This window comes from Myotis daubentonii, chromosome 11 (assembly GCF_963259705.1).
Source record: "Myotis daubentonii chromosome 11, mMyoDau2.1, whole genome shotgun sequence".
NCBI lineage: Eukaryota > Metazoa > Chordata > Mammalia > Chiroptera > Vespertilionidae > Myotis > Myotis daubentonii.
Genome location: NC_081850.1, coordinates 40,886,014 through 40,958,102, shown reverse-complemented (window position 1 = coordinate 40,958,102; position 72,089 = coordinate 40,886,014). Strand labels below are relative to the sequence as shown.

The following is a 72,089-nucleotide window of genomic DNA, read 5'->3' as shown; positions in this document are numbered from 1 at the left end:
TCATTGATGTTTCTCTCTCTCTCCCTCTCTCTTCTTCTCTGAAATCAATTAAAAATATATATATATTTTAAAAAATAATGTATAGCAGCATACACATACTTACCCCCCAAAAAGTACTGAATGTGATTATCATTATTATGTAGAAAAAAAGAGTTTAATATAAAAGGGTCAAGAAGGCTGTTAGAATACAGTACGAGCTCAATCAGTTGAATTTCAAAGTGCAAAAGGAGTGAAGTGCATCCAAGTTGTGGTAAAAGTAAGTATAGGTGGGAATGATCACACTCTTTTAGAGGGATTTTGGCTAAAAAGATTGGACTACGGCATTGGGTTTTCAATTGTGGCAATCTCAGTTGCCACCCAGAAATTGACGTTACATTCTAGACCAGTGCTGCCAAGAGAACTTCCTGTGATGAGGGCAGTGCTTTATCTGTGCTGTCCCGTATTGTTGGCACGTTAGGCTACAGAGCACTTGAAATATGGCTCGTGCAACTTAGAAACTCAATTTTAATTTTATTTTATTCTAATTAATTAAAATTTAAGTGGCACACGAGGCTAGTGATGTCAGTGTTGAACAGCACAGCTCTGAAGAGTAGGTAAATTGCTGTCGGTTTTCGATAGGGAATGACATGATAAAAACTGTGTATTTCAGTATGTTTTTTCTTTTCTGTGAAAATACTGGGACTCAGAGTCTCTGCTCAGTTATACCAAGGTTACCTGTTTTGGTATGTGGGAATGGCTAAATATCCTGCTCCTTCCATAACTAGCTTTTGCTGAAAACAAGCCCCACCAAAACTATATTTGCTGGTTAGGCATTCCCTGATTCTTTTAAGTGCTTATCAGTGAAAGAATGAGAAGACAAGAGGATTGCCTGGATGAGGGTCAGGGAGATGCAGCATGGTGGAGAGAGGAGAGGCTCCTGAGGAAATGGGAAGGGGGATTACCACCAATTACAGTGCCAAAGAAGATGAAAACTTCCTGTGTCTCAGAGGTCAGAGCAAAGAAACCCTGGGAGAGCTTTTCTGGACCTGAAAAGGGACTGCGGGGCTGACAAGCCAAAAGGCCTAGATGCGATTTCCTAACATGTGGGAAAATCTGCACTGAGTGCTCACAAAGTAATTAATCCTCAATGCTGCAAATAGGTGTGCCAGGAGGACTTGTCTTTGTTTTATTCTAGATTCTGAATCTGAGTTCCTGGCCCACAAAAGTACCTCTCTCATCCATCAGTCACAGAGAGCACACATCTAAAACATTTCACTCCTTTCTGTCTAGATAGCTGTGACTGTTACACACATCTTTGTGTCTTTAAAAGAACACCAACAATCCACCTTACCTTTATTTCAAATGATGTTTTCATGACAATCCACATGGTCTCTTAACTTCTCTACCACCATTAAGAAAAGAAAGTTGTACCTATAAGGACTTTGCCGTGTAAAATGTAGACACCTGAGAATGGGGTAGACAGGCCCTTGTTGAGAGCTGCTCCTTTTCGTTGCCTCCGAGAATGGATTTAACATCATTAAATCGCAAAAGGCAGGGCAGAAAGGTGATATTTTGACAAAATGAGCGTGGTTGTTTGGAAGCCAGCCCCTGAAGCAGTAGCTCCAAATTGGGGCCTTGTGGATTTCTCCATAATGAGATAAAAACTTCATGATGCATTTAAATCCCTTTCCTCAAACATTTCTCTGATTTGTTGCCGAGACATCACTGAATTTAGTAATCCAGACAGATTACCACGGGGGTTCTATTTTAGGGTCCTTCTGTTACTGTGACCACTGCAGCGGATGGGGTTACAGCTAGTATATCCTACCCATGTCAAATGCATTGATTCTTCAGGAGAAACCTGCGCTCCACTCCCATCATGACAATGTCAGACTCATCACTGGGCATTTCTCTCTGAATTTGTTTTGTCGCTCCATGGTGGCCAATCTATTATTAACTCATGCGATGGTGTGTTGTCCTTTAGTTTTGTTCTGTGCCTTTCAGCACGAGCTCACTGTCGTGTGTATGTGTGTGTGTTGGGGGAAGGGTGGGTGATGGAAAATGCATGCTGAGGGTCACAGGGGACATACATAATTTCTCTGATTCTGAGGGCAGAAAAACATGTAACCAGACAGTACTCTCTCCTACAAATGACAATATCTCCATCTATTGGTGAAAATGGGCTCAGTCGTCACATTCTCTTCTAATTCCTTGGCATTTACAAATTTATGTTAGAATGTAATTTGTATTTTACCTTTAGAAATTAAGATTTTTTTCCCCCCAAGAATAATAAATGTTTACCAAGCCAAGTTGGAGCCCTCTCTTCAGTCTTTGCATTAAAAAAAAAAAATAACTCCATTTACCTCAGAGACAGTTTGGCCTCCAGAAATGACTGTTTCTCAGTATCCAGGTCCAGAGTTTGTCAATAATCTCTTTAATGATTTTTGTAAGACATTGGAAGGGAGACCATTATAAAGTGTAATAAAATAACAAGTTGAATTAATTTCATATGGATTCTTGTATTTGGTCTGCAGAGCAAATTGCCCAAGAAATTTCTCATCTCCCATAAACAATGTTTTATCAATGTCATGGCAATTACTCCCCGGTAAACGAGTATATATTATCCACATATAAGCAAGTAAATTACATTTTTCACTTGAAGGAATATAGGCCAAAGAAAAATGTTAAAATTTTCTGCTTTCACTTAAGTTACTGCAACTTCAATCAAATAGTTCTTGGAATATAAAGCCAATAAATTCAGGCTGTCATTTACAAATGTACTTAATTATGTTATTGTTATTTGTTAATGGAAACTTAGGACTGTTTGTAACTAATCTTCCAATTCATATCAAATTATATCAAATTATATCAAATTATACAGACTGTAGTAAAAAAAAATTATTTACTTAAGTATAAACACAGAGTTACCAGAGTCTAGATGGCCCAGGCAAAGACAGCCACTGAGCTTGCAGCAGACTCCCACCAGGTGGCAGCACTCACGTGAGCCTTGTACCTGAAGTACCCAAACCTCCACTTTGTTGGTGTGCCACAGGAACTTGGTCTTTCCAGGATGGAGTCCGGTAACCCAATGCCAAAGAGTAAGATCTTTCAAGTCAGAATGCAAATAGATTCATGCAAAACTATGGATATTTCTTTCCTGGGGCTGTAATATCAGAATTCACAGAGAGAGACGGGGATGGAAGTAAATACAGATATGTGGGCATACACACGCATTTGTTTCCTAGCTCTGTGTGCTGAACAATCTTAAAAGAAATCACACTTCAGCATATACGACTAGATCTTGGTTCCTAAAATTCAGTCTCCCATAAAAGGAACCAGGTCTCTTTGGAGAAATGAGTGATTCCAAATAATGACACAAAAGAGGAAAGTAATCTTGCGGACACACCCTCTCCAGCTCATTAGGGCGCAGATGAGTGAGGAGTCAGCCACAGAGGAGATGGCCAAGAGATTGCAGAGCTGCTGCCCATTGGACCCTGGGCCAGGCCGAGAGCCATTCGCCTCTAGACTTGTTATGAGCAGGAAATAAATGCTTGCTTGTTTAAGCCAGAATTCACCAGGTTTTCTTTTATCTGGAGCCAGAAAACTAACATTTAAATGATCTAACATTTAAGTGCACAAATGCAGTTACTAGAAAAACTCAAAATGATATAATTAACACACATTGTGGGATTATGTGGGGCTGTGGAGATTGATTAAAAGGTTATCTTTATCTTCTGAGAAGAGATATTAATAGATATTTTTAAGGTTAGTAAATTAAGAAACAAGTATATAGGTTTGTAATAAGAATTATCGAGGTAAGCCGTCACAAGAAGTAAAAATATAAGATTTCAAATGGTTTATCCATAGAGAGTAGCGCTTTCTTAGACAATACAAGAATTAGGGAAAATTGCGCCATTTGAAATAAAAATAAGGCAAAGATATATGTTGAGAATATGAGATGGAAGAAGATATATAAGGTTATATATATCATTTTCTTACTTTAATAACATGTTAATACTTATTGGTACAAATACAAAAACACAAAAAGAAGTATTTACCATGATATGAGGTATTTTCTAAGTCTATTTTGGGGATTTTTTTTCTCAGGAATTGACCAAAAAATCCAAATATTTTTCTTCTTTTTCCTCTGCACAGCTGGAGAAGAATAAAATGTTTCTAGGGTAAGGAAAATAATTTACTTAACCTTTGGGAATAGATTTTAAAGAGCCCTTGAAAGCAGTAGTTCATAATATCTGATTTCATAAGCTGTTAGTGGGTGTTTTTTTCCCTCCCTTACATTTCTATTGTCAATATTCTCTTTTCATATCTTCTCATTTTGTGTCAGGTATAGACTCTCGGTCAGATATGGATGGTCTCAAACATTTAAAAATCTCCCTCTGCATTGTGACAGGGCTTTGGGCACTCTGCAGAAAATTCAAGGGTCCCCTGGCACAGCACCAAGCACAGGAAGCAGAGTATTTAAAAGCTACCATTTCTCCAAGGACAGGATGCTTTTCTGCCAGACTTCTGTTTCCCAGTTACTGAGTTCTAAAAGGATTATTCATGCTCAGTGATAGTTGATAATGGTCATCGCCAGCAGAGTGTTTCTGTTAGGTAACATTCCTGTTTGCTTCCCACCCCAGTGATTTCCCTGGAAGCAGTCAGTGCCCTCACTATGTTACTATTTGTTGCCAGTGCAACCTCTGGTAAGAGGAGGCCACCCCTTAGGCCATCTCTCACTGACCCACTCATTTATTCGACAGGACAAATCTTCACTTTCAGATGGCAAGTGCAGACGTGGTGAGCTTCAGTTTCCCGGGGGACATCCGAGTGGTCAACAGGTCACTAGATGCCAGGCTAGGGCTCTGGGAAATCGACACGTACAAGTTAGATTTGAAGGTCACCAGAATATGGACGGAAGTTAAACACATACATGTGAATCATCTTGACATGTGACCATTCGTGAGCCAAGGATGGCATATGCCACCTTGGATGATACCAATGCTATAGACTGAGAGCTTGTGTTCTCCCACAATTCCCATGTGGAAACCTAAACCCAAAGTGATGTTATTAGGAGGCGGGGCCTCATGAGTGGGACTTAGTGATCTTATAAAAGAGGCCCCACAGAGACCTCTTTCCCCTTCTGCATGTGAGGTTACAGTGAAAAGTCAGCTGTCTGCCAACTAGGAAGAGCGCTCTAGACACACCACTCCAGACTTTCCAGCCTCCAGAACCGTGAGAAATAAGTTTCCATTGTGTATAAGCCTCCTGGTCTATGGTGTTTTGTTATAGTAGCCCAAATGGACTATGACAGCCAATAGCACTTAAAGAGGAAGCAAAGGAAGAGAAAGCTGTGGGAAAGGAGAAATGGAGAGAGAACCAGGAGAACCAGAGGACTGTAGTCACGGTCGGAGGGAAAACATAAAAGAATATGTCAACCGGGGCCTGTGTTGCTCAGTGGTTAGAACGACAGGGGTTCGATTCCCAATTGAACATACCTGGGTTGCAGGTTCAATCTCTGGCCCCAATCAGGGGGCATGTGTGGTAGGCAACCAATCAATGTGTCTCTCTCACATCGATGTTTTTCTCTTTCTTTCTTTTTTCCTCCTCTTTGCCACCTTTCCACTCTCTATAAATCAATGGGTAAAATATCCTCAAGTGAGGATTAACTAAAAAAAAAAAAAAAAAAAAAAAAAAAAGAATCATGATGTAAATGATCCCAGGAAAAGAATGACTAAAAATGGTTATTATATGTATTGAGAAGTCACTGCTAATTGGCAGGGTTATTTCAGCAGAGTAGTGAGGAATAAATAAGACTGAAGAAACAGACCCAATAACTGAGGTGAGCTCTTTCAGGGAACTAAAAATGTAAAAATTAGGGAAAATGTAAAAATTAGCTTTCTAAAGCCTGACTTCAAATTAAAATAATAAACATAAAATTACATATGAAAGCATTACTGTTACACAAATAGTGTAGACATATAGCTTTCCCCATTGTTGATAGTTTTTCTTTTATATTCTTTTAAAAATGTTTTCTCATACTTTTCCTATATAGGCTATGTCTTCTGGGCTACACTATAAACCCTAAGAAGAAATACAACATTTTTCTAGTTCTTGATATTTTTTTACACACTTCTTTGTACATAGTTAGGAGGAAAATTTTAAAGTTCATCACTAGATGGCAGTAAAGATAAAAAATTGAATGAGGCCAAGGTAGAAAACTTCCACTATTAATAATTTTGAACTAAATTATGAATTTGCACATTTGGGAACAATGTAAAAGTTATACTGCAAAATACTATGGCTAATACATATTTGAAAAAAGATGCTGACATACTGTACTTAAAAAGCAGATTCTCTTGGAGGAAAACAATGGAAATATTGAAGGAAGGTGGTAAAAAGCACAAATGAGTAATGACAACTATGTATGTCACTTGTATGACAACTCTGACCTCCACAACTCCCTAGAGAGAAACCTACAAGCTTTTATACAATATGACTATCATGCCTAAAACATAAAGTTCAGTTCTGTGCCTTCTGTCAAAGAAAATATATATATACTTCCTCAGCAAGTTGAGAAATTCTTTACATGTAATATTTCAGCATTTTTCATTCTAGCATTTTCTTCACATCTCTGGAAATACAAAATATGTAGCAACTAGAGGCCCAGTTCACAAAATTCGTGCTTGGGTAGGGTCCCTAGGCCTGGCTGGTGATGAGGGCCAATCTGTGGGGTGACCGGCAGAGTGATCAGGGGGCCCACTGGCACCTGCCTTGGCTGGCTTGAGGCCTGCAGGCTGGGGGCAGTTCCTGCATTGAGCATCTGCACCCCTGGTGGTGAGTGCGTGCCATAGCAACCAGTCGTTCTGCTGTTTGGTCAATTTGCATATTAGTCTTTTATTATATAGGATGTTAGAATGTTGAATAATAATTTTCACTATATTTATGCATTTTAAAAATATTTAAATAAGTTCACAGTTTCTTTTATTTGTGATCATTTTCTTTTATGAAAGTTATAATATTCTTTGCTGTCCTTAAATTATGCATGTTTATCATTTTATTCTTTGCACAATGTAAATACTTATGATAAAACATTTTTGTTATGAAACCTTTGCACTCTAAGCAGCATTATTGGTGCCCTATGAACAAAGGATCAAGGAGGCCTGTAACCCCTATGTGGATATATTCACCGCCAAGAAAGTATTCCAAAAGTAGTGAATAGCCCAGTGGTTCAGAGTTCCTCCTCTCAGCTCTGTATTAATGCCATTTTTCTCTGAACAGCCCCTATGATGCTTCACCCATTACTTAATTGAAATTGGTAGTTTATGCGGGTGATGGTACCCGATGCCAGGGGTATATAATGAACCGGTTTTTGGTTTGGTTTTTATTTTACTCTGTTTGTTCTCTTTTGATTTTGTTTTATCCTTTAAGATGGAAAATTCTTGAGTCTTCAAAATAAAGATAGGAAAGAACTAGAAAAGGAAAATATTTAAAATAGAAATGAGCAATAATGAGTCCCATGAGGTACAAATGCCTCACAGTTGGATGCATTTATATATCTTCTCATGGAATCCATCTTAACTCTGAGAAATGAGGAGAAATAAAGAACTGCATCCACTTTTTAAAATATACATTATTTAATAAATGATTTTTCTGCACTGTTCCTTTAAATACATCAAATTTGTCTTTTTATAAATAGGTTTTTTGTTAGATTATCTTTGTTTTAGAAAAATACATAAAATTTACCCAAAACATAAATCAATATTTACTAATTTAAAGTAATTTAAAGGAACGACCTTTGAAAAATTATCATACATGACTAGATCATAAATTTCACATGAGTCTTAGCTTAAATCTAGAGCAAATTTAAACCGCCCCATTTTGCCTTTGGTTAATAGAGTCGTTCTTCCAAGTTCCCAAGCACTGGCAGAAAAATTAACTCTGAATGCTGTCTCATTTAAAATCTAATAATGACAGTTCCTCTGTAGACTAAATAGCCAGACTCTCACACCCCACATTAACCTCCAGTGTCAGGTTCCCCCAGGTAGAAGAGAGACGTTAACCAGCAACCAACAGGGCCAGGGGATACTGAGCCGGAAAACCACACATATTGTTATAAAAATATTTTCATTGATTTTAGAGAGGAAGGGAGCGGGGAGAGAAAGAGAGAGAAACATCAGTGATGAGAGAGAGAATCATTGATTGGCTGCCTCCTGCACACCCCCTACTGGGGATTGAGCCCGCAACCCAGGCACCTGCCCTTGACCGGAATCAAACCCAGGACCCTTCAGTCCGCAGGCCAACGCTCTATCCACTGAGTGAAACCAGCTAAGGTGACACTCCAAAAATTTTTAGACTGTGGCCAGAAAAGGAAGTAGAAGAGAAACTGATAAAACTAAGCTTTTTGTTCCTAGACATATGGTATAGAGGAGTATCTAAAAGTAGATTTTTAAATCAGACTAAAATTCACACCAGATGGCACTAGAAGTTTATTTTTCCTCTCCTTAAACTGAATATGAGGGCTTATGAAGAAGAATGGATTATTTTTAGACCACCTAAAGGAGTTACATTCAGGGTCCCCTTCATGGTATGCAACCTGTGTAGTATTGCCCCTCGTTCAGAAAAGCCTCATGTTCGGTTAGAATTCAGTGGTTCTCAACCTTCTGGCCCTTTAAATACAGTTCTTCATGTTGTGACCCAACCATAAAATTATTTTTGTTGCTACTTCATAACTGTAATGTTGCTACTGTTATGAATCGTAATATAAATATCTGATATGCAGGATGGTCTTAGGCGACCCCTGTGAAAGGGTCGTTCGACCGCCAAAGGGGTCGCGACCCACAGGTTGAGAACCACTGGGTTAGATGGTCTGCTCTCACTGTCTTGAAATTCTCAACAGCTTTCATTCAAGGAGCCCACATTTTGGTTTTGCCATGCAGCCAGGCTTGGCTATAGGTTCTCTGCATCTTCAAGTTGTCACGTGGCTTTATTTTCTTAATCCCACTAGAGACAAACAAATACGTTTTTTTGCTTTTTTGCTTTCTTCTCCATTTGAAAATTAACATAGAAGTTGTTTTTTGCGCCCTAACCAGTTTGGCTCAGTGGATAGAGCGTCGGCCTGCGGACTGAAGGGTCCCAGGTTCAATTCCAGTCAAGGGCATGTACCTTGGTTGCGGGCACATCCCCAGTAGTAGGTGTGCAGGAGGCAGCTGATAGATGTTTCTAACTCTCTATTCCTCTCCCTTCCTCTCTGTAAAAAATCAATAAGATATTTTTTTCAGAAAAAGTTGTTTTTTGCTATATGATTATGTAGAGAAGTTCTGCGTGATTTTTCTGACCCCCCCCCCATGGTAATAGATTTAGTAAGACTAAACTAGAAATATGAACATAGAAAATTTAAAAATAAAATACACAGACACTAGATCAATCAGGATAAAATATTTAAAGTATAAAAGACGAGGCATTTGAAATCAATTGTTGGCTTGCATTCTGACAACACAAACATTCCAGCGGCCACAATCTTCATGGAAACAGAATGACAATAATTGTTTCCAGTTAGAAGCAAGAAACTAGACATTTATTTCCATTAGACTGGCCAAGACAAAGCAGTGTTCTTTCCGCATGGGTTGTTGGTAGATGACTCAGCTTGGGACTACGCCTGAATTTCTATGCACTCCTGTGGTAGGGCCTGACAAGAGAAAAATTCTGAGCTGTCTGTCCTAAGTTAACTTACAGTGGGCAGGAGAGTGAGAGGAAGAGACTAGAGTCTTTAACCAATTAAGAGCTGTGAGGCAACGAAGGGTAAACTGCTCCTATTCCTGAATGTATATGAGAGCTTTCCATCGCCTTCTGGGGTGACTACCCGACACCACGGCATCCCTCCCGTGATGAACTGTCAGTATTGTTGCCTGTAACCACTCACAAGTAGTAAATATTTCTCACTGACAGACTGTGCACCTATCATAGAACTACCCCAGATGCACTTTCCCTGCCCCCACTTATCTGTAGCTCATGTAAATTCTTTCAGAACAACTCACATCTTTCTTCCCCAAAACATAATGTGTAAAAGCGCCATCAATGCCAGGACAGTGGGCGTGTTTGTCTTTTCCTCCTGGCCCGGTTGCTGTGGTTTAGATTTCATCCAGGTCTCAACAAACCCTTTGTTATAGAAAAGCTTGCCATGAAAGTTTCTTTTGTTTACATGCCTAAAATAAACACACACAGTCCTAACCGGTTTGGCTCAGTGGATATAGTGTTGGCCCTTGGACTGTAGGGTCCCAGGTTTGATTCCAGTCAAGGGCAGGTGCCTAGGTTGCAGGCTTGGTCCCACCCCCTTCCCACCCTGGTCCAGCCCATGCGAGTGCAACCAATGGATGTGTCTCTCACATGGATGTTTCTCGCTCTCCCTCTCTCCCACTCTCTCTGAAAATCAGTGGGAAAATATCCTTGAGTGAGGATTAACCAACATACAATAAACACACACATAGACACACAGAGTGAAATCCTTAATGAACAGTTATATTCAAGTCATTTTCCTTTCTTTTATCTCATATCTAATTTTTTGCTCCTTTTCACAGGTGCTTTCCCTACCTTTACATTGGATGCCTTTGTAGTTTCCTATCCCTTTGTAGGAAAAAATAGTCAATATATAAGCTCTCATAAGGCTGACACTATTGAATTTAATAATCTGCAGGGAGACAAGAATCTAAAGAACATAACCTATAACCATTTATGACATGCAAGATATCTCATTCCATTTACCTTTGCCATAGCTGGAAGTGATCTGATATTTCTGATATAATGGGACATTTCATAATGCATTATCATATCAAAGGAAGGTTTCTTTGGTAGAAAGGCATTGCAAGCTCCTCAGAGTAGCAACAGCTACTATTAATTAATATTTATTGAGGGTTGTTTTTTTTAGATGTGCTAGATCAGTGGTTCTCAACCTTCCTACTGCCGCGACACTTTAATACAGTTCCTCACGTTGTGGTGACCCCCAATTTCATTGTTACAAATTGAACATAAGTAAAGCATAGTGATTAATCACAAAAACAATATGTAATTATATATGTGCTTTCCGATGGTCTTAGGTAACCCCTGTGAAAGGGTCGTTCGACCCCCAAAGGGGTCGCGACACACAGTTTGAGAACCGCTGTGCTAGATGCTTAGTACTCATTTCGTTTTCATCACAACTGTGAGGGAGAGGAAAACGTCCCCCTTTTCCTTTTAGTTCTTCTGGCTGATCTGATAATCACATTGACATGAGACAGATTAGCGGGACAAAATAACCGAATTTAATGAGGGTTCTGTGAGAATAGGGGGCCCCAGGACAAATCCGGTACCTGCGGCTTCTGTGCCATGTTCAGCTAAGGAGAGAGGGGAGAGTGGTGGTCTAGACGACAAGGCGAAGGTCAGCTTCACAGGTGGGTGGGAAGGAGCACACATTTGGTAAGTACATTCTTGCCGGGCCACCCAGAAACAACGGTCACAGCGCGGAGGTGGGAGTCGCTAGGTTCTGCCTCTGCCAGCTCACAGTAAACCACAGTTCCCTGTGATGGCATTTCCCTTCCTGGAGCGGGCCCTCTAGCTCAATTCTTGTAGGCAGGCTGAGGGGAGGTCACAGGTTCTTCCTGGCTCTTTTATTTTATTTTCTGAAAAACAACCAGCTTGAACATAATATTCCCCAAAGACATGTTTTGCGATGGCAAACTCTCCTTTCCCTCGCAGCCATCACTATCTTCATTTTGCACTGAGCAGAGTGAGGAGGCAAGAGAAGGTGAGCCGGCCGCGCCCGTGGTCAGAGCGGCGGGGCTGGGATTTGAGGCAGGCAGCCTGACTCACTCTGAATGAGGGGAAGAAGGTGCTCACCTTTTCTGAGTCATTCTTCCAAGCCATGGAGTCAACAGCGGTTAAGAGCGGCACGGAGGTGCACTGGGTTCGCATGACTTCACATCACAGCCACAGGGAGGATTTGGAAGGTGGGTCGCCTTGGCTTCTGAGTCAACATCCCAAGGAAAAGACCGTTTCCACGTGGCTGCGTTTTGAGTTTCAGGACAGCGAGAGCCCTTTCTCTTCCTGCATTTCTGGCTCGGCTGAAGTAGTGGCACAAACCCCAGTGCAAGAAAAATAATTTTTTTCATATCATTCCCTTTTTCAAAGTCATTTCAGTTTGGAGCTAAGAATTAGCTTAATCTAAGCTTTATCATCACCAGGTCTGTGTCATCCATAGCAAAAGAGATGGATAAAAAGTAAAAATTCATTCAATTATATTGCTGATTGGCATATCATTACCAAATATCTTAGTATTTGGAAGCAATGATTTTTTTTTTCATTTTCTTTTAGGTGATTTCATGTTTAGCTTCCCCTTTAATTTCTTATGTACCTAGTAAGTGTCAGTTACTTTACCTCCATTATTTCTAGTATTATAGTAACTCTGTGAGGAAGGTGGTGGTGATAGTAGTAGTAGTAGTAACAGTAGTAACAGTAGTAACAGTAGTAGTATTACACTGATTAAAAACTATAGCTTAGAAAAGGTAATTATTATGGTCAGGGTCACTTAGTAAGCGGTGGAGGCTTGATTAAAACTTGGATCTCTCGGGCTCTAAGTCACAACCCTCCGTACCTCTCTGCTCCCATATTATAATGAACCTCTAGCAATTATTCACAAATGTCTTTTCTTCTTTCTCTTCTTTGCTAGCAATATTCCACGACTTCCACAAAGAAAAAAAAACACGTCTCAACCCTCACTTACTGAGTGTGATCTATTGAGCTATGATGTGGGTATGCCAATAAATTGGACATGTCTTTTCGGCACCCCACAAAAACACGTTCCAAGGTAGTTATCTATTTCTTGCATTAAAATAATTAGGAGAACCATGACTTTCTGTTTTAAAGGCAATGGCAATGTGTGAACTTGCATAGACAGTTCATGTAAGATATCGCAAATGATGTCACATGGCATGTAAAGGCCTGCTATCGTCCTACATATGGCATATTAGCTATTACAAAAGTGGTGGTCACAATATCTCCATTCTTCCCGAAATCATCTAAGACCATGCCACTTTCCTGTAAGAGGTGAAATGTAATTACCCTCCTCTGAAACCTGAGCAGTCTTGTGCCCTGCTTATTACCAAAATAATGTAGCAGAAGTAATGATGAACCAATATTGATACATTATTATTAACTAAAATTTATAATTTATATAAGGGGCCACTCTTTGTAGAGTTCTGTAGGTTTGACCGATGCATAATGCCTGTATCCACCACCACAATATTTACAAAATTATGTAACCACCCTAAACATGTCCAGTGCTTCACTTACTCATCCCTTCCACCTTCCCTCAAGCCCTGGTAACTGATCATCTTTTTTGCTGTCTCCAGAGTTTTGCCTATTTCAGAATGTCATATAGTTGGAATCATACAGTATGTAGCCTTTTCGGATCAGCTCCTTTAGTTCAGCAATATGCACTTAAGGTTCCTCCATGTCTTGATACATCATTTCTTTTTATCACTGAATAATACATATTCCATTGTGTGTCTGTACCACAGTTTGTTTATCTATTCACCTACTGAAGGGCATCCTGGTTGCTTCCAAAGTTTGGATATGAATGAAGTGGTATAATCATTTGTGTGCAAGGTTTTGTGTGGCTATAACTTTTCAGCTCGTTTGGGTAACTACCTAGTAGTGTGATTACTGAATTGTACAATGACACTTCAACTTTGTAAGGAGATGCCTGTCTTTCCAAATGGCTGTAACATTTTACATTCCTATGCGTGATAATTGCGAGTTCCTGTTGCTCCTACATGAGATGAATTTTAGCCATCCTAACAGGTGGGTAGCAGTATCTCGTTTTAATTTACAATTCCTTAATGACATATGATGTTGAGTATCCTGTCACATGCTTACTTACCACCTTAATATCTCTGGTGAGGTGCCTGTTCAGATGTTTTGCTCTTTTTTATTTGTTTGTTTGTTAATCCTCATTGGAGGATATATTTTTCCATTGATTTTTAGAGGGAGTAGAAGGGAGAGAGGAAATAGTTCAAAATGGATTACAAACAACTGTAAAATGGAACTATAACATTTTTAGGGGGGAAAAACAGAAGAAAATTTTCAGGACTTAAGGTTAGGTAAAGTGTCTGTAGATGTGACACCCAAAACACAATCAATGAAATAAAAAAATTGAAAAACTGGACCTCATTAAAATTTAATATACTGGCTCTGAGGAAGACTCTATTAAGAAGATAAAAAGACAAGCTGTATACTGAAAGAAAAGTTTTGAAAACCACATATTTGACAAAGCACTGGTATCTAGACTACATAAAGAATTCTCAAAACTCAACAATAAAAAGACAACAATGCCAAAATACAAAACAGCAACAATGCCAAATGCTGGTGAAGCTGTGGAGAAACTAGATCGCCTGTATGCTTATTGTGAAAAGGTAAAAGGATTCAGCTACTCTGGAAAACAGTTTGACATTGTCTTAGAAAACTAAACATGCAACTATCTTATTTTTTTAACTGAGAAATTTTTATTGCTGTTGCCATTTTTTCTTTACACTGATTCACAAAATATAGCAGAATGTCCAATTATTAAAATCACTGATGCAATAAATCCATTATTAGAAAGACACACTCGCAATAATCTGTACCAAGATGATAAAATGTAAGGAGTCTATTTTCTAACTCTGTATTTTCTTTAATTGAATATGTAATATCTATGTCATTAAATGATTATAATTTAGTATGCAGGCTCCATATCCCCTGATATTAAATTAAACCACTACATTACACACAGAAGAAAATCGGAACAGAAGAACCAGTAACACACTAATTGTCCTGTAAAATCATTTTATTTTCTGTTACATAAACATCTTTCTCAGGTAATGTTAACAGACCAACCTGTTATGGGGTTTTACAGTTTGGGACAAATATATTTTTTAAAAACTTATCTCTATTATACAGAGTTGTGATATAAAAATGATTTATAGGCTACAGTTTTCAGAAAGCAGTTAGCTAGACTAATCCTGCTGAAGAAACTTTCCTATTTAAATCTTATAACATGGCATAAAAAGATATTATTTAAAAATCTTCTGATCAAAAAGCTTGAAATCATCAAAGGAATGTTTATTGTCCTCCACAGAGAGCCACCAGGATTTTTTCATAGTCTCCTTTGGTTTCATCCTGTTGATTAAAAATAGAGTATTACTTAATGCTACCTGAAACCATAATCAATATAAAGTATTTTTAAATAACAGAGTAATTATAATCTTAGTAGACTGAATAGTAGTAGAACGTACATCACAGTACATCAATTATCTGGGATCTTCAATAAGAATATTATTTATTTAATTAAATAACTTAATTCATATAGTAGATAACTGATATTTGCTAGTGGGTTATTATGTAAAAGCAATACCTGTCAAGATTCAGATTGTGAACTTCTCTGAAGTGATTATGTGATTATGTTGTGTATTAGAGCTATTATTTTCCAAGAATAAGATGTCATGCAGAATTGAGTAAATATAACACAACAATCATTTCAGACCGTCTTAAGGAATATTTGACTCATTCACCAGAGAAAGTTATAAGCTTGTGATTTTCTCAGTAGATTACAGTTATTCATTATATATAACAAATTAAATTTAAATAGTCACCCATCTTTCAATAACTTCAAAACCCTGGACTTGCCTTTATTTTATAGCATTATATTTTATTTCTTAGCATTATAATGAGATCACATGAACATGTATTTTATACATATTACATATGACAAAAATTAAAAAAAAAACTTAGAATAATAAGTCTCTAACCCTCTGATCAATATTCATTGCAAAACAAATCATTATATCTCCCTGCTAAAAATATTTTGGTTGCTAAATTTATGTATGAGAAACTAAATTTTCTATAAATGCTGAAAATTTTGAGTATTTTTTCAGTATAGAACTTACTAGTATATTTTACCAGTGAATGTTAAATTTACTTATAAATTATGTATCCTAATATAATGAGTTAAGCTTACATATAAAATTTATAGATACAATAAGTCAGCCTTTCTCTTTCAAAAAGAATATTATTTGTGGGAGTAGCATTATGAAAATCACAACATACCAGGATGGCTTGGCAGAGAGAGATACCATACAACTTCTGATAGCATGCTTTGATGTCATTCATGTCGATTTCAGAACGGGAAACCATAATCCTGGTCAATATCTTATGACGTGTTCCAGCACCCTGTCCAAAACAAGTGAGGGTTAAGGGTCTCATATTCAGAGCATACTCATAATAAAGCAGGATATGGGTTTGAATGTAAAGCTCTTTTGTTAACTCATATAGTTCTATAGAGAAACTATCTCTACATTAAAGTACACACACACACACACACTTTACACAAGTGGTAATAAAATGACGAACCCAACTGTTGCATCAGCAGTATGTTAAGAGCTTTTACAACCTCCTAACTGGCCTTCCACCATCCAGTCTTTCCTTTCTCTAAACTATTCAATAATCACAAATACAATGAACTATCTAAATTGCAAATCTGATCATCTAATTCACCTACTTGAAATCCTTCAATGGTCTTTTTCTCATAGGATAAAAACCAAGCATTTTATCTGGGCTTGCAATGCCCTGCCAAATTCTACAATCTTTTCTACCATGCAGCATCACTCTAACTGTACTTACTATCTTGAAAGGGTAATACTGCCTCCTCCTCTTGGGCCAACCTTACTGTATCTCTCCTTCTCTTCCAACCCTGTTTACATCTGGCTAATTCCTCTTCACTGTCAGGTCTTAGTTTAGCTGAGAACAAGGCTACAATTGACATCCAAAGTCTAGGGGTAGAGGACACTCTTCTCTTCTTCTACAATACTAGGTGCTCATCATTACCCATCGGATTAGCACACTAAATAGAGTGGACGTGTGCTCAGGGACTGTACTGCCCAGTACATAATGGCACAATGCCTATCATTTCATAAGGACTCTTTCCTATTAATTGAATGGTTAGATCTTTCTCTATCTCAAGACTTCCTTCTTTTGGAGTTGCTAAAGGGAAAAAAAGACAACTTTATAACTTTTCACAGTACAAGTACACAGATGGCATCCTATATAATATGATGCAAGCAGGAGAATAGAGTTAAAGTGGTTGAAGTGTATCTCAATACATCTTAATAACACCTTCTACTTCAGTAATCTTAGCACAACATTTTAAAAGCTTAGAATGACATATTAACCGATGGCATGGAAGACAGACTAATAAAAAACAAATTAAACTTAGAAAAGAAGAGATTATAAAACTCACAACCTTAGCAGACGTAAGTTACTAAAATCACACATTAAAAGTGAAATTATATCACCCTTCCTATGCTGACTCTGCTTTTATGCAAAGCATGAGTAACTCACAAATTACCTACAAGCTTGCCTTACCATCTTACCTATAAAAAATACAACAAATCTAACCATTTTATTCTAATAAGGAAGTGTTTTACCTCTTGCATTGGATGGAACCATGATTCTTTTTAATGGGAAAATATTAAAATATGTGTGGTTTTCATGCCCTAGTGTACCGGCCTGCAGAACGAAGGTTCTGGGTTTGACTCCAGTCAAGGGCATATGCCCAGGTTTCAGGTTCAATCCCCAGTGGGGAGGGGGGCATGCAGGAGGCAGCCAATCAATGATTCTCTTTCATCATTGATGTTTTTATCTCTCTCTCCCCTCTCCCTTCCTCTCTGAAACCAATGAAAATATATTTATAAAAATGTGTAGTTTTCAAACAATCTGGGGTGTTGTATTCTCTCCACTAACAATAATTTTCACCCTAAGCAAATCATATAAGTAGAATCTTACCTTCATGGCCTGATGAAGCTTCTCAGCAAAGAACATTGGTTTGTTTGTGGCACACTTCACTGCAAGAGAGGCACATTTTAGTTGACATATTGATATGGCCCAAAAGTAGAAAGATGCATATGAAAGAAATAGTAGATACAGGCTTTTGCAACAAGCAAGATTCTATTCACCCCTGTTTCCCACCTCCCTTCTCAATATGGATACTTGGTTTATGAGAAGCTATTCTCTAGATGTTGGTTTTTAATATTCTTTCCTCATAACACCATCACCTCTCTCCTATTATCTTAAAGACAAACAATAGCAGCTTCATGCTATTCTGAGCATACTCTTCTTAGAAATGTGGAAACCAGTTGGTGTCAGAAGCCATATTGGCATATAATACATACTTTTTTCATGTCATAACAAGAAAAAAGTGGGAAAGGACAGGCTGTAAGAGGCAGCTGCCAAATAAAACGCTAACAGATGTGTCAATTAGTAAGATGATCTAGTTTGCTACTCAAAATGTTATCCTTGGACCAAAAGAATTGGTATCACCTGGGAGTTTGTTAGAAATGCAGAATCCCAGGCCCCACGCCAGACCTAGTAAGATGGGAATCTGTGTTTTGACAAAATCTCCAGGGGATTCCTGTGCACATTAATGCTTAAGAAGCTGCTTTAGAACACAGGTTCTCAGTCCTACCTGGTCAGCTGAATAACATGAGAGAACTTTAATGTCTTTTTCTTTTAAAGACCTTGTCAGAAGCTACCAGAGAACTACTGAATCAAAACCTCTGGGCTTGCCTAGGATTATTCAATTGGCAAGTGACAGATGAGGATTTGAATCTGTTATCTAATTCCAAATTCCATCTTAATGACCATTCTGACTTTCCTCTGTGCTATGTCCAGCCTGGTGCATCTTGTGGCATAAGTGGGGTCTCAGTACATATTTTCCACCTGCATATCTATTTTTCTAAAGGGAATGATATCTGTTATTATTAAGAAGGCCATTGTATACATTTAACTAACTATGCATTGCCATTATCTCACATGTTGCCTCTCTCTGAAGTTTAGATGAACTATATCTGAGTTATTTTGCTTTTGCTCTATTTTGTTTTATTAATTATGGGACAGCAATGATGATGCAATTTTCACTTAGAAAATTCTTCTCCTTCCAGGACTACGTACCGATAGTTGTGAAGCATTTCTCGATGTCACCTTTCATCTCCAGGTCCAGCACTTTGGCCATGTCATGCTGACTGTACTTGGCGTACTTCTGAAACACTGAATGTGACATTTAAACATTTAAACACTGAATGTAGAAAGCATCCCATTCTTCAGCAAACTTTAGCAAAATCAGGGCAACTGACTCAAAGCACTACTTGGGATGACTGCCCCTCACAACATATTTTAAAGCTAATTACTGAACTGAGTATAGTTTGGATACTTCATCTTTCCCTAGGAATGTAAGTCACATGGCTATTTTGGTGTTCTTGCATATTTGGGGGAAAATTTTGCAAGTGTTGACATTTATTTGAAATGGCATGTGATTGACAATCATAACACTTGCTACATCAAAGCTAAGTGCCATAGCAAATGGATCTTCGCTTATATAAAAATCTGTTTAGTAAGTTTCACTTAATTTTGGCATTAGAAATCAGTGTGCTATTATTAGAATTTTGGGTAATTATTATGACTTTCTATTTGCCGTGGCTTCCAGTAGGCTCAGCAACATCTGTGCTCAAAGGGAAAAACTCCTTTTGGTTTTTGTTCTGGAGCATCTATATACACTTATTTTTTACTTAGTCCTGAGATTTTTGTTTTTCTTTATTGTCATTTCATGTGTTCTGTTGTATGTATATACTTTGTCACATCTGCTCCAAATATTTTGGGGGAATAGAAATAGTGAAAATAAAGAAATAATGCTCTGCCGAAACCGGTTTGGCTCAGTGGATGGAGCGTCAGCCTGCGGACTGAAAGGTCCCAGGTTCGATTCCGGTCAAGGGCATGTACCTAGGTTGCGGGCACATCCCCAGTAGGAGATGTGCAGGAGGCAGCTGGTCGATGTTTCTCTCTCATCGATGTTTCTAACTCTCTATCTCTCTCCCTTCCTCTCTGTAAAAAATCAATAAAATATATTTAAAAAAAAAAAAAAGAAATAATGCTCTAATGCCAAAGTCACAAAAGGTGCTTCAAATACTATAAAAGGATTCCTACAAGACGTTGAATGTACAAAGATCAATAAGGGGTCAGAAGCTCTATACAATATTCATTGGGTGTATGAGTGATGCTGCTGATTAAGACTTTTTGCTTTCCGTTCTCATATTTGCCCTCAAAAAAACTGCATCTTCTATAAATAGGTTTTGGGAACCCTTTTTTTCCTTCTTACCTCTGCGAAGGTGGGAATAGCTTCTGCTGGTAAGAATGGTAGTGAACACTTTCACATCTGTCCCTTTTCTCTTTTCTCCTGCTTCATATAATGCCTGTCAAGAAACACAAAAATAGACGCTTGACCACCTGCTGACTTAATATCTGCACAAGAATGTTAAGATTTTCTAGGCATCTGCCTTGTATCCAAAGGATCAGAAAACGATGCTAAGATTGAGAGTATCTTCCACATTATCTCTCAAGGTGCCTTGCAAACATTAAAGACTGAATATATGTTTGAAGAAGAAACGTTTGATAAATTGCTTTAAGATTACATTCTATATTAAGACAACTCCAAAGACCTCTCTAATTTTTATTTACTTTTAATTGTTCAAAGTAATTATCAGCAAATGGTACTAATAAATCAACAATTCAACCATAAATAGCCTCGGTCTTGAATTTTGACGTTAGAATTTCTAGATTCAAATTTTGACTCTGCAACTTAATAACTCTGTATTCTTAGGTAAATAATTTAGCCTTATTAAAGTATAGATTTTCCTCTTTTATAAATGAAAAAGATAATCCCCCTTATTATCACATATTGTTCTGTTAACTTTAAAATCTTAATTGCCATCATTCTCTTGGAACACACTAATCCAAGTAGCTGCCATAAATATACATCTTAGAGCTCTGATAGTCTTAAAATGGAAAGTAAATTTAAAAATGTCACAAGCAAATAAGAATTCTTTTTAGTATGGATAATTATTCAAGTACTAACTTCAGTTCTTTGGTTTGCTTACTCAATTTCTATTAAAATGGTCAAACTTCCAATGGACATAAGAAGTTATTTTGGACTTTTCAGGCAAACTGATCTGATAAGTATGCACTTATTCTGCAAAAAGTTACTGAATGCCTATTATGTGCAAGATAATGTACTGTTACTGTGAAGGGAGTGGGAGTAGAGAAATATCCTTCTATTCTTACTGTCTCACTGTGATGAATTTATAGAGACAATGCTATCCCAAGAGGAAGGCATATGCAAATAATAGTTTTTATTTTTTTTAACAGAAATTCCAGGCCCTAAAATGGTACCATTTTCTAATGCTGCCAATGGACTGGCATATTAATAACCAGCAATCTCACTGAAATGATATATAACAATATACTTGAAAGTATATAAATATGTTATTGTAATTGTTTTATAATTATAATATCATTACTATAACATTTTTACAATATAAGCTTATATCTACAAGCCATTCCAAGTTCATTGTTAAAAGAATGTTAGATGTGCTTACTCTTTCCACTTCACTTAATAAAAAATTATGCCTGATAAAATAAAAATCAGAGTTTTCTTAATATAACAATTCTTTGGGACAACCAATCCAATTCTCATTGTTCCCTTTCAACCCTTTCCGACTTTCTAAATAATGAGATCTATTGAAAACATTAAGACTGCATTTCTTTTTCTTGGATGCTCAAGGACAGAACAGTGACCATCATTCAGGGAATGAACATTAGATGCCTGTGGCCTCTTGAAGTATCTGAGGCTTGCTTCCATGTGGAGGTCATCCGGTGTAACCTCACTTGAGGCAGGAACCATTTGAGGTAGGAAGAATTGCTTACCCTGGCATCCGAATCAGCCATGTCCTCATTTGAGGAAAAGTCCTCAGCTCGGTCACCCTGAAAAAAAAAAATCCCATTCTCTTGGTAAGTTGTTTACTAGCATGGAATCACATGATTCATTTAATTCCCTTAAAAATCAGATAAATAATGTTATTTGAGAAAAGACAGAGTCAATTGCTCATTTCTAGAGTGAGATGAAATCTAAAATTTTACTCTTCATTAAAGAAGAGGCCTTTCCTGAACCACTTGAAGTATACCTTAGCCAGAGAGAGCAAAGCCGTCCGATAATCTCCAGAGGTGTCTGTAGTGATGTCTTTAGCCAGGTCTCTCTTCAGTTCTGAAAAATAAGAGAAGTATGTTTTGCAGTAAATTAATGATAAATAATGGCAATGTTTATAATACAAGACATCTTTATATTAGCTTAAAAATTTCAATTCCTAGTGTTTAATGGCTTATGGAATGCATTCAAAATATAATTTTTAAAAATAAAAATAGAGATATTAGGTCAAGTAAAACTTTGGATCATCAAATTTATATCCCCTAAGGCAATGAAAGCAATTTAGATAATACTGTGAATGAAAACCTACAGTCACAGAGCTTTTGCTAATATGAATTGCATGGGTATTAAATAATTATTTCTGAAATAAACATTCCAGAATTCAAGCAATGTGAATAGAACAGTTATTTAAAAGAATAAACCAGAGGTACTTGCTTGAACATAGATTATTCATTTATTTTAATTATAAGTATATATAATAGTTTAGTTATGTATGTATATAGATAGACTTAAAATTTTTATTTGTGTAAACACCCTTGCTTAACTATGCAAAATAATGCTGTATTAGGAGAAAATTAACTGAGTTTATAATTAACCAGAAGATGGGGCAATTTAATAAGCTATCACTGGACTATATCTTGGGTATAATGGGAAAATATGGCTATTTCCCTTTGTAAACTATGTTTTATTGAACAAAAAAAACCTAAAAATAATGCCCCTCTTGATTATTATCACTTATAAATGGATCTAAGATAAATATTGATAATGAGATAAATGCTGAAAATGAGGTTGAAATCTTCCTTATCCTGATCCTTTTATTAAATTGCTCCAAAACAATATGCAAGGGCCATTGTATTCTCTGTGCCTGGGGTGAAAATTCCAGGTGCTGCATATTAGTTTGGGAAACTGGAAAAGGAAAATAGGAAGGACCCAGCATTGCTCAGCTACCCTCTTTACAACGTTGAGCATATCATTTAAATGAGATTTTTCACCGAATAGAATAAAATGAGGAATGGCTTGGTCTTTCATCCCAATGGATGCAACTAGACATAAAAAATAAGCAAATCATTTATGTGCATAATGCTAAAGTTCATAATGGTAAGAGTTTCCATCACAGGATTGTTAAGTACCTAGCTCTTTACCTTTCCAAGGACAAATGGACAATATATTTTTGGGGGGAGATTTTATTTTTATTTTTGTCATCCTTTCCAAAATAAAAGACAACAGTATATTTTAATAAAATAAATTTCAGGATAACAGAAAACGTTTTTAGAAAATTCTTTGAATTTAATGCTTTGAATTGACTTCCATTACAATACCATGCGGCCATTTGTCTTAGAGGGACACTTGATTAACAAGCAAACATTAACCATTAAAAGTGCAAACACTGTCTCACTTCAGCACCCCAACAAATGGAATGCTATCCAGTAACAGTGTGTGATTGCAGTAGACATGTGAAAACAATAAAAATTTTTTAGTATGTAGAGTTTCCAAAGTCCCCCTAATTAACACCCACACTCAATTTTAAGAAAAGTATATCACATTTCCTTTTCCAACTAAGGCACTTGGACTGTTGGACATTAAAACTTACCTTCTCTATAGACTCTGTTAATTTCTCTGATTTCTCTGTTAGTTCTTGATGCCAAAATTTCATTCAGGGTGTCTTCATCAGTTCCAAGACCCTGAATTAAAAGAGAAGAGGAAATGTAGGAAAATCTTCACTTGAGAGCATCAACTAGTTTTTGTGTCCTGAACTTTGTTTGAATCTGGCATTTAGTACATTTCCCACAATATTTAGTAATTATAATTAGTCCCATCTGGTATATTGCTCTAGAAACAAAATGGCTTTTAAACCAATATTTTGGACAAAGATATAAAAGGTGAGATATATGGTTGATATAGTGACATGTTGAGCATGGGAATAACACAGCGATTAATGCCAATTTTAATTAATTAATCAATACATGCATTCTATTCCCTTAATTGATAGGCCCTATACTAGATGCTGAAGGTACAATAAGAGGCCTACGTGGATTTGACCTACACATTCTTTGCAGGAAAGAAGTTTTTCCTAAATCAGGCATTTACCTTCATGGCAGCACGAAGTTCATCCGCATCAAACTGGGCTGGAGTTTTTAATAGAGCCAAAGCGACTTCCTCAAGATGACCTGTGAGGGCTTTCCTCAGAACTTCATCCAAGGGCTAGAAGAAAGAGGGCTTACAATAAGCGACGCACTAGGTTACACAGCAATGTAGGGTTACCTGACCTTTAGGTAATTTTATTGCTGACTCCTAAACTCAACCATATTTAGAGCTCCTCCCTTTGCATAAGGTACCAGATTCTCAGAATGCTTTCTTAATCTTTTAGAGTGATTAGAATGAAATTTTACTAAATTTGTTGATAGCTTATTTTTTTTAATTTTTCATTTATTTACTATTTAGCTGTGAAGTTATTTTTTTATTGAATTTATTGGGGTGATACTAGTTAATAAAATTACACAGGTTTCTGGTGTACAATTCTATAATATATCATCTGTCTATTGTAATGTGGTATGTTCACCACCCCAATCAAGTTTCCTTCCATTACAATTTATCCTCCCTATAGAACGGGGTTCTCAATCTTTTATACAGGGAAGAAACTATAAAGCTCAAAACATAGGGTTGTATATTAACAGGAACTGTAGTAAGAATTCTTAAAAAATATGTAACATATTATCAATTTTTCCAAACTTTTGAGGTTTGCACTGCTCAAAGAAGCACTATAATCAGACACTGACATATAGTTTTCTAAGTGCATTCCTTAAGAAACACTGCCCTTATTTGGTATAAAAAATACAAAGCTTACTTTTAAAGTAGTGTGGGCAAAAGAGGGGCCACATACTAAACCTGACACGCTCAGGAGAGGCCTGAATGGAGAGCTTTGCAAACTCAGAGACAGAAAGGAACCACATAGGATAGTCAGAACATAGATTTGCTCACTAAAAGCAGGTTGTGGCAGGTAGTCAGGTACTAGACCCGCAGCTTCCTTGACAAAGGTCAATCTTGACCTGAAATGAGCCAGTAAAATGGTTTTTTGCATCTAAAATGTCAGAGTAATTACCTTTTCCAGACCCCTCAGAGCACACCCACCACCACCACCACCACCACCACCACCACCAGAGCACTAGATCACAGAACCCTCATTGTTATCGTCTTCCTCACATGCCCTCGCTATGTGCTGTAACTGTTCATTAGCTGTCCTGTACCCACCTTAAACAAGTATGTGTCTCTCCATTTTACTTTTCACCCAATCCCAGAGAATTCCCTGTTTTTGCTTTATCCTGCCCCCTTAATCTAAAAATAATGAAATCCATGTATCCCTCCTTATGCCTCCTCCTTTGATTCTAATGTATAAAATAAGCTGCAAAATGTCACATTTTACTTCCTGGCAATTGTCATTAGTTTGGCTCAAATAAACTCATAAAAATTCTCTACATGTTTAGATGTTTCTTATATCAACAGTGGAATTATATGTATCAACCGTACACTTAGGCATTAACTCGGTTTAAATTTTAGCAGAAGACACATTTCAACCAGAATGTAGTCCTTATTGCCCATAATAATTTTGATGTTTGTTATGTTGAAATTAAAGACTTGTCTCCAATATAGAACACATCTGCAAAGAACCTACACCACTAGGACAAAAGTATGAAATCAATAAATTTGCCGGAATTGATCACAATCAAGTGGATAAATACCGCAATCCCAGTCATAGTAGTTGTAATAGGAACTAGGTAATCGTGTTTCAAAACCCATGTTTAACACAAATGCAAATGAAATTAAATATGCAAATTTACCACTCCAACCCACCTTTCCTTTTTCCTGGAGATAAGCTGCTTTGATCTGTTGGCGCTGTGCATTGGTTCTCTTAGTTAGAATGTCAATGATGGTTGCTTCATCCACACCTGGAAATAAAAGGTGGCCTGCCTTTTAAAATCAGTTTTGTTCCTCTTTAACAACCGACATTAAATGATTCATTCTCAAGGTGCTCCAAACGAAGTTATTAACAAACTAAGGAAAATGGATTATGTAGATGCAACTACTCTCGAGCAAAGGGAAGCTTTCTCATATGAATGAGAGAGGAAGAGGACATTCGCCCTGACCCTCCATGTGACAGTGTTTGATCTTAATTCAAACCCTCACTGTGAGCAGCGGTGTTGGTTTCAGGATTGAGTTTATGCTAGAAATGGGCCGGTAAGGATATCGGTTATGGCAGCAGAGATTCTCCAGATTTAACCTTTTTCTTTTTAAGTGATAAGAGAGGAAATATAGTTTCATTTGATAAAGAAGTCTTATCTTCAAAATGAAACAGACTTTTTCCACTGCATATGTCTGCTTTTCACTAGCCATTCTGAGTGTGCAAGAGGGGACTGTTGAAGAAGACTTCGTTACCTTTAGCCATGATTGCGTTATGCAAGGCCGAAACATCTGAGGATGGATTGAAGCTGGGGAAGGGGTACACTGCTGGCCCAGGACCACCTTTGGATCCTTGAATAGATTTCTGTGGATGAGAGAGATAAAATTAATGTCTGTTCACTCATATTAGTTTCCCTTTTAATATTTAACTAAATTATTTTATTGTCACTTGACTTACGGTGTATTCCTGCTCTTCATTGTCAATGAACCAGGCCTGCTTGAGGAATTCTGACACCATTGCCATTTTTAAAGAAGTTTCTGGGAAGAAAACAGATAGTTGTTTTTACAAACCACAAATTCACCACACACAGACATCACTCCATTCCCTTACATACACAAGACATATTCGAGTAACCTTGACTTGACTTAACAGGACATTACTCTTAGAAGCATAATTAAAATGCTAGGTGTAAGTTTTTCAAAGGAGAATCTTACCCTTGAATAGGCACCCATCATCTCTACTCAGAAATTTGGTTCTTTCTTAGCTTATTCAGTCCCTACCTTTTAGGAATCAGAGGACTACTACGAACAACAGATAGGCTGAAGAGAGGAGCTGGTGATTCACTTCATTGCTCTACATTTACAGACCAATAACTATTTGCCAAGCACTGGGGGTGCAAAAAAACATCAAAACATCATTGCTTGCCTCAATGAACTTAAAGTTCCTGTTGCTCTCGGTGGGAAAACACAAAAGCTAAGGAAACTTTTTAGAAGACGTGTTGGCTGGCCTGGGCCTCTCGAAATGAGCTGAGATCAACCTGGCAGAAAAGTGAAAGAGAACAGAACAGAGAGACACTTTTCCTATTTGGGGAGCTGAGAGAAGTTCACTGGAACTAGAAAGGTGGACAGAAGCTCCAACAAAGAAGTTTAAATGCATCCCTAAAGCTTCGGGGGGGAAATTAATGGGTTTTTTAAAAGAAAGCAATATGATTCTAGTTATATGTCGAAAAGATTACTCATCCTCTATCATACTAGTAGAGAATGGCTAAGAGATGGGCAAGATGAAAGATTAGAGATCATTTAGTAGGCGATTGGAGAATCTGTGTAGGATCCCAGAAAGCCTGAACAAAAAGAGCATAATATTTACATTTACAAGGTAAATAAAACTGTGACAATCTGAAGGAGTTGATTGAAACTTAAAACTCTATCCATAAAAGGATATTCAGGTACTATTTCTCTCCCCTGCATGATTCAGTATTTTTTCCCATTCCTTGGTAAAAAATTATTTCAGCACTTGGAGTGCTCCTTTTTTTTTTTTCTTTTTCCTTTTTGAGCTGTTCACATATTAGGCCTACATGTTTTTCCACCCAACACAAAGAACTGGGAAATGGATTGTTTTATACCTGGTGTTTTGCTCTAACACAGTGGCTCTCAACCTTGGCTGAACATTAGAATCACCTGGGAATCTTTTTAAAATCCTGATTTCTCGGCCTCATCCTCCAGAAATTCTGTTTCTTTGTTATGGGGTGGGGCCACAACATTAGTAACAAAGAAACAGAATTTCCAGAGGATGAGACCCAGAAATCAGGATTTTAAAAAGATTCCCAGGTGATTCTAATGTGCAGCCAAGGTTGAGAACCACTGCCAGCAGAGTGAAATTGCAACATGGCTGTAAACTCTATCTTAAAGGAAATTTCTGGAATTACTATCATGTTTCAGCAGTGTTTTTGTGTAACCAACCGTGAATATTTTGGAAACCTGAAGTGTGTGAACGACTGATGTATTTTCCGTGTTACTCACAAAAGATGCCCCTACTGATGCTTTCTGTCTGGGCATCTGTTTTTAGGAGCCTGTGCTCCAGGGCTACGCTGATATCTCTCCACGCCCTTTTGTTGATCCCTCAGGACACTACGCTCGCTCGTGAATATTTGTGAGGGAGACTGGAAGGATAATCTACGCCACTGTAAATTCTTCATGTGAAGAGAAATGACTCATGAGGAGTGAAACCGTAACCCGATTCCTTAACAGCATGTTCAGACAGTATTTCAAGCCACACCTGCTGGAAAAGAACTGCAGTTCCAGGTAATGAGATTAAATGCAAGAGGGAAGTGATCTCCAAAGCAGAAACTATCTCCCCTTAACTATTATGGGATTGTTAAGATTACTATTCTGCCGTCTGGGAGAAGAAACAATATATTGTGCACTTATTTCATCTCTCTCCACTCCGCCACCCAGCAATTGATAAATCTAGAGCTATTTCCTAAGGTAAAGTCACGTTGTACAATTTTGCACCAGGGTTTAATTCCTATTACAGACGTAATCTGGTGCTGTTGCCATTGGCATTTAGAGAATTTCCTTTTCCTATCCTTTCACTGGCACATCAAAAACATCTAGCAATTTCTGGCAAGGTTTCAGGTATTTGAAATTTCCATTTTTATCATCTCATCCAAGCCTTTCATAAAGTAGAATCCTCAAAATGTGTGATGTGATCACCCATGAGCCTTCAAAAGAAAGTACTTTTCTATATATAGAAACACATGTTTGAATATTTCTACTCTTTTCAACTAGAAAATAAAAACTTCAGAAGAGGTAAAAATGAAGGCTAGTGTCATATATATAACTTTTAAAATGAGACTCACAACTAGAAAATGAATTTTATGAGAACTTTCCCCTACTTCACTCGTTTTTGTCACTTTAAAATGATGCTTACATAACACATCGCTTTCTTAAACTATAAACTTGAAAGTATAAGAAAATGTTATCGCTCTATTAATTAGATAACACAAAATAAAAAAGGGGTTGCATGATTTATTTGACATAACAGTGTCCACAGAGGAAACAGCTTTATAACCTATCCTGAGTTCCTAGACTGCAGTGTGAAATGATTTGGATGGCTTTCCAGAGAAAAACAGCCTAAGGAGGACCCATCTCATGAAAGCAATTGGAGGAGAATGGAATCTCAACTGAGCTAAATGAGATCCACTAGCTCTGAACAAAGCTTAGAGAAACAAGGATTTTGATAAGACGTCAGAAATTGCTCTGAAAGAATTTTAGGAATTGCCATGTACTACTACTGAAGTCAACTGTATGTTTAAACAGAAATGCATAGCAATGGCAACACACCTTACAAATTCCACAGCAAGAACATTTTGGCCAAAATCTTCAGCCAGACCATTCTGCCTGTTCGGGCCTTACCTTCATCTTATTTGAAGATGAAGTTGGCCATTTATACATAGGCTGACCTACATGGAAATTAACAATATTCCAGAATTTATCTGGTTAGTGATCATACACTGACCTACCAATTTCATTTATCTGTGCATAAATGTGCGTAGCTTTCTAGAGATTAGCGTTTTTTGTATATACCTGTGTCCAAAGAGAGCTCTCTTCATCTCATTCAGCAAGGAACTAAAGAAGGGAAGTATGCACAAAAAGTATGCCCAAGGTATTAGAGGGATCTATGCTTACTAAATTAAGAAAAAGGTATTCCAGAAATGGTACATTAGCAATTGTACCCACTAGACAATTTGAGAACACTAGGCTTGTTGCATTAGGTTAATTGCCTGATTTTTTAAAAATTGCACTATGGTTGTATCTTTATTTTTTAATTCATCCAGGCAGAAGTATTTGGAGGCATAGGGACATCATATCTGCAATGTTCTCTCAAATGTTACAGAAAAAAATATCTAAAGAGGGTAGAAGGAGGAAGGGGAAGGATTAATGATAAAGCAAATGTGGTGAACTATTAACAGCTGGGTTATATTTCACATTCTTTTCACACCTACCCCTGTGGGAGAAGGTAATTAGGCCTTACAATAGCATGGCTTATGAAGAACCACTTTATGAAAAGTAGTCTCACAAATGTTTTGCTTCCAGGCCTTTGAGTAGGGTGTTCCCTTTGCTTGGAATGCTGTTTTCTCCTCCACGCCCACAGCCCTTTGTCTAACTTCTAAGTCAGGAGTCACCATAGACCCCACTACATCCTCCGGAAAGCCTTTATTAGTCCTGTGCTCTCCCCAAACATCCTACTTTTACCCTACGGGAGCCCCTACCATTCTGTATTATCACTTTCTATTTATGTTTCTTTTTACAGCAGCATTACATGAAGGCAATGCTAATCTACTATTGATTCAGTCCCTCCAATCTGGGCCAAAATGCCTGGTATTTAATATGCTAATAAGCATTATTGAGTGAATAAACAGTGTATGAATGTTAATTATTTGGGAAACTTATCTATGCTAATTTAACAAATGTTTCTACCCATAATTATAGAATATAAAAATGAGAATAGAGGAGTTCTAAGCCCTATTTTGATTCTCTTTAGCTGATTATAGGACTTCAAGAAAACATTTAAGGTCTCTAGGTGTCTTCATTTGTAAAAATAGGAGTGTTGGAATAAATAGTGTCTAAAATGCATGATAGCACTGAAGTGCCAAACTTAAACTTTACCCCAAAAGGATGGAAGTGGAAAAAATTAGCTTAATGAAGATATTATATAAATTCTGTCTGTTCTGACCTGTCTGATAAAAAAATGATTCCATTTTAAAGAAAGATGAACTCATTTACTTCAAAAACTGCTTTTGATTTATCACTGGCAAAGAATAGGCCCATTGCTTTAGCTGATTTGTAAAATAAGTCATAAATTAATGGGTCTAGAGAGGATTAAGAACAATCAGCTCAGCAAGTTTATGTCATCTACAACCTTTGCAGATCTTTTGAGTGAAAACATATTTAATAAGCATGAGACTCTAGCTGGTTCCTTAATAATGTTATGATTGACTGTTTTGACAACATCAGTCAAATGTCGGGGAGCTGCCAGCTGTGGTTAGTACCCGGGGCTAGGGTGTTGACCAACTTCTAGAGAAGAGGCCATTTCAGAATGATGAAACTAGCATTTTACCACATGTGAATCATTTAGCAATAGGCCTTCTCTTCCAGCCACCAAAAATGTATTCGTGCAGGCAGAGGGGAATATAAGTCTTACTTTTTCAAAATCCATATATAATTTCAGACATAAACGAGTCAAGAAAAAAAACAACAACACCTTTCTTAATGAGCTAGCATTAAAAAGTAGATATGGGGCATTTAATTTAACATTCAAAATGGGCTAAGAGAAAAATTCTTGAAGGAACATTTGTAATGAACAATAGCCAGATATATGGTTATGATTAAAAATCTATTCCTTTTGAAAATGTATCCAACACCAGTGCTTTTGTAAGGAGTGGTATGGCCATTAGCTCATTCAACAATCAAGATGCTGCTCAGTAGAATAACTTTTAGATGGCTCATCTGGTTTTCCCAACGGATGATTTCTCTATCTGACACCCTCAAAAACTGCTTCCTTCCCCCAAGGTTTCCTGATCAGCACTTGAAAGCCTGCCTATGACACAGACACTACAGGAATAAGAAGGCATCCACACCCTCCTTAAATGACCTGATTAATAAGCAGATCCTTTTATTATTTATTTACATGGCATGAGTAAAACTAACACTAATTTCAAAGTGTTAATTACAAAGGGCATGATACCACTATGAGGCCGGAATCTATTACGTTTTCCTTACAAAAGAAAATAAATGATGTCAACCATGCAATTTAGAAACAGTTCCCTGAAACCCACCCTGGCCTGACTCCTTCCCCACAGGCACCCCACCTACATCATGATTTCCATGTGGGGCACACAACGCTCTTGGAAACTCACAACTTGTAGGAAGAAACACATTCTTTCCTTCTTTTCCATGGCAACTCACCAACAGTATAACAAGTCAATATTAGGAAAGTAATATTTTAACATTATATTTAACTAAGTAAAATAAAACACTACCATTTGTGATTCCCAAAATACAAATACCCCATGTAATTTTACGAAAAGATTTATCAAAACATACCAAACACAATTAGCCATAAATCTTATAGAAGCAGTAATATGTAACATCATGATGGGAAAAGTTTTCAAAACAACCAAAACCAACTAAAAGAAAAACCAAGACTTACCTTTGTTTTCTGCCTTCTTACAAAGAACTAAAGGGAGATTCTTCTCTGAAAGTCTCACACTGGCACTGAAGCCTTGGGCTCCTGATTTTATAGAACTTGAAAGGAGACCACACCCAGCAACCAGAAGTTAGTAATTGGCTGTCTTTTGTTTGAAATACATGGCTCAGTCTTGCCCAAAACAAAGTGAAACAAGTCCTGCAAAACTACTCACCAAGCCAACTCATATCTGACAACCCAAAGGAAAAGGAACGGGAGGACAGATTTTTTTCTCTCTCTCTCTCTCTCTCTCTCTCTCTCTCTCTTTAGTTTGCACAGTTTTTGGTGTGTTTTTTTTCCAGAGGGAGTAGTATGCAATGGATTTTCAAATATGCAGTACTCTCTGCTCCAGTCCTGATACCAAGGATTGACACCTTTTTTTTCCTTACACAGGTTTAAAATAAAAAATGTTTCTTCCATGGTGTAATGGTTAGCACTCTGGACTCTGAAAAATGTTTACATTTCAAAACAAAAGAGGACAAAATTTTTTTAAAAAATAACTTTCCATTTGAATCTCAGTTCCATCACAATTACTATGTGACCTTGGTAACATATTTAATTTTTCTGAACCTATTTCCACTTTTGTAAAATGGAGGTAATGCTATCTAGGCTGCCTACCCATTGGAATTCTTGTGACAATTAATGCATATTTGTAAATTCTAATGTTATATAGTGCTGAATAATTCTCTATTTATACTTCACCAGCATTTCTCCTGCCTTCAGAATAAAAGGCTTTTTGTGCTTGGATATAGCTTCTTGATACAAATAAGAAATATAAAAGAAATGGAGCTCTAGAATGACCCATAATTTCAAACAAAGAAATTGAGATACTTATTCAAAATAAGTATTGGCATTGCAGGAAGGCCTATTTACAGTAATTCATATATATAGGAACAATTTTATCTAAACTTTGATACAAATAGATCCTTGACATTTAGAGTATTTGAACAATAAACCAGAACTATAAATTAAAAGGATTAATGGACTAGTAACTATGACGGAACAGGTACCATAAGAAATTTCTCACCTGATGCAAATGAGTTCTGGTAACATCACTGGTGATTCATTTTTATCCTTCGTGAAATCTTACAAAATATTGTATGATGTTTCCATCAAACTGTGCACAGGTATGACCTCTCCCACAGCATTCCGGTTCAGTCAGGCTACATTTTAGTGTTTTCTTCTTTTTCCTCTTATCCTCATAGATATTTCAGGTACTTACTTATATGTTAGGTTTAGAAAAGTCAGTGAAAATACTTTTTCAAGATTGTCAGTTTTTTATAACACTTCCTAAATTCTCAATTCTGTTTTCAATGAAATCAACATATCTTGAAGTAGGATGATTACCTAATCTAAATATTTGAGAAAATTCCTATCTATATTTTGGGCACCTATCAACCTATCATAAGTATGTATTGAACTAATTAATTAGTTACTAACTAGTGAATTGATTGATATAATTACAAATCAATCTTGACATGTAGACCAGCCTTCTAAGATCATGTTTATTTTGTCAGCTGAGAAGGGAAAAGATAATTATTCAAAAATTTTTTTTCTATTTGTATTTGCAACATGAGTAATGGAAATGGAATGGAATCTTTCTACACAGTAACACTCTTATGAAATAAGGAAAACGTCGTGTACCTTTTAAACAATTTGACTACCTGTAAGAAACATAATTTTGTTTTGTTTTTTGTGGTTACCAGTAGCATGAACCCAGAGGAATTGCTTTATATATTTGAATTGGTAATGCACTGGCAAACCTATTATAGCAACAATAAAAGGGTGCTTGTGGAAGTATTAAGGAAAAAAAAAATTAGAAAAACACTTTTTCCAAAATTCTAGTTGTAACTGTAAAGGCTAATAAAACTCCAAAATATAAAAAGAAAAGAAAATCACTAACCGTGTGTGAATAATCTGTCAGAAACTCTCCCCCCACACATGCACACATATAATAATAATGCTAAGTGCATTTGTGGAAATAAAAAAACATCATATATGTTACTATTAACAGCTAAGGGATAATTACGGGTTAAATACTTGATGTGCTTGAAATGCCATGTACAACTCCCTAAAACTCCTAAGAAATGACTCACCACTTGCTGTTTCTACAAGATGATGACTCATAAGCTCCACTTACTTTACAGAGAGCACAGAAAGTAAAGGAAGCGAGGGAAAGAAAAAAAGATACTTAAAGGCCATCACTGTACATTACATTTTCACATTGCATTTATTTCTACTCCTTTAATGTAGACCTGATAGTGAAGAGAAAACAAATCAGTAAGACAACATATGAAGTCTCTCACACATTTTATATCTTCACAAAGGAAAAGCCCTTACATAAGACTAGCATGCATCTGATTTTAATAAGGTATTTTCCCCACCCCTTTGTGTTTGGCTCTATTTAAGTACTTTTCACATAGTGGAAGAAGATGTGTATTCAGAATCATCAAAACCTGCATTTCACTGAAATCCCAAAATCTCTTCACACCCCTATTCACAGACAATAAAATCCTTGTTTTAGTTTGTATTTCTAATATTAAAGCATCAGGTTAAAGCATTTTGAGAAATACTAAATGGTTTTCCCTCTAGACATGCTAAATAATCATCCCACTCACACATATACACACATACACGCTGAATTATAATGGTATTATAATTACCATTATTATTTTTGCTCAGTTATTCCCAACATCCCATAGAGAAATTTTTTTTAATCAATGAAGTTAATGGAATGGTCAAGTGGATAGCAAAAGCCAAAGGAAGGAACTTCATCTTCTTAACACATCAGGGTAGGGAGAGGATCAAGACTATGACAGATTAATATTTTGATAAATTATTTGTTTCCTTGATATGGACTTAGCACAGAAGGAAAGATATGTATCACCCAGTGCTCAGTTGGTTGGTGTGTAATCTGGTACATGAAAAGGATGCAGGTTCTCTCCCTGGTTGGGGCGTGTTCAGGAGGCAATTAATCTGTTTCTCTCTCACATGGATGTTTCTCTTCTCTCTCTCTCTCTCTCTCTCTCTCTCTCTCTCTCTCTCTCTCTCTCTCTCTCTCTCTTCCTTCCTTCCTCTCTTTAAATATCTCCTCAGGTGAATTTTTTAAAAAAATGTAAACATTAGTGAATTATGGAGTCCATTTGCTATGTCTGACCAATGTTTACAAAAATAAAATAGAAAGGAATATGATAAAATGGAACAACATAGAAACTATCATAGTGTTTCACCTATTATCTGGTAAGTATTATTTTGTGAAACCTTGGCTTACAGTGTTATATGTGTGCATATGTGTGTGTATATAGTATAAAGATATAAATGTATCCCAACTGAATGTTGTGCTTAAAAAAGTTTGTAAAAGACTGAAGATTACTACTAAAGTAGATGTGCCCCCAAAAGATAGAAAATGTTGTGTCTTCCTAATTATAAAATCTAGAGAATGCAATTGTATTTTAAGGAGTCATGTATACATAAGCTTGTATTATTACTTGTATAATTAAAAATTGAAAACAAATCAGGTATCTAGCAGTAAAGGAATGGATAAAAAGTGATATAATATGAATGAACTAGATATATAAATAAGAATACATGCAGCCTGACCGGTTTGGCTCAGTGGATAGAGCGTCGGCCTGCGGACTGAAGGGTCCCGGGTTCGATTCCAGTCAAGGGCATGTACCTTGGTTGTGGGCACATCCCCGGTGGAGAGTGTGCAGGAGGCAGCTGATCGATGTTTCTCTCTCATCGATGTTTCTAACTCTCTATCCCTCTCCCTTCCTCTCTGTAAAATATCAATAATATATATATATATATAAAAGAATACATGCAAGAAAATATAACTTTGACCAACAAAAGCAGTGGCTAGGCATAAGTAAGTATGATGCAACTTAAGAAAAATTATTAAACATCAAAATAATATTATATATAGCAGAAATATTTACATATGAAATAATATTATAACCAGCATGATTGAGAAGGATACTTACTAAATCTGGATAAAGATTAACCCTGAGGGGGGGGGGAGTGAATGGCATAGAGTATGGGTTTTTCAACATACCTACATTTTTAAAATTTCTTTTTAAAAAAGCATTCTTAAATAAGTAATTTTAGTTAAGCTTGAGTATTAGATACAAAGGTGTTTATTATAGCCTTTTTTTGGTAATTTTTCTATATATTCAAAAGTTTCATAATTGTATGTGATAAAGGAATAAGACATTATATCTGACTTTTCCATATAATATCATATTTATGAGTTTCATCCATATTATTGTATATATATTATTTTGTGTATTATTGTCTTTTCATCATTCCCATTGCTCTAGGCTATTTAATTATATAACTACTAGAGGCCCAGTGCACAACATTCGTACACTGGGCAGGGGGGCGGGGGGGGGGTCCCTCAGCCTGGCCTGTGCCCTTGCACAGTTGCCTGCCAGATTAGGAGCAGTCAGACATCCCCCGAGGGGTCCTTAGGGCTGCTGTGGAGGCAGGAGAGGCTCCCACTACTGACACTGCACTCCTCAGCCATAAGCCTGGCTTCTGGCTGAGCAATTCTCCCCCTGTGGGAGTGCACAGACCACCAGGGGGCAGCTCCTGTGTTGAGCGTCTGCCCTCTGGTGGTCAGTATGCATCATAGTGACTGGTCCTTCCTCTGTTCAGTCAATTTGCATATTAGGGTTTTATTATATAGGCTATCATAATTTTTAATTCATTTTTTTCTAATCAAATACTAGAAATGTTTCTAATTTCTAGCGATTACAAAGCTATGCTGCTATAAGCATTATTTTTTTAATTAAATCTTTATTGTTCAGATTATTACATTTGTTCCTCTTTTTCCCCCCCATAACTCCCCTCCTCCCAGTTCCCGCCCCACCATCCGCCCTCACTCCCCCCCCACTGTCCTCATCCATAGGTGCACGATTTTTGTCCAGTCTCTTCCTGCATCTCCCACACCCCTTTCCCCACCAAGAATAGTCAGTCCATTCCCTTTCTATGTCCCTGATTCTATTATGATCACCAGATTATTTGTTCACTTGATTCTTAGATTCACTTGTTGATAGATGCATGTTTGTTGTTCATAATTTGTATCTTTACCTTTTTCTTCTTCTTCCTCTTCTTAAAGGATACCTTTCAGCATTTCATATAATACTGGTTTGGTGGTGATGAACTCCTTTAGCTTTTCCTTAATTGTGAAGCTCTTTATCTGGCCTTCAGTTCTGAATGATAGCTTTGCTGGATAAAGTAATCTTGGTTGTAGGTTCTTGGTATTCATCACTTTGAATATTTCTTGCCATTCCCTTCTGGCCTGCAAAGTTTCTGTTGAGAAATCAGCTGACAGTCGTATGGGTATTCCCTTGTAGGTAACTGAGTTTCTTTCTCTTGCTGCTCTTAAGATTCTCTCTTTGTCTTTTGCTCTTGGCCTTTTAATTATGATGTGTCTTGGTGTGGTCCTCTTTGGATTCCTTTTGTTTGGGGTTCTCTACGATTCCTGGACCTGTAAGTCTATTTCTTTCACCAGGTGGGGGAAGTTTTCTGTCATTATTTCTTCAAATAGGTTTTCAATATCTTGCTCTCTCTCATCTTCTGGCACCCCTATAATTCTGATGTCGGCACGCTTGAAGCTGTCCCAGAGGCTCCTTACACTATCTTCGTATTTTCAGATTCTTTTTTCATTTTGCTTTTCTGGTTGGGTGTTTTTTGCTTCTTCGCATTTCAAATCTTTGCCTTGATTCTTGCGCTCCTCTGGTCTGCTGTTGGGAGTCTGTACAGTATTCATTATTTCAGTCCGTGTATGCTTAATTTCTAGTTGGTTCTTTATCATAACATCGAGGGTCTCATTAGTTTCTTGAGGATCTCACTACATTTATCGGCGGCTTCTAGACAGTTCTTAAAAGTGTGGTTCTGAACTCAATATCCTCCATTGACAGTTTTGTCCTGTTTCTTTGTCTCCGCATTTTCTATGCTTTCTTGGTGCACCCCCTAGTGGTCTTTGTGCGCAGTCTTGTTGTAGTTAAGCCTTGATTGTTGTCGGCAATATCGGGGGTGATTTGACCTCCAGGCTAACTGGCTATGAGAGTCTGCTGTGTCTGCAGTGGGAGAGCTTCTGTGCTGGATCTCTAGGGCAGTGCTAATCTAGCGTTTGCCTGAGGCTATCCGGCACAGGGCTTGGGCGGGGCGGGTTCCTGGGGATCTACAGGGCGGGCCGGAGCTAGCAGTTATGGCTGCTCTCAGTCCCGTCCCTAGGGGCTCTGCCTCACAGAGTCCCAGCAACCATTGCAAACCTTGGAGAGAAAGCTGCCTTTGAGTTCCGACCGAAGCCAGAGAGTCCCGCTTCTCCCGTTTGATTCTGGGTCCCTAGAGACTCACCCGGATCTGGAGCTCAGAGTCTGAAACTCCCTCCCGATTGAAAACAACAACCGCACCCTCCACCTCCAGCCCGCTCCGCGTGCACTCTGCACCCTAGTATTTCACTTCAGCACTGCGCCTCCTCTGAGTCTGGGTATGATATTCTCTTTCCTCCTAGTTGTAGAATTTCCACTCAGCCAGCCTTCCTGTGGTTCTGGATGATGTCCGTTCCGTCTTTTAGTTGTTTTTTGAAGTGGTTGTTCTAGGCAGCAATCTCCGGCGTTAACCTATGCCGCCATCTTGGTTTCCCCAATCTATAAGCATTCTTATACATATCTTCTGCTAGTTTTCATGGGATATATACATACATTCAACTTTAGTCAAGATTGCCAGTTAGTTTTCTAAAGTTGTACCAAGTTATACTCTAAAACAGCTGTACATGAGAAATCCAGTTATTCCTTATTCTTCCAATATTTGGTATTGCCTTTTTCATTTTAAAAATTCTGGTGGAAGAATTGTCTTTTTCCAGTGACCAATGAAGTCAAGCACCTTTTTACATACATATTGGTCATTGGATTTTTTTCTGTTTTGGACTGTGAGTGTAACTTTTTTACTCGTTTGTTTAATGGATAACTGCTTATTCCTTATTGATATGTAGGAGTTATCTATATTTTCTAGATTCTTTGTTCACAATGGTCAAAAACAGGAAGAATGTATCAATTTTTAAAAATATTTTAAATTTAAATAAATTTACTTGCATTCACAAACACCATGCACAAAATAATTAGCCAGTTATGAAGAGGTGATGGGTCCTAGAAGGACAATAAGAGCTTTGCATACTCCAGAGCATATTGTCTACTTGAAATTGCTCAAATGTCTCCATGTTAGCATGGTAACAAAAGAAGCTGATTTTTCAGGGACTGACTTCATGGGACATCACCAACTTCCCTGATCTAGACTCTAGGGACTTGATGCAGGTCCCTGCTACTGAGCTGGTCATCTGCAGTTGAGATGATTGGAATTAAGAACAAGGTGGTGACCTTTCCTGTTTCTATAGATTTTTCTGAAACCTTGTATTCTATTGTGACCCAAGGATAAGAGAAAAAAATGCCAAAAATTCACTCATATTGAACTTATTGCTATTCTCAGAGGATGAGTTTTGAGGTAAATATTAATTTGATTTATAACTTTAAGGAATATTATACTTCTAGTGTTATCATTCTAGTAGCTACAAAATAAAAATAGCTAACATGCTTGCACTAAGATCTTATCTCTCTACCTCACTTTTGTGGGTGAGAAATCTTAGAAGAGATAGAAACTCAGATTCAGTTATGGCTTAGTGTCTATTCCTGTGTGACTTAGGAAAAGTCAGTAAATTATGTGGTGAGTCAACTATTACACTCCTACCAGCAGGATCACGCTATGATTCGTAATTTCATGTTTCACAAGTCTTTTTTTATCCTTGAATATGGTATCTCCATTCCTCTCTATATTTTCTCTTTTAAAAAAGTGGGGGGGGGAGAATAAGACTGTCCCACTGGCCATTGCAACTAATTTTATCCCAATAAATTTCCCAGAAGTTTTGGGGAAAGAAAATTAAGATGTATATTAAGACCAAGAGGTCAAACTCTGCTTTCTAGGTCCAAGGAAAGCAAAATAGCTATTTAAATTCAAAGTTGTGAAATTTCAGGTTTCCCAATGCCAGTTTAATTACCATGCACTCTGTACACAAATTCTTCTATAACCCTTAGTAATTTGTGCTAGCACAGTGCTTTTTCTTTCTTTGTCAACCAACTTGTATCAAAGCATTTTGATGAGAAAAAAATATGTATATATCCTATATAATAAAAAAGTAATATGCAAATTGATCCTATCTACGGAACAACTAGTAGCTATGATGTGTACTGACCACCAGGAGCAGATGCTTAATGCAAGAGCTGCCCCCGTTGGTCAGTGTGCTTCCATAGGGGGAGCACCGCTCAGCCAGAAGCCAGCTCACGGCTGGCCAGTGCAGTGGCAGTGGCAGGAGCCTCTCCTACCTCCATGGCTCTGCTAAGGATGTCTGACTAACAGCTGTTCCTGGGCTGCCAGAGGGATCTCTGACTGCCAGTTTAGGCCTAATCCCCCAGGGAGCGGGTCTAAGCTGGCAGGTGGACATCCCCTGAGGGCTCCCAGGCTGCCAAAGAGATGTCTGTCTGCCAGCTTAGGCCTGATCCCCTGGGGAGCGGGCCTAAGACATCATTCGGACATTCCCTGAGGGGTTCCAGACTGCGAGATGGTGCAGGCCAGGCTGAGGGACCTCCCCAAGTGCACAAATTTTCATGCACTGGGCCTCTAGTCTATATATATAAAAGCCTAAGTGACTGAACGACCGAAAAACTGGTTGACCAGTTGCTATGACACACACTGACCACCAGGAGACAGATGTTCAACACACAGGATCAGCTCCCTCCTGTGGGGATCAGGCCAAAACTGTCTATCCAACATCCCCGAGGGATCCCAGATTGCAAGAGGGCACAGGCCAGGCTGAGGGATCCCACCAGTACACGAATCCATGCACCAGGCCTCTAGTGTATATATAAACTCATTTCAGGACAGTATTTGTTTGAGTAATAATGTTACTTATTCAAAAGCCCAATGGACAGGAACACATCTTTGCTAGAAAGAATATAAAATGGTACAGCCCTTAAAAGATAGCCTCTTAGTTCCTTAGAAAATTAAAATTGTCTTATGGTACAATCCTGCTATTGCCTTCCTAGCTACTTACTCAAATGAGTTGGCCAACCTATGGCTATAAAAAATCTGCACAAAAATGATTATAGCAGCTTTATTTACAATTGGCCAAAAATTGGAAGCAACCAAGATGTTCTTCAAGAAGTAAATGAATAAACAAATTGTTGCATATCCATACAATGGGATTTTACTCAACAATAAAAAGAAATGTGCCATCAAACCAGAAAAGGACATGGAGGAATCGTACATACCTATTGCTAAGTGAAATAATAAAGTCTGAAAAGGCTTTATAATTTATGGTTTCAACTCTATGACGTTCTGGAAAAGGCATATACTAGAGCAGTGATTCTCCCATGGTATGCCACAAGAATTTTAAAAACATGCAACACCTGACTATTTAGATTTTCAAATAAATAAATGACAACAGCCAGAACAATAGCTGTACAGTGTGAAGGAATAAATTATACCTATTTTTTGTCAGATCGGCAAAAAAATATAATACATTTTTTAGTGTGCAGAATTTGATTAATTAGTTAATACATTCATGAGATGAAAAAGGTTGAAAATTGCTGCTCTAGAAAGAATAAAAAGATCAGTGGTTGCTAAGGTTTTGGGGATGGAAAAGGGAATAAATAATTGGAGCACAGGAGATTTTTAGGCAGAAAACTGTTTTCTATGATGATATAATGTTATATACATTATCTATTTGGCAATATCCACAGAACTATACAATGTGAAGAGTGAGCCATAATATAAACTATGGCATTAATGAATAATAATATATCAATATTGGTTCACCAGTTATAATAAGTGAATCACACCAATTCAAAATAATAATAGGGAAGTCAGAGGTCAGGGGGAGGGGGAATATATGGGAACTCTGTACTTTCTACTCAGTTTTTCTGTAAAAATTCTATTAATAAAATAATCCCAGTAGACTATATAATTTCTAAGATTGATAGGCTAATTCAAAAAGTATTATATAATTAAGCCACATGAGTATTTTAAAGTACAGCATGTTCCCTATTAACATTTTTAACCCTCAAGGGTTTTATGGCATGAACAGTGAGATCCACATCCTTACTTTTAGTAATGATGTTATTTTCATCTTCTATTTGAACTCAATAGATTAAAAATGTAATTTAAAACATTTTTTAAATGGAAACAACTAGAAAAACTGGATCTCCATTTTATACCATATAAAAAATATGTGCTGATAGATCTAAGATTTAAATGAAAATTAATATATGAAACAAGAAAAACTTTTTTAAATGTTCTAGAAATAAGATATATAATCTTTGGGTTGGAGACTGCTCTCCATAATTAAAAGAGAGATATTTTTAATATATACAAATACAAATCCACATGTAAAAAATATAAACAAAATCATTAGGTCCTCACTAAAAGTTCAAAGTTTATTTTTATGCATTAACAAACGGCTGATCTCTGCCTTATAGCAGAAGCTTTAATAAATTGTTTGGGGTAAGGAGGGAAGCAAGTAACCTAAACAACAACAAAAATGGGTGAAAAATATGAAGATTCAGAGAAGCAAATCCAATAGCCAAATAAAAGGAAAAGTTCAACTTTATAGGAGTGAGGGAAGTTTGTTTAAAGAAACAAAGAATATCTCTATATAGCCATGGGACTGGTAATGGCTTTAAACTTTCTATAACAACTTATTGACAAGACTATTAGAAAATGACACTCTCATACATTGCTAGTGCTTGATTGTTTTTAATGCAATTTGGCAACAACTATGAAAATAAAATGGATACAGAAGAGGATATTTTAGTGGGGCAAGAAGAAAACCAAGAGAATGTAATCCTGATGAAGCAACAGCAGAAAAAAATTTCAGGAAGGAAGATGTGAAAAACACAGTGGCTTGCTAAAGCTTTAGATGGCCGTTTACAGTAGATGAGATTTCCTCACAAACCTCAGAAAAAATACAACCCTGACAAGACTTTGATTTTGGACTTGTAGCCTCCAGAACTCTGAGAAATTAAATTTCTGTTGGTTAAGCCACCCAGGCTGTGGTACTTCATCTTGGCAGCCCCAGCCAACTAATACAAACTTATTATCAACTAAGAACATCCTTGGTTAAATCCCCTTGTACAGACTTAGAGCCCAACTATCACTCCCTGTATAATTGATATTTCCCTTCAGAGAATGAAATGAATTAGCAAATTGTGAGTGTTGGCTATTGTCTTTTGTAATTCCCACTAAATTTGTAGGTCCAGTTTCCAGAGATAAAGTACTAGGTGTACCGGTTAATAATAGCAGATTTTTTGCCCTAACCACTTTGGCTCAGTGGATAAAGCATTGACCTGGGGACTGAAGGATCCCAGGTTCGATTCCTGTCAAGGGCATGTAACTTGGTTGCAGGCACATCCCCAGTAGGGAGTGTGCAGGAGGCAGCTGAATTGATGTTTCTCTTTCATCAATGTTTCTAACTCTCTATCCTTCTCCCTTCCTCTCTGTAAAAAGTCAATAAAATATATTTTAAAAAAATAATGGCAGGTTTTGTAATCAAAGAAAACATGATAATTTCAAGAGAAACATCAAAAGTGCTTTATTCAAAGTAATGTCCATTGCTGGCTATACATTACCCCGTCTTTCGGGAAATTTGTGGATACTGTCCCAATAGAACTTTTCTTGTTTTGAGGCAAACCATTCAGAGACCCAATTTTCTACTTCTTCATATGTTTTGAAGTCCTGCTCAGAAAGTGTGTGTGCCATCTATCAGAACAAGTGGTAATCTGAAGGAGCAAGGTCTGGAGAACACAGCGGGTGGGTTAATACTTCCCAGGCAAGATCTTTTAATGTGTCTTTAACTGGTTTTGAAGTGTGTGATGGTGCATTATCATGAAGCAAAATTACTTTGCCATGTCTTCTGGCACATTCTGGTCGTTTCATGATCAAAGCATGGTTCAAATTGATTATTTGTTGTCGGTAGTGATCAGTATTAATGGCTTTACCTGGTTTTAGAAGCTCATAATACACCACACCTTCCTGATCCCACCAAATGCAGAGCATTGTCTTCTTTCCGAAGCAATTTGGCCTTGCAGTCGATGTTGATGGTTGACCTGGATCAACCCATGATTTTGTGCATTTGAGATTCTCAAAATAAATCCACTTTTCATTGCCAGTCACAATTTGATAAAAAAAAAGATTTTCTTTCGTGACACTGAAGCAACATTTTACTGATGACTTTTCAGTTTTCCATTTGTCTTTCGTTCAGTTGATATGGTACCCATTTTCCTTCCTTTAAAATCTTTCCCATTGCTTGTAAATGATCAGAAATTGTGTGCTGAGCAATGTTTAATCTTTCTGCAAGTTGTTTTTGAGCTTAACACGCATCTTCATCCAATAATGCTTGTAATTGTTGGTCTTCAAACTTTTTCGGTTGAACTGGACTTTCTTTGTCTTTCACTCAAAATCATCACTTTTAAAGAGTTCAAACCATCATCCACAAGTATCTTGAGATGGAGCATGTTCACCGTAAGCTTCCCAAAGTATATGAAAACTTTTTTTTCAAAAGAAAGTAATGAATTAAAACTTCCTGCAAATGCTCTTTTTTTGGCATGAAATTCGACATTTTTAAGCATAAAAATAATCTATGATATTAACACCTTTAGCAAATTTGACATATGAAGTTTTGAAGCTTGTTTTCAATACAACAAAATAGCATACATATCAAATCGCATCTATATCAACATATATGTAACTCCATCTATTGAAAAAAATCTGCATTGTTAACTTGTACACCTAGTATACATCTATACTAATAAAAGCCTACGTGGTCCTCGTGCCCTCACGCCCTTGCACAACATCCTTATGTCATCACAAGATGGCCACCACAAGATGGCCATCAGGGGAGGGCAGTTGGGGGCGATTGGGCTGGCAGGGGAGAGCAGTTGGGGGTGATTAGGCCAGCATGGGAGCAGTTAGGCATCAATCAGGCCAACAGGGGAGTAGTTATGGGACGATCAGGCTGGCAGGCAGAAGTAGTTAGGGGCAATCAGGCAGGCAGGTAGGCAGGCAAGCAGTTAGGAGCCAGCGGTCCCGGATTGCGAGAGGGATGTCCGGCTGCCAGTTTAGGCCTGATCCCTGCAGTCGGACATCCCCCAAGGGATCCCAGATTAAAGAGGGTGCAGGCTGGGCTGAGGGACACCCCTCTCCCCCATGCATGAATTTTGTGCACCAGGCCTCTAGTCTATATATATAAAAATCCAGCAACAATAACACCATAACAACCATAATGACCAGTTGCTATGATACTCACTGTGGCCAGCAAACCACCTGATCAGGGGGTGGTGCCACCAGCCAACCTCCCGTGGCCCCTCTCCCAGCTGGCCCGCCCCTGATTGTACTCTCCCACCCCGATCAAGGGCATGGCCAGCCAGCCAAACAACCCCTCCCTTACTCCCAGCCAGCCATTCCCCCAATCAGTAGCCCCAGCACAGTAGGCCTGAAGCCCCTCCCCTCCTGGCTGGCCCCACCCCTGATCTCACCCCCCACCCCTATAGGGGCTGGGGCCAGCCAGCCAATCTCCTGCAATTCCTCCCACTGGCCGCCCCGCCCCTGATCATACCCCTCACCCCAATAGGGGATGGCGCTGACCAGCCAACCTCATGAGCCCCTCCTCCCAGCTGGCCCAACCCCGATGGGCCCCCACCACTTCTCCCCCTGACCAGCCCACAGCTCCTCCCCTTGGCCGGCCCTGCCCCTGATTGACCCCCCCCCCCCCCCCCCGCTTATCAGGAGCAGGCCAGCTGGCCAACCACCCATGGCCCCTCTTGCAGGCCGCTGGCCCCCAATCAGCACCCCCAACCCCATTTGGGGGCGGGACCGGCCGGCCCACCACCCACAGGCTCTTCCCATGGCCAGCCCCACCCCCAATTCAGGGTGGAGCCCACCAGCCAATTGCCCATGGCCCCTCCCCCCAGCCAGCCCAGCACTGATCATGCCCCAATTGGGGTGGGCTAGCTGGCCAACCTCCTGCCATCTCCTCCTCCCGACAGGCCCAGCCCTGATCTGCCCCAATTGGGGCCAGTCCAGCCAGACCCCACCCTTGCATGAATTCATGCATTGGGCCTCTAGTATATTATAAAAGAGAGAAGATATGATGTATGATGGATTTGTGTGAAAAATCTGTATTTGTCCAAAAGGTATTCCTCTTTGCCTCCTTACTCCTCTCCATTGACCCTCCCTCCATGATATAACAGAGTTGGACTAGATGTTCACCTGGTCTTACAGGAGCCAACCTAGATGGGTCAGAATGCCCCTCCCCCATGAAGCAGTTGTCTGGCATGCCTGTAGAACTTTAGATAAAGCCCATCATCAAACCCCTTGGTGTGCAGGCCCAGAACTGCTTGCAGTGAAAAAAGAAAGTTATCTCAGCAATGGAGAGTAAAGATGAATTCGCTTTGCTCTATTTTGGATAAAGAATAGATGCATAATAGAATAACCCTTTCACTGATCTTTGTCGCTTCATATTCTGAAGTATTTATTATTATGAAGAGTTTTTAAGATATTTTGCCCAGAGTATATGGTTATCTCTGCTTTTGCAAGACCAGATGCAACCAGGGTTTTGCAACAACACACCACAATTTTTCTGCATGTGTAATGATGACTTGGAATTTAAGGACAATTTAAAAAATGGAATGATTTGAAATGTCTTACAATACCATAATTGTACAATAATTGTGACTGCTGTGTAGCTAGAATATAAAATGATCCTATTAATTTTTTAGATGTTTTATATTTATTATACACCTTTCCAAATGTGGAAGGTCATGAAACTATTGTAGAGTAAGCATCAAAAAGTAAGCCAAAACAGGGGGGGCAGGGAGGAAAGCAACATGTTTTATAACCAAGATCATGTGCAAGCTCAACGCCAAACATGCAAATTCTAACATTTCCCCTAAATCTGCTATGTAACAAGGAGTCTTTTGGAGAGACTAAAATAAGCAAAATATGAAAAGGAAACAATTCTAAATTCTCCATGTGATAGCTGGGTTCAGAAGAACCCGGAGAAATTCAAAATTAGCCAATGGATTTACAGTGGCAACCCAGAGAATTAAAGATCCTTAGGTTTCAACAGCAGCCCTTCTTCATATTTTAAACTACATCCTGTTGCCTATAAGGTTTTGCATTTTTAAGAGGCTGAGGCAGGTGCTTGCAATATGCACATTGCAGTTTAATTTCCATCTGGCTGAACAAGAAGTCAGCTGCCTGGAGCTGGGTTATATTTGCTCTGGACACAGGTAAATTTGTTTAAAGTACTCTAAGTGTAAAGAGAAAAAGGCTTAGTTGGAGAAAGAGGGAGCACACAAAAACTCATTGGGATTAGAAATGATGGGTTAGGCAAATACTCTTTGTAGCATTTGATATTTGCAATATGGAAATGAATGCAGATCATAAGAACTGTCTCATGGACTTCTTAAAATGCATTGTCTCTTAAACTTCCTTTAAACTGAAACATCTAAGTTACATTTTTATGCAGCTTGAGTGTACCAAGTTTAATGTCACTGGGAGATATTTTTTAAAAACTCTATAGATGGGGGTTTTGTGGAAACAAGTGCTGCATTGAAGAGAACTATTGTATAGTGAACGTCACGGCCAATGGAAGAGACTTTCTGAGAAAATTAAGAAGGATTTATTTTGTGAAGAAACCTGCTTTGCAGAAGGAGTTACCAATTTCAGGATGTCTAACTATGGTTTCATGAATCATGACTTTAAAGTTTGCCTCAGAGTGAGGAAGAGGAAGAGGAAGGGGAAGAGGAAGAGGGAGCTTTTCAGGGGACTGCCTAGTCCTGTCAGAACCTAAGAAAAGGGAAGATACCACCGTTCCTTTTCTTGAAATAGCTGTATCCCCCAACCCTCATGGGCAGTTCCGTTTTAACACGGCAGATGCTTAAAAGTGATAGGTGAACTGAAACAACAACAAACAACAACAACCACAAAACACAGAAAGCTTTTTAAAAAAATTACTCATTTCACTTTAAGGAGAAGTGGTAAAAAAGCCACAGATTTCCCCATTGGAAGGCACTCAGAGCTGCTTAAAATACTTGTATCTTGAAGACGCTGCAGTTCTTATTAAATTACAGTGAAGTTATTTCAGCTCTCTAAACATGTTAGTCTTTATTTCTAAGAAGATTTTAAGACTGATGTCTAGGGCAAGGCGTTCTCTGACTTTGAACTGCTCTTTATTGAAATCTATTCATAGTTTAAAATCCAGCTCAAAAGCCAATCCTCTACAGCAATATTTTCAACCAGTGTGCTGTGGCACACCAATATGCTGCAAGCATTTTTCAACATGCAATATCTACTTAGTCAGGGGGCACTGACCTCTTTTCCCTTATATTGTCAAATAAAAAAAAAATGACAGCAGACAACACAACAATAGCTGTCTGGGGTGAATGAATTGAAATTATAGCTATTTTCTTTTGTCAGATCGGCAAAAAAATATATTTTGGGGTGTGCTGCAGAATTTTAGCAATTATTTGAAGTGTGCTGTGACATAAAAAGGTTGAAAATCACGGCTCTACAGCATAACTTCAAGTCTCTACAGAAAGGGGTGTGGCTTCTCTGGAAAGCAAACAGCACATTGGTTGGATCTGGAACACAGATTCAGGCAACTTGAATTTTAATACACCTGTTTTCATATTGTCTCTCCCCTTCCCCGACTAGATGGCACTTCTTCAGGATGCATTCTTATACCCAGACTGTCCAAGGGTTCGCACATTGTAAGGGTGCGCACACATAAAACGAAGCATTTATTCAATTATTTGGCAAAATGATTCAGCTCTAACCAGTCTCTATGTGTTAGTTCTCCTAAAAATGTTAGCAATCATAAGTGCTATTCTAGGCCCTGGGTAGCTCAGTGAAAAACAGGCCAAAAAATCTACCACCCCCACAGAATCTACATTCTTAATGGTGCGAGTAGTTAGGATATGTCAGAGAATCTACTCTGAAAAAAAAGCTTACTTTTTTCCCTCCTGATGGAATTTCCAAATAGTCTACTCTTAAATAATACAGGCTGTCATTCCTACTTTTAAAAAGTTGGTGTGTTTTTTTTTTTAATAATCTTCACTGAGGATATTTTTTTCCATTGATTTTTAGAGACAGTGGAAGGGAGGGGGGGAGGGAGAGAGAAAAGGAAAAAAGGAAGGAGAGAGAGAGAGAGAGAGAAACATGGATGTGAGACACATCAATTGGTTGCCTCCTGCATGCACCCGGACCGAGCTGGGATCAAACCTGCAACCCAGGTACGTGGGAATCAAACTTGAGACCCTTAGGTGTGAGGGTAGGGCGGGGGGAGGAGAGAGGCTCTCTAACCATTCAGAAACACTGGCTAGAGCAAAACCACTCCTATTTCTAACCGATCAGTTTAAGCAACTACAGTATGATGTTCATTAAGAGCCTGTTGCCCTATCCTTCAACTGAAATACTATTTTGCAGGTTCAGGGAGAAACTCTCCCTTAGTATCATTTCTGTGGAAAAACACAAAACATGTTTTTATAAAGTAAGACTATCTGAGTTTAATCTCTTGCCTTAATGTAGAAAAAACACACAACAATAACCAAGAAACTAAAAATGGGACGATAACAATGGTCAAATATTTTCTTTGTTTTATTTTGTTTTGTATTTTCCCTTCTCGTCCACAGTTAAGAGCTAAGACCATGATGACTTGCCCCTTCCTCTCCCATTCTCTGCCTCATCCTCACATGTATCTTGAGCCTAACAAGTCCAATTTCTCTACCACTTCTCACATAATCTTGAGTCCTCTTGTGCGCATTTGCTCTTCCTGTTCCCAGTAAAAACACTTCCCCTTTTCCCTAAAATCTTTGCATCCTTTAAAGTCCAGCTGCAACATGTACTATATACTCCTTAACTTTCAAACTCAGTCTTTTAAATAATTGATCATATTCTTGTTTTTATTAGTACTTAATAGTTCCGTAATCTCAGAAAAAACTCCTTTTAGAGCATCCACTGTGTTTTAATGTCTCTTTAATTTAAACCTAAAAAAATGTCCTGTTAGAAATTATTACCATCTCCATTTTTCTGTTGATAAAAATGAGATCAAGCTCACAGAATTTCAGACATTTTTTTTCCTTAAAGGAAAAGTGAATTAAGCGATAATATTTGAACTCATGTCAGTTTAATACTATAAATGACACATCTATCTACCCTATAGAACTGGGGTCAATATATAGTAAGTGTTTAGATTAATTTCTATTCACACAGTCTTATTCATAATCAGAAGAAAAGTTAGAAGCCTACAGTTATGACTTAAGAGGTTGATTATGCTGAACTACTTTTTTTTTATTTTTATTGATTTTTTACAGAGAGGAAGGGAGAGAGATAGAGAGTTAGAAACATCGATGAGAGAGAAACATCAATCAGCTGCCTCCTGCACATCTCCTACTGGGGATATGCCTGCAACCCAGGTACATGCCCTTGACCGGAATTGAACCTGGTACCCTTCAGTCCGCAGGCTGACGCTCTATCCACTGAGCCAAACCGGTTTCGGTGCTGAACTACTTTTTAATGAATTAGGTGTGAATATATAGTGACGTATGAGGTTGTCTGTGTAATTATGTGTTTGATATCTATCTCTCCGAACAAACTCTAAGTATCTTGATTTATTTCTTATTCATTCCATTTCCTAGCACAGTGCCTGGCACATAGGAGGTACTTAATAAATACTTGTTAAGTGAATAACGAATGATGAGATATCTCTATTAGAATGAGCTCATTTGTTCAAGAAATTCTTTAATAAGTAATCATACAGGACAGTCTGATCTATCCTCCACCACTGGGAAGCTGATAATGTTGTCTTACAGGAATTCAGAGGAAATCTACTAGGAGCGCTTGGACAGGATAAAGGTGAGCTGATACTGACCTGTTACACAAGCCCTGTGATTGAGCAACAGATATGGAAACTATATCTGTGAAATTAATTCTAGTTTCATTTTCAGCATTCTATCCTTTTTCTCCCTTTCATCTTAAAATGAAATCCATCACTGATAATTAATGAGAGGTTGACAATAATGAAGACTGGCTTTCTTGCTTAATAACCCCTTGCAGACATGTTATTAACTAACAGAATTTGGAGTCACCAGAATGGGATTTAGAATGAACTCATTGTAAGGAAAAATAAGTATTATTTGACTATAATTTTAAAAAACAGGTCTGGGAGGTGGAGGTGGGGTAGGTGGAGAGGAACATATTAAGGGTGAAGGGAAGAAAATCAAAGAGAAGGGAAGCACTGTTAACACTGCCTGACTTTGATAAGTTCCTGAGCAAATAAATACTTTACAAGGGACCAGTGCGGAACTCTGAAATTAAATGAGTAAGGAGGGAATTCAGTCCTTCATGGTAAATCTGATTTAACACCCTTGGTTTCTTTAGTGCTCTGGCTATGGTTGATATAATGTATCTCTCCAATCAATCAACAGTCTTTACTCATGATTCTGACACGTAAAACTCTGCAGGGCCTCGGAGGGCATGTGGCAAGAAATGATGTGATCGTGTTTGTTTATGGTCGACTAGCTGACTCCTTGTGATTTAAGACTGAAATTTAACAGATCCCACCTCTGAGTGTACTCAGCAACATATTGAGATTCCTGAGGCAGGGTGAGCTTTCCTCAAACAGGAAAATGGAAGCCAAGGCAGGCCAAGAGGGATGTCAGCAGCCCATGCCCGTCCTTGGCAACTTTTAGAGTATAAGCAGCTGTCATGCTCCAAGATTTTTACATTGAGTGATCTACCTTGCAGTAGTAGAAGTGCATTAGCTCTTATAACCAGGGTTAATCATTTAAGTTACAAAACTGAATTTGTTCTGTTCTGCTCTAGTATGGATGTGTGTGTGTGTGTGTGTGTGTGTATGTGTGTGTGTGTGTGTGTTTTCAACATTCCCTCCATATCAAGGTTCTTACATAGCAATAACTTAAATTTTTAAAATATTTTTTACCAAATAATATTTGGCAGTATTTCATTTGGAAAAGCTTAAAAACACTGGAGTAGTGGATTCTGTTACCGGATCTGGATCAAAGGGGACCACAGATATCACCTTATGTTCATTTTACTCTAGTTTCTGCATAGAAGCATTATTGGAAATTTACTAAACAACATGGTATACTAGTAAGTTTTTTCAAGAATAAGAAATCAAATAATAATTCAAAAAGGTACAGCTAATCATGGTCACTATTTATTTGAAGACCATTTTATATGAAAAATGCAACACCAGTACTGTTCTTACTAAAAGTAGAAACAGTTGTTTTTTAGTAATTCTCTATATTTAGAAGACATCTGAGAGTGCTTCAAGCTATGTTGTTGAATGGAATGTATAGTATATCCTATCTAATAATAGACAATGATTGAAATTGACTGTATCTTCGCTACACCTCCCATTGGCTAATCAGAGAGATATGCAAATTAGCTGCCAACAAAGTTGTCGGCTAATTTGCATATGTAGGCACGAAGCAGCGGAGCGAAGACTTGAAGGTGCCTCTGGCCACTGAAGCTGCGAGAGGCTTGAAGGCAGCTACCCGAGCAGCGAAGACTTGAAGGCGCCTCCAGCCGGAGCGAAGGCCTGGGTCCCGGGTGCCGGAGGAAAACCAGTGCTGGCAGCCACAGGAAGGGAAGGCCTGTTGCATGAATCTATTTGTGCAACAGGCCTCTAGTCCTATCTAATAAAAGAGAAAAATGGTAATTGGCGTACGACGATACCCTTTTCATTGGCTAATCAGGGCTATATGCAAATTAACTGCCAACTATGATTGGCAGTTAACTGCCAACAAGATGGCAGTTAATTTGCATATGTAGGCACAATGCGGGGAGGTGAAAGGGAAAGCAGGAAGAAGCCCCCTGCCACTGACAGTGATTGGAAACCGAGGGGGGAGCTAAGAGCTGGGGGGCAGGGCAAAGGCGGCCCTGGGGCCACCTTTGCCCTGCCCCCCAGCCATGATCGGAGAATCAGGAGCCTTTGCCGCCCTGGCCAGTGATAGCAGGAAGTAGGGGTGGAGCCAGCGATGGGAGCTGGGCACGGTCGAAGCTGGCAGTCCCAGGAGCTAGGGGTCCCTTGCCCGGGCCTAAAGCGTAGCCCACGATCGCGGGGCCGCTGCAGCTGCGGGTCCCCGCTGCCCGGGCCGGACGCCTCAGCCAGAGGCCTCAGGCCTGGTCAAGGGGCCGATCCGGTGATTGGTGATCGGAGGGTGATGAGGGTCAACTCCTCTGGCCGAGGCATCAGGCCTGGGCGGAGGGCTGAGCCAGGGATTGGGGGGATATGATGGTCCCCTTGCCCAGGCCTGAAGCCTGGGTCAGAGGCGTCAGGCTTGGGCGGGGGGTGGAGCAAGTGATCAGAGGGAGATGGGGGTCCCCTGCCCAGGCATGATTCCTGGGCCAGAGGATTCAGGCCTGGGCGGGGGCCAGAGCCAGTGATCAGGGGAAGATGGGAGTCCCCTGTCCAAGCCTGACACCTCTGGCGGAGGCATCAGGCCTGGCAAGGGGCCGATCGGGCGATCGGAGGGTGATGGGGGTCAACGCCTGAGGGCTCCCAGTATGTGAGAGGGGGCAGGCTGGGCTGAGGGACACTCCCCTCCCCACACACACCCAGTGCACGAATTTCGTGCACCGGGCCCCTAGTATATATATAAATGTAAGCTTACTTTTGAGTATAGATGGTAAAGTTTTCCTTATGCCAAGAATTATGTCACTGTGCCAATGAAATATATCAATGATCATCTGTAACTTTACCTTGTGATTACCTGATTCTTGAGATGGGACAGAGCCACCAGAAAGGGCAGGGGCGATAAAAAGTGCCTAGCATTTTCTTCTCAGACATGTAACTATGATGCCCTTTAAATCCCAGAGATAGAAGTGACATCCTGTCTGCTACATCAGTCAATGGGGAAACCGTCTATTTGTTTAACATTTTAGTGCTTGTAACTTTTTCACATGGATTTATTGCATCCTCACAAATAATAATGTGGGAAAGGGAGGGCAGGGGATATTATCATTGTACATATTTCAAAACTGAAACCCAGCGAAGTTCAGACTTAGATAAAGGTAGTGATGAATAAATAGGGGAATTGAATTTCAATCTTTTACCTTCTTTGATTTCAGAACATGGTACCCACATTAGTTTAAATATTTGGAGGCATAAAGTTATCTAAAATTCTAAATTATGGATTGAAAAAACATTATAGAAAGCAAAATTATTGATTAACAATTAAAATACAAAATGAGACCAGAATATGATGACTTTAGTGACTATGAACTTATACATGTACTGAAAAGTCACCCAGTAAACTCTTGGCTCTATTGTCCCATTCTCAGAGGATATAGAATCACAGGTATCTACTAGTACTTTGGGAGGGTGTGGGAACCTCAAAAGAACACTGTGTTTCTAACAACTATATCATTATTCCATTTCCTGTATGATTCTTGAAAAACCAGCTTTTCTGGAGTTAGCACTCACAGTGTGTTCATGAACAAATAACTTTTCAAAGTTTTCTTTCTTTTTGAAACTTTTGTGCTTCTCAGTAATTTTTCATACCTGACAGTTGAAACCAAACTCAGTGATGAAATAATGAGACAGTTTGATTTATTCATTGTCTTTACAATGAAAGAAATGAGTGCAAAGTCATCATGCACACCTAGTTTTTGTCCACTTAAAATCTTTCTCTGGGTTGATTGTCCCTGAATTCCACTGCTTTTCATAAACAGTAGAATTGACATCGTCTCTGAAATTCTCATCCCCTGCATTATTTTTTACCCTTTAGTTCCTATGTTGAAATCTTCATTTATTATTATTATTTTTTAAAATATATTTTTATTGATTTCAAGAGGAAGAGAGAGAGAGAGAAACATCAATGATGAGAGAGGATCATTGATTGGCTGCTTCCTGCATGCCCCCTCCTGGGGACCCAGCCCCAAACTGGGCATGTTCCCTGACCAGGAATCAACTGTAACCTACTGGTTCATAGGTCAATACTCAACCACTGAGCCATACTGGCTGGGCTTCATTTATCATGTATTTGCTTTTATGCACTGAAATCATTGACTATAAATAGCTGCTTAGTTTCCAATTTTCTTAGAATTCTTCAGGAAAAAAAAAGGTGACTCTCCAGAGAACTTTATTTGTATTTTTGGTTTCAAATAAGTCAGAACCCCTACAAAATTGCCAAGAATAATTTCTACTGATTACAGAAAATGCAATACAAAATGCCATTATACCATCTTCAAAACAAACCAAGCAGAAAAATTCTAAAGCATAAACTAAGTCAGATAGTTAAATCAGATCTCACATATGTTGGAAAGTAATCCAATTAAATGAACTTCTAAATATTGCCACTCTGTATCTGATATGTATTTAAATAATTGATAATACTATTGATTTGAATTCATATTTTAGTCATATTTCTAGAAATTTACAAATTTATAATGTAAAATACTTTATTGCATCAATGACATGAAAGATATAATTTGGAGGAAGTAATAAAAATACTATCTTGCCCTGCCATTGTGGTTCAGTGGTTGAGCATAGACCCAAAAGGTTCAATTCCTAGTCAGGGCATATGCCCACATTGCAGGGTTGGTCCTTGGTGAGGGGCATACAGTAGGTAGCTGATCAATGATGTTTCTCTCTCATTGGTGTTCTAGATCTCTATCTTTCTCCCTTCCTCTCTCTCTAAAAATCAATAATAATAAAAAATTCCGTCTTAAAGATCTCACTAATTTTTGAAGAGCAAAAATAAATTATTTGATGGTCATATTTCTCAAACTACTACTCTTACATTAGAAAAACACACCATCAATTGGATTGAGCACATAAGAAATTAAAAAGAGAGAAAACTCATGGACATGGACAACAGTGTGGTGATTGTGGGGGAGAGGGGGGGCAGTGGGGAGCGGTAGAAGAGGGCATGGAGGGGATAAATAGTGATGGAAAAAGTAAAATAAAAATAATCAATAAGATGACTCCAAGAGAAAAATATCTTACAATTTCTACAGATTCTGGACTTAAATTATAGGAATATTTTTAAAGAAAGCAACAAAATTTAGGAAACTCCATGTCTTCTTAAAGAAGTAAATTAGGGAAAGAAAACAAAACAACTCTAACCAATCTACCATGAGTTCATCACTCTCAAATAAGTGTTGGAAACTTCTGATGGGTCATTGAGAGAGTGTGGTCACTGGTTTACATTTCAGCACAGTTTCAAATAGAGGAGCGATGCAATTAAATGTTCCAGTAAATATTCTGTGCTGTTGCACATGATGCATGGCTGATGCTAGGATGACCTAAGTCCTCTCCGTGCTAAGGGCAGGACATGTGCGGACACACAGGGAGTATCAGTCTGGAAGTACATTTTGAAAGTATCTGGCTTTCTCAGGTGTCATGAACTGAGGACGTTGTTTTGGTGAGCAAGAGGCAGAACATTTTTTGAATATAAATGATGGGGCTTGTTTCAACTAGCTCATCAGGGTGGGGCCATAATAGTCAACCCAGACAAAAACTAAGTCACACACAGAATACAAACATCAAGGCAGTTGTTGGTCCAAGTCCTGAATATGTGACTCAGTTTTCCATCTGTGAAATGTATGTGACAATTAACATTCCATGTACTTCTTAGTGGATCACGTGAGACAGTCTATGTAGAAAGCTTACCATAATATCTAGTACATAGATATTTCTTAATAAATATTTGCTTTTTTCCCCTCACAACAAAGAAACTACAGACCAGGGGTCCTCAAACTACAGCCCGTGGGCCACATGCAAGTACAAATATTGTATTTGTTCCCATTTTGTTTTTTTACTTCAAAATAAGATATGTGCAGTGTGCATAGGAATTTGTTCATAGTTTTTTTTTTTTTTTTAAACTATAGTCCGGCCCTCCAACGGTCTGAGGGACAGTGAACTGGCCCCCTGTTTAAAAAGTTTGAAGACCCCTGGCACTAGACTGTAAAAATAAGGATGAAACTTGGCCCTAATTAGACCATATTAAGGAAAATAATGTACTACGGTAAAAGTGAGTTTTAAAATAAAACGAGCTGAGGTTTTCTATTGGAAATGATTATTTTACCATTTTTCTTTTTTTTATATAATAACAATGAAGTTATTTTGAAGAATGGAGTCTTTTGTGTGTGCGCGCTTTTTTTAAGTTCTCTGAACTTCCTGCATTTTTAAAGACACATGATCCAATTTCCCTCTAAGAGTTGGGCCCCTAAGGAAAGTAGATTGAAAGAAGTCTTAAGAAGCTGAAATATAAACAGTGATTTATTCATTATTGCGTTTCTTCTGATTGTGTTTATGAGCTACCATTCAAAACAAGCAAATGTTTATCAAATAAAATGTTTATCATTTTATTATCAGAAGACTATATGTATAAAAGCATAAGCAACTGTTATGACCAGACGACCGGACAGTAGCTGTGACATGCACTGACCACCAGGGGGGCAGATGCTCAATACAGGAGCTGCACCCCGGTGGTCAGTGTGCTCCCACAGCCAACCTCCCATGGTCCCATCCCCCCATCGGCCCCGATCGGGACTGGGCGAGATGGCCTCTATCGGCTGGGAAGGACCCCACCTGTGCACGAATTTGTGCACTGGGCCTCTAGTATGTCATAAAACAGGAACAAGGGGAGTATTATAAGCTATCCAATGAAAAACACTGAAGAAAAAGAAGCAGCATGTTAAAAAAAGTGCCAGTGCTACTATAAGATCAGAAATATTACCAATACTAGAAACCAAGGAGGAGAGGAGGACAACAGTGAGGGCCTCTGCATCTGTAGTGCTTAATACTGGAAACTCAAGGAGATATGGAGCCCTGTGGCTGAGCTCTCAGCACCTCCCCCAGCGTGTGCGAGGCTGTGTGCTGCCAAGACACTTCCTCAGCTGGTTGCTATAGAAATAATTATACCACAGAACTTTGAGGCTGCAAAGCAGATGGGCATTCAAGTAGAAGACATGTGATCTTTGTGTGTTTGTTCTAATAGCCTCAGGATTAAAATGGGAAATAAAAGGCATTGTTATTTGAACTGAAAATTTCGAAATGTTCATAGTGCAAGCAAGTGTTCCATCTGAACACAACAAAACAGTTGTGAGGGCTGTTTGCTGACACCCTCGCCCTCGGAGTCATCAGCAAATACTAAAGGAAACAGGAAGTAAGAGCTCCTGGCAAATGAAAGACTGATTTTAATCAAGAAACTGAAGATAAGTATATCTTTCAAAGGGTGATATTATCCTATAAATGATATCTTTTTAAGTTTGTGGCTTATGCTGGGATGCCACTACCTTGCAGAAAAAAGTTAAAAATATCAAAGCCTTTTTTTTCCCCCTGCAAAAAGCTTTATTGTTTCATTTGGTCCAATGCATGGGAGAGGGCTCCAGGGAGGCTCAAAGAATGGCTGGTAGTTTCGGGGAGAGGCTCAGGTAAAAGCCAGACCCAGGGGGATGGGATGCAGAGGGGCCCCTCAAAGGCCTCTGGGCTCCACAGGCTCCTAGTCCGCTTGAGGGGGAGCCTTTCAAAGAGATACCCGCCCCGCCCAGCCTGGGGGCGCCAGCCTGCGGAGGTGAGTCAGGTGTCGCCCATCCTCTTGATGAGTTTCCCCTCCTTACCCCGGAAGTGGCTCTCCAGGAAGCCACAGAGCTGAGGGTCTGCACGGGTAGAACCAGGGCCTGCAGCTCCAAAAGGGCGTGGTTCAGGTTCCTCTCCAAGGCCAGGGCGGCTTCCATGGCCCTGAGTTCTGCCCACTCACCTTGGGGAGGCTTCAGCAGGTCCTGGGAGAGAATGCGGCCACCGCGCTTTTTGCAACTTTAAGAGAAGCTCAGCGCCCTCGCGCTTCTTCTCCACCAGCTCGCCCTCCAGAGCCACCTCTTCACGGGGAAATAGAAGCCCAGAGAGAGGTAGGTGTAGGGGGCCCACAGATGCAGGTTGACCACAGCCTCCACCTTGGTTGAATAATTCTGACGAATTTGGGAGCTCATGGTTGTTCGACAATCAGGAGTTAAGGTAGAAAACAAACCAGTGTGTTGGCTGGTCTCAGAGGTGGTTCTGAAGGTGATGACTGGATAAGATGCAGGAGAGTGGTCAGAGGCTGGAAGAAGGGGTGTCCCCGGGGTGTTCCATCCAAAAACAGATCCGGGACCGCTGAGGGCACTGCACAGAGCCATTTATTTTTTATTTTATTTTTTTGCTAATGACACATTACATACATATGTGTGTATATGTGTATTTGTGCATATGTGTGTTTGCATGTGCATGTGGGTATATAAATAGACAAATATCTATTTTTTCTATTCTGTTCCATCTATCTTTTGATCTATCACAGAATCTTAATTTCTAAAGTTATATAATATATTTTGATATTGGATAGGAAAATCCCAACATCTTCTTCAAGTCTCCCTGAGCCAAGACACTTAGATAATTTTTAGCAATTAGAAATCAGTCACGTTTCCCATTTTTGGAATGGCAATTTATGGAAAGATTTTATGATAGAAATTGTGTTTTTCCATCAACAAAACAACGAGAAAACCCACTGTGTGGGAAAACATATTTGCCAATGTCATATCTGATAAGGGCCTAATCTCCAAAATTTATAGGGAACTCATACAACTTAACAAAAGAAAGATAAACAATCCAATCAAAAAATGGGCAAAGGACCTAAATAGACACCTTTCAAAAGAGGACATCCAGAAAGCCAAGAGACATATGAAAACATGCTCAAAGTCACTAATCATCCGAGAGATGCAAATCAAAACAGCAATGAGGTACCATCTCACACCTGTCAGACTGGCTATCATCAACAAATCAACAAACGACAAGTGCTGGAGAGGATGTGGAGAAAAAGGAACACTTGTGCACTGCTGGTGGGAATGCAGACTGGTGCAGCCACTATGGAAAACAGTATGGAGTTTCCTTAAAAAACTGAAAATGGAACTCCCATTTGACCCTGTGATCCCACTTCTAGGAATATATCCCAAGAAACCAGAAACACCAATCAGAAAGGATATATGCACCCCTATGTTCATAGCAGCACAATTCACCATAGCTAAGATCTGGAAACAGCCTAAGTGCCCATCAGTAGATGAATGGATTAGAAAACTGTGGTACATCTACACGATGGAATACTATGCTGCTGTAAAAAGGAAGGAACTCTTACCATTTGCAACGTCATGGATGGAACTGGAGAGCATTATGCTAAGTGAAATAAGCCAGTCAATAAAGGAAAAATACCACATGATCTCACTCATTCATGGACAATAGAGACCATTATAAACTTTTGAACAATAATAGATACAGAGGCAGAGCTGCCTCAAACAGATTGTCAAACTGCAGCGGGAAGGCCAGGGAGGGTTGGGGGGCAGGAGGTAGGGGGGTAAGAGATCAACTAAAGGACTTGTATGCATGCATATAAGCATAACCAATGGACATAAGACACGGGGTGATAGGGGAGGCTAGGGGACTGTCTAGGGCGGGGGGATAAAATGGATACATATGTAATACCCTTTGTAATACTTTAAGCAATAAAAATAAATAAATAAATAAAAAAAAGGTTTGAACACAAGTTCTGAGTTCTATAAACAGGAATTCTTCCTGTTTGAAATGACATTTTTGTGAAAACGCCACTTAAAATACCCGGTGTTGTTAATATTATCAGATTCTGGTCATTTCAGAGCTTTCTACCTCTAATCTCGGTAATTGAACTCAGTACTAAATGTAGTTAGATTCTATTTACTTGTGTTTTAACTTCTTCTTACAAGTTCATATTCATTTCCCAGGAATATAATTGTGTATTTTAAGAGTTTTACCACAATTTGACGTTTTCCTTAGAAGTGTATACTAGAACCTTCAGGATATAAACTGTTTCAGTCAAAAAACGCCACGCCAATTCACCCTCAATTGTAAACATTAACAGTATTCTCCTCATTTAAAAGCTTTAAACACAAGTTCTGAGTTCTATAAACAGGAATTCTTCCTGTTTGAAATGACATTTTTGTGAAAACGCCACTTAAAATACCCGGTGTTGTTAATATTATCAGAATTCGCGTCATTTCAGACCTTTCTACCTGTAGTCTATGTAAATGAACTCGGCATTAAATGGAGTTAGACTCTAAAAAAAAAAAAAAAAAAAAAAGAAATTGTGTTTTTAGTCATTATGACATAATAAATACAGAGTTACAAAGGGGCCTAAACTGTAAGACCGTTTATCTTTTCTACAGTGGATATTAATTTTCCATTGACTTATCTGGTGTTGAAAACTTATAATTCCATCTTACAAAAAACCTGACTTTAATTTACATTATACCCAAGTTAAGCATTCCATATTAAGGTGTTCTATCTAAGTTTATCTCAATAAGTTCAAGTAATTCTGCCAATTAGTCAAAGATAAATATATGGGTGTAATAATACTTGCATGTTTAAAGCACTGATAAACAGGTTCATTGCTAGTTCAAGAGGAAAGAATTAATGCTAAATTAAAAATTCTAATTATGAATTTTTTAAACATAGAGCATTGTCATAAGATCTGGTGTAAAAGATTAATCCTGTTAGCAAGGGTCTAAGAATCCAGTTGGAAAAATGGACTTTTCTTCATATAGAAAAACTTCAACAACCAATCAAGGTCAAATATACTAAATGTTAAATGAACAGGGTGGTGTTTAGAGGAAGGGGTCATTACCCAGAGATGGAGGTCATTGGGAGAGGCTTTACTGAAGCCTTAAAACAGAGTAGCCCTCAGAAAGAGAAGGTTTAAAAGTATCTTCTGGAAGATGAAAAGCATTATTATCCAATATAAAGAGGTTAGATGTGCATAGTGAGCTTGCTGATTGTAACTTCAAATTATAAGTGAATTATATGCAAAACTAGAGGCTTGGTGCATGAAATTTATTCACAGGGTGGGGGGGGGGTCCCCTAAGCCTGGCCTGCACCCTCAGGGGATGTCTGACTGTTGGTTTGTGGGAAGCGACCCAGGAGGTGCTCGCCAGCCGGCCCTGCCACCCAATCGCCACTGCCAGTCGCCTCTCTCTTGCAGGGCAGATGCTCAATGCAGGAGCTGCCCCAGACCAGGGGTAGCTCCTGCATTGAGCGTATGCCCCCTGCTGGTCAGTGTACATCATAGTGATCGGTCATTCCGCTGGTTGTTCCACAGTTCGGTTAATTTCCATATTAGAGTTTTATTATATAGGACTAGTGGCGTGGTGCATGAAATTCGTGCACATTAAAAGGGAATTAATTAGAGGAAATCTAAACTAATAAAAGAGAAAAATGGTAATTGGCGTACGACGATACCCTTTTCATTGGCTAATCAGGGCTATATGCAAATTAACTGCCAACTATGATTGGCAGTTAACTGCCAACTAAGATTGACAGTTAACTGCCAACTAAGACTGGCAGTTAACTGCCAACAAGATGGCGGTTAATTTGCATATGTAGGCACAATGCAGGGAGGCGAAAGGGAAAGCAGGAAGAAGCCCCCTGCCACTGACAGTGATCAGAAACCCAGGGGGGAGCTAAGAGCTGGGGGGCAGGGCAAAGGCGGCCCTGGGGCCACCTTTGCCCTGCCCCCCAGCCATGATCGGAGAATCAGGAGCCTTTGCCGCCCTGGCCAGTGATAGCAGGAAGTAGGGGTGGAGCCAGCGATGGGAGCTGGGCACGGTCGAAGCTGGCAGGCCCGGGAGCTAGGGGTCCCTTGCCTGGGCCTAAAGCGGAGCCCACGATCGCGGGGCCGCTGCAGCTGCGGGTCCCCGCTGCCCGAGCCGGACGCCTCAGGCCTGGTCAAGGGGCCTATCCGGTGATTGGTGATCGGAGGGTGATGAGGGTCAACTCCTCTGGCCGAGGCATCAGGCCTGGGCGGGGGGTGGAGTCGGGGATTGGGGGGATATGATGGTCCCCTTGCCCAGGCCTGAAGCCTGGGTCAGAGGCGTCAGGCTTGGGTGGGGGTTGGAGCAAGCGATCAGAGGGAGATGGGGGTCCCCTGCCCAGGCATGATTCCTGGGCCAGAGGATTCAGGCCTGGGCGGGGGCCAGAGCCAGTGATCGGGGGGAGATGGGGGTCCCCTGTCCAAGCCTGACACCTCTGGCGGAGGCGTCAGGCCTGGGCAAGGGGCCGATCAGGTGATCAGAGGGTGATGGGGGTCTACGCCTCTGGCTGAGGCATCAGGCCTGGGCAAGGGGCAGAGCCAGCAATCGGAGGGGTCTGGGGGTCCCCTGCCCAGGCCTGATGCCTGGGCCAGAGGCATCAGGCCTGGGCTGGGGGCAGAACCAGTGATGGGGGGAAATGAGGGTCCCCTGCCCAGGCCTGACGCCTCTGTCAGAGGCATCAGGCCTGGGCAAGGGGCCGATCCTGCGATTGGAGGGTGATGGGGGTCAATGCCTGAGGGCTCCCAGTATGTGAGAGGGGGCAGGCTGGGCTGAGGGACACTCCACCCCCCGCCCAACACCCAGTGCACGAATTTCGTGCACCGGGCCCCTAGTATTTTAATATTGCTATTTGTTCTTTCTCTATAATAGAAGTGTCAGAGATAAAAGAAAATTAGTAAAATGTATATGAAAATCTCCCTCCTTCAGAGTCTGGGGCACACTGCAGGACCCAGAGTCAAGTCCCCACCCACCTGCGCACACCTTGAAATCACACGAGACCCAGACCAGGCCATCCCCACCCCCGTCAAGCCCCGCCAGGTGTGGGGGGGCGGCCTTAGGTCCCCCGGTGCAGTCTCAGGTCCCCCGGCCTGGTGCCAGTGTGGGGGGTGCAGCCTCAGGTCCCCAGGACCCATGGCCACATCTCAGGTTGATATTTTTAACTTTTTCTGTGTGTGAGGGCACAATGGTGTGAGTGTGTGATGACCATTTTCATATTATCTCTTTTTTTAAATTTTTGTTTTATTGCTTAAAGTATTACAAAGAGTAGTACATTTGTCTCCTTTTTTCCCCCCTTGACCTTCCCCCAGCCTCCCCTACCTCCCAGTGTCTTGTGTCCATTGGTTATGCTTATATGCATGCATACAAGTCCTTCGGTTGATCTCTTACCCCCCCTGCCGCCCCCCACAACCCTCCCTGGCCTTCCCGCTGTAGTTTGACAGTCTGTTCAATGCTGTTCTGCCTCTGTATCTATTTTTGTTCATCAGTTTATAATGGTCTTTATTATTCATAAAAGAGTGAGATCATGTGGTATTTTTCTTTCATTGACTGGCTTATTTCACTTAGCATAATGCTCTCCAGTTCCATCCATGCTGTTGCAAATGGTAAGAGTTCCTTCCTTTTTACAGCAGCATAGTATTCCATCGTGTAGATGTACCACAGTTTTCTAATCCATTCATCTACTGATGGGCACTTAGGCTGTTTCCAGATCTTAGCTCTTTATTATATAGGATATGTAAAATTAAAGAAATCTCTACAGTATATACTTGTGGCATTGTAGGGCCCTCTGTGGGTATGAGGGCTAGCTTAGGTTTTTAAACAAAATAAGGAAGTGATATTCCATGGGTACTAATGATATCAGGCTTTTGCTCATCCAGTTTAATAATTTCATATTATGTATATCAAGCCATGCTGTTATCATCTGTCCATATGTTTATTCTTAGAAGCATTTTGGTGTATTAGCCATCCTCATAGATGAGCGGTTTTCAACCAGTGTGCCACAAGAATTTTTAAAACATGCAATACCTGATTATTTAGTCAGGGGCACTGACCTCTTTTCCCTTAGATTGTCAAATAAAAAATGACAACAGCTCATACAACAGTAGCTGTCTGGTGTGAATGAATCAAAATTATACCTATTTTTTGTCAGATTGGCAAAAAATATATATTTTTGATGTGCCGTAGAATTTTAGTAATTGGTTTATATGTTCTCATATGTTTCATATGAGATGAAAAAGTTTGAAAATAGCTCCCATAGCTCCTAATGGTTAAGGATTGCCACTAGACTTCTGCTATTCCCACTGTCAACAGAGAGCCCGGTTCTCTAACAATATTGCTTATCATCAAGCCTAGTGCCGCCACTACTGAGATGCTCCAATTTGCCAGTACCTCCATCACTAGTGCATTTCTCGTAAGCTTAGTGATGAGAGCATTCTCTGGTCCTTCCAGAAATATAGCCAGCTGGTAGGATCTCAAATGTCATAGCATAGAATCATGCTAGCATGCTCACTTCTCTGAGTCTTTTGATCCCTTCCTCAAAACGCTGCCAAGGCAGTTCTGTCATTTCTGTGTAATTTAATCTGAGCCTTTTGTTCCCTGAAAGCTCCTAGGAACAATTCCACCAGTATATTAAGACCCTTTTCAGGTGCTCTGGCCAGCAAGTTTTCAGTCATGGGAAAATGCTTCCTTATTGGCCAATTCCCTTTTATTGCACTTCTCTTATCCACCACCACCCCAAACACTACCAAGATCTACTTCTTAGCATACGCTCTCCCCAGTTTCTTTTACTACAATTAATCATGTTGTGAGGTTCCTTTGGTGAACAATTCCTTTTTATCTTTAGCTGGGAAGTACTTCCTTGGTTGGCCCATGCTGAAACATGACCCTGATTATAGAACTAGAAGACAGGAGAGGAGTTGGGGTCAGATCTTGAAGAAGAAAACTATTATCCCCCCAGGCACCTACCTCAGCTGAGGTTTTGGCATGGTCTTCTGGCAATAGGAAGTGGCCATCCTCTAGCAAAATCAAGTAGGCCACTCCTGTAGGCCTCAGGGTTCAGAGGGTTCTGGGGATCCCATGTTCCTAAGCATATGTACGCATGTGTTCCCATTCAATATAGGCCTACTCTTTCCATATCAGGGTTCTGATTTTAGCATAAAAGACTAGCCAAGATGATGAATTCAGCCCTCGTTGTAGTTTTACTATTTTTACAATAAATTGCATCCACCAGTCCGCAGTTCAGGCTGCCTTCTAGCTGCAGAAATTTGGGGATCTCTTTAAATGCTTTCCTGCAGGCCTTCAAACTTTCATACAGGGTCCCATGTTGGTAATTGACCGATTTAGCTTGTCAGTTTTCTTCTCCAAAATAAGAGTGGCGCTTAGCAACAAACAACCCACCAACGCAGTCCTTGTCAGTATGAATCCCTCCGTAGCTCTGAAATGCTCTGAATATCATGCAAGTCATTCCATCTCCTATCACCTGTATCCCATCCCAGTTCACCAGTGGTGAAAGTTATAGTAATCATAATGCTATAGTGAGAGTGAACCTTTTAATAGTTTATCTCTAACAATAGGATTTCTACTGCTATCCAGATGTCAAATGATCTAATTCCAGAATCACATCCTAAGAATATGCTTCCTAGGACCACTTCTGAAACTACCTAGTGTCAGTTGGGTCCCTGCATTAGTTTCCCAAGGCTGTCATTACAAAGTATCACGAAGCTGGTGGCAGAAATTTATTGCCTCACACTTCTGGAGGCTAGAAGTCCAAAACCAAAATGTCAGCAGAGATGGTCCCTTTTGGGCACTCCAAGGGAGAATGTCTCTCTCCTGGCTTCTTACGGGCAATCACGGGCATTCCATGGCTTATAGGTATATCACTCTAATCTCTGGCTCTGTATTCACATGACATTCTCCCTGTGTGTCTCTATCTCTGTGTTCAAATTTCCTGTTCTTCTAAGGGCACTGCTCACATTGCATTTAGGGCTCAGTCTAATACAGTTAAAACCTCATCTTGCCTGGCCAGTGTGGCTCAATGGTTGAGCGTTGACTTATGAACCAGGAGGTCATGGTTCAATTCCCTGTCAGGGAACATGCCCAGGTTGCTGGCTCAGTCCCCCGTGTGGGGCATTCGGAAAGCAGCCAATCAATGATTCTCTGTTATTATTGATGTTTCTATTTCTCTCTCCCCCTCTCCCTTCCTCTCTGAAATCAATAAATATATATATATTTTTAAAAAACAACACCTTGTCTTAACTTGAGTACATCTACAAACACCCTATTTCCAAGTAAGGTTACATTTACACATTATGATTTCAACATACCTTTTTGGAAGACACAATTCAACCCATAACCGTTTCACAAAGACAGATCCTGCAATGGGAATATGTGTGTAAGTGATATATTAGTATGTAGTCCCAAGAAAAATACAGTAGGAGAGAAGGGGAGTGGGAGTGGTAAGGAAGTAGACCAATCAAGGGTGTATTATCAGATGGCATCCAACTGAGGATACTTTTGCTCAACCCAGCCACAGAGTTCTGGGGACAGAAAGGTCACAAATCCGAGTTGGAAACCAAACCTGACAGGCCCTTGATCTGGGGCTCTTAGGCTCCAGAACATTAAGAAAATAAATTTTTGTTGTATAAGCCACCCACTCTGTGATACTTAGTTTGGGCAATCCTAACAAACTAACGCAGTACCCACTGACAAGCACACAGGTGCTGTTCACTTAGGAATAAACTCAGAGTCCTTTTCTTCCTTTTCCTTTAGCAAGGAGTTTTCTCAGCAGCTGCTTGTCTCAGGCTGGTGTTAAAGTTGGCTTTACTCACTGACTCTAAACCTAATGCAAAGCTTGTTTCTCCCACATTCCCTCATAAGCAAGTTTTGAAGTGAAAATGAGATAATGCATGCAGAACCCTCTGCACACTACCTCGTATATATAGTAAATGCTCAATAAAGGTTAGCTACTATTATTATCTAATCGCTTTCTCTATCCTCAATGGGCCTCATAATTTTGAATCTTAATAGTGTTTGCCTTGTTGTATTTGCAATAGCTTCCCGAAAAGCTTTCCCATAACTAATGTAACCTTACCCCACCTTTTTATACATATGATGTATCGCCACCAGATGAAATGTCCTCATTAGCCACTCTGGAACATTCAGGGTTCTGATCAAACAGCTTTAATGTGTTCACACCTTAATAAGGAAATTAAGACCTGCCACTGCCTAGATCCTCTTTCCCATTCTAATTTTAGTTCCTTTTATGCTCAGTACTGAACACTGTATTCTGGTTAAAATAACTCATTTGCTGTTCTTTTAAGTGATTCAATATTTTCTTTCTATTTGAAATACCTCACTCCCAACAGGACCTTATCTACACTCCCCTCCTCCAAATGTCTCTTCATAATCCTTTCAGCAGAGAAGGCATTTTCTCCCTCCTCTCGCTTTTTTCATAGTCTTTATCACTTTCTACCTTCTAGCACTGTTATTGTGTACCTGCCTTATCTATCCTAGTAGAGTATGAATCCTTAAGGGAAAAATCCATATCTGGTTCATATTTTTATTCTAAAGTATCCACACTGAATAAATATTTGTTGACTAAATGAATGAATTGACTTTTCAACTCTGCAGACAAGTAAAGTGAGAAAGTACAAGTAATATTTAACTACAAGGCTGGTTTCTTAACCAGAGAGGTCCTGACTTAATTTATGATATGATTTCTGGAGATAACGCTGCTCCAAAATATCTCCCAAAACCCATTATTCTACCAGGAGCAAGCCGCTGGAATTTGATTATCTTAGTCTTCATAATTTATTTAGGTCAGTGTAGGTTCCAAAAGACAGGTGCTTCCTAAATAAAGTTCCTTATTCAATTACAGAATATGAACTAGACACGGAAGGGCAAGCTAGCACTGGAGGTGGATGCAGAATGGTGCAGAAGACACACTTGGCCTACACTGAACTTAGAAACACACGCTTCTTCTTTAGTATTTGCCAGCTATCTCATTTCTCAGTAGAATGTGTCATAATTGACCCAGCATGAGGCAGACCATAGGCAAGTTCCAAGAACCTGCCTGGAGACAGAATTAGTGGATGTAGCTGAATCTGGAGATAATTAGAGGGAGTACAAAGGCAGGCAACAGTCTGTATGAAGCTGGGAATGGCAAGCCTGGGAAATAGAAGACGGGTTCCAGCAATTTATGTTACTTCACCCAAGCCAATGCAGAAGGCACTGTTGAGTCAAACCAGGCATGAGCAGTCACATGGTGCCCTGAGAAAATCCAGACAAGACAAGGAAATAATTAGGTTAAATCAGGAAGAGAGAGTCACTAGAGCAGGTTCCAAAGGGAAACACCCCATGTCCAGCCAGGATGAATCCTGGTAGTGGCACAGCAGCAAAGGAAAGGAATGAATAGAACCCACATGACCTTGTGTTCGACGTCGCATCGCTCCATCCCATTTGTATTCTTCTTCGTTCCACACATAAAGGTCTGCAGCATGCCTTCAGGAATTTTTACAAATATGAAATATTCTCACTTTCCAGATAGCTCAGATTTCACTGACCTGAGGCCATAGGAAGAATATTTAAGTAATACTTTCTTTTTTGTTCCTAAATCACAATGGCAGCAGTCCCTTCACTCGATTGGTAGGAAGTAATGACCATTAAAGTGTAAAGTCACCTAAGTTGTCTCACATGCACCTTAAGTCAGATTTCAGCTATGAATAGGTTCCATCGCATGAACAGTACCTGTGGGTTCAGTTACATTAAAGTGAAAATCTTGGGATGGAATTAGTTTTGATATAGGGATGTGTTAGAAAACCCACTCTCGTGTTAGCAGGATCTTGAGTTGCACATTATGTGGTTGAGTAGATTCCAGAAAAAAAATATTTTCCTACTCATTTATTTTCAGAAATCCAATACTTGGGATATTTCAAATCAGGAATCAACCAGGATATATTTAGGCTGTCTAACCCTCTGCCCCCAGGCCATCCTGAGTCAGTCATCAAACTAAGGTGCAGCTCGAAAGCTAAAGCAGGCTCCAGACTGAGAAAGACAGGCCACCCTTGCTCTGACCTGCAACCGGATACCGGGGGGAAGATTATGTGACCTGACTCACTCCTTGTGAAAATGTGGGAAGGAAATATTTCCTTTTATTGTATCCTGATGACTACATAGTATGTACAACCTATGTATTCAACTGAATAAGGGTTCTGTTAGTTTAGAATTTCCTCTCTTTCTTATTTTACTCTCCTTACTGTATTTACAATTTCTACTTGTTTTGCTTACTGGCTCTAAAGAATGTGATCTTGTAATCCTTTGTTTAAATCTAGTTAAAAAATAATATGATAAAATGCAAACAAAACAAAACAAATAAGAACAAAAAATTAAAAAAGATAAAACAAGAGCCCTAGCTGGTTCGCTTCATGGTTAGAGTGTTGGCCTGTGGACTGAGGGATCTTGGGTTTGATTCTGTTCAAAGGAACATACCTCAGTTGCAGGCTCCATCTCCTGCCACAGTAGGGGCATGTGCAGGAGGCAACCAGTCAGTGTGTCCCTCTTGCATTGATATTTCTGTCTCTTCTCCTTCCTTCCATTCTCTCTAAAAAGCAAATAGAAAAAATATCCTTGGGTGAGGATTAACAGAAAAAAAAAAGATAGAAAAAAATGTATTTAAAAGCAATAATGTGAGTACATTAAGGGAAAGAGAACTAAGTTATTACCTTACCCCAATCCCCAGAGGCCCTACCATAATAATTCGAAAATATTAGGATCTCAGTACCTGTTCACTGAATTTAATACAAGTATTCAAAATAAAGTTAAAATCAGAATGGCTATTTCTGATGAACCTCCAAACTTAAACATTTAGTTTTCTTTACACATACCTGAAAATTTAATCTTCTCACAGAACCTTGGTAACTCCAGGAAATACAATGACTCTCTCAAGGATCTGAAGATTACCTAGACAGGATTGTCATCAGAACCATGAAATAGGTAGTCATTGCCCTTGATGTTTCCTTGCCCGGAATTGTTCCTGATGAAATGCAAGCTTATCCACCCTGTGTGACTAAAGGTATTAAAAGCATTGAAGAATATGGACAGAGTAAGCCATGATTAATGGCTTAGTGTAATGAAACTAATTCAAAATGTACACAAATCCTAGTATTTAATGCTCATATAAGAAAAAAAAAACATCAAAGTTTCAACATACCTTCAAACCATTAATTCAAATATATTATTTTACCTTCCTAAAAATGTCTACTCATGAGCTCTCAACTCAATAATAACAGTTATTCTAGAGAAATTAAACAATCTAAGTTGACCAGGTATAAACTTTCCCAGGTTGTCATATTTATCTGGCATGACCAGTTTTGCTGAGCTAATTATATTACTATTTAGTTAGAACTTTCTATAGTTTAAGTCATTTAAAATATTTCCTGGCTTCTCTTTAGCAAACAGGAGAACATGTTCCCAGATAGAAGTCAAAACATTAAAGAGCATTGAACTGAGAAGTGACAAGAAAACTGAGAGTCAGTACCAAGCAAAGTTGTAGCAATAGTTTCTGACAAAAAGGAAAGGCGATTTGACGATAGAAATGGTAGAATTTGTAGAGAATTGGTCATTTGGATCAGCAAAGTGAGGCAGAAGACATTTTCAATCCACTGGTGTTATTCAGGATAGGACAGGAAATATTGTAGTAATAAAGTGGTCCTGAAACCTGACCCACTTAATATATCAAAGTTTACGTTGGCTGTAATTTGGTAGCTCTCTCCCTCTACAGCAATGCCCTTCACAGTGGTACCACAGTTATTCAGGCTATTTCTATCTTCAAATTCTTGGTTTTTCAGTGTGACTGTGTCTGGGAAGAAAAGATCT

The 72,089-nt window shown here is 39.0% G+C and overlaps 1 protein-coding gene and 2 long non-coding RNA genes across 5 annotated transcripts; 1 reads left to right on the top strand and 2 right to left on the bottom strand.

Moving 5' to 3' along the window:
• Nucleotides 1–14,815: 14,815 nt before the first annotated feature.
• ANXA1 (annexin A1) lies at nt 14,816–32,619 on the bottom strand. Of its 2 annotated transcripts, none has more exons than XM_059656913.1 (13): nt 32,460–32,619; nt 26,706–26,785; nt 26,504–26,612; nt 25,922–26,016; nt 24,161–24,274; nt 23,664–23,754; nt 22,053–22,132; nt 21,796–21,852; nt 20,192–20,285; nt 18,991–19,086; nt 17,827–17,885; nt 16,093–16,215; nt 14,816–15,165 (listed from the first exon to the last, which is right to left on the bottom strand). In XM_059656913.1, exons 2-13 carry the CDS (start codon nt 26,769–26,771, stop codon nt 15,109–15,111), a joined length of 1,041 nt encoding a protein of 346 aa, XP_059512896.1. In that variant the 5' UTR covers nt 26,772–26,785; nt 32,460–32,619; the 3' UTR covers nt 14,816–15,108. The 2 variants fall into 2 exon arrangements, with proteins under 2 accessions (XP_059512896.1, XP_059512897.1); XM_059656914.1 differs by lacking the exon at nt 32,460–32,619 and adding an exon at nt 29,834–30,140.
• LOC132212000 (uncharacterized) lies at nt 19,482–21,057 on the top strand. The gene is made up of 2 exons (XR_009447625.1): nt 19,482–19,741; nt 19,981–21,057. It is a non-coding gene; the product is annotated as an uncharacterized LOC132212000 (long non-coding RNA).
• Nucleotides 32,620–59,138: 26,519 nt separating the features above from the next.
• LOC132211998 (uncharacterized) lies at nt 59,139–71,244 on the bottom strand. Of its 2 annotated transcripts, none has more exons than XR_009447624.1 (3): nt 71,099–71,244; nt 70,704–70,815; nt 59,139–59,360 (listed from the first exon to the last, which is right to left on the bottom strand). It is a non-coding gene; the product is annotated as an uncharacterized LOC132211998 (long non-coding RNA). The 2 variants fall into 2 exon arrangements; XR_009447623.1 differs by lacking the exon at nt 59,139–59,360 and adding an exon at nt 64,755–69,485.
• Nucleotides 71,245–72,089: the final 845 nt, after the last annotated feature.

Excerpts from the sequence above, each read along its gene's own strand:
- ANXA1 (XM_059656913.1), bottom strand. The coding sequence starts at position 26,771 with ATGGCAATGGTGTCAGAATTCCTCAAGCAGGCCTGGTTCATTGACAAT. Across the intron at positions 26,613-26,705 it reads ATGAAGAGCAGGAATACACC|AAATCTATTCAAGGATCCAA; the intron begins GTAAGTCAAGTG and ends TCTCATCCACAG. Across the intron at positions 24,275-25,921 it reads ATCTCCAGGAAAAAGGAAAG|CCCTTGGATGAAGTTCTGAG; the intron begins GTGGGTTGGAGT and ends TCTTTCTTCTAG.